The sequence below is a fragment of the Nomascus leucogenys genome, chromosome 5 (assembly GCF_006542625.1).
Source record: "Nomascus leucogenys isolate Asia chromosome 5, Asia_NLE_v1, whole genome shotgun sequence".
Taxonomy (NCBI): Eukaryota; Metazoa; Chordata; class Mammalia; order Primates; family Hylobatidae; genus Nomascus; species Nomascus leucogenys.
In genome coordinates this window covers 516,024-588,112 of record NC_044385.1, presented here as the reverse complement: position 1 = coordinate 588,112, position 72,089 = coordinate 516,024, and the positions used below count along the sequence as shown (strand labels likewise).

The 72,089-nt window shown below is 42.0% G+C and overlaps 4 protein-coding genes and 1 pseudogene across 4 annotated transcripts; 4 read left to right on the top strand and 1 right to left on the bottom strand.

The window, feature by feature from the left end:
- Positions 1-8,945: 8,945 nt before the first annotated feature.
- TRIM58 (tripartite motif containing 58) lies at positions 8,946-31,427 on the top strand. The gene is made up of 6 exons (XM_030812477.1): positions 8,946-9,419; positions 12,328-12,423; positions 17,723-17,953; positions 21,210-21,232; positions 21,328-21,428; positions 29,927-31,427. The coding sequence occupies exons 1-6, from the start codon at positions 9,000-9,002 to the stop codon at positions 30,514-30,516; spliced, it is 1,461 nt and encodes a 486-aa protein (XP_030668337.1). The 5' UTR covers positions 8,946-8,999; the 3' UTR covers positions 30,517-31,427.
- Positions 31,428-43,222: 11,795 nt separating this feature from the next.
- LOC100587167 (olfactory receptor 2W3) lies at positions 43,223-44,781 on the top strand. The gene is given in 1 exon segment (XM_012506504.2): positions 43,223-44,781. A coding segment is annotated over 1 exon segment (945 nt). The 3' UTR covers positions 44,168-44,781.
- Positions 44,782-46,266: 1,485 nt separating this feature from the next.
- LOC100587518 (olfactory receptor 2T8) lies at positions 46,267-47,205 on the top strand. Its single transcript, XM_003267355.2, has one exon. It carries the CDS (start codon positions 46,267-46,269, stop codon positions 47,203-47,205), a length of 939 nt encoding a protein of 312 aa, XP_003267403.2.
- A 12,515-nt stretch (positions 47,206-59,720) lies between these two features.
- On the top strand, positions 59,721-60,702 carry LOC100587849 (olfactory receptor 2AJ1). The gene has a single exon (XM_003267356.2). The coding sequence runs from the start codon at positions 59,721-59,723 to the stop codon at positions 60,663-60,665; it is 945 nt and encodes a 314-aa protein (XP_003267404.2). The 3' UTR covers positions 60,666-60,702.
- Positions 60,703-61,605: 903 nt separating this feature from the next.
- Positions 61,606-62,355, bottom strand: LOC100601753 (annotated as a pseudogene).
- Positions 62,356-72,089: the final 9,734 nt, after the last annotated feature.

Below are 72,089 nucleotides of genomic sequence, written 5' to 3'. Positions count from 1 at the left end.
TGAAAAGGATTTTTTTTTAAATTTAACTTAAGATAGGTCCCAAAAATGTTGAACTAAAATCTGATCAAACAAATGGAGATTTCTCTAAAATCCAGCAAGCAGACAGTGAGTGAGTGAGTGAGCCGTTCTGACTGAAAGCATAACAGGCGCTTTTTGCTGAATGGCATTTCCTCTTCATACCTTAATTACAGACGTGGCTAAATGGAAAAAATTATGACTGCAAATTAATTAATTCATTTAATTAAAGCAATCTGTAGCAAAGCTCATTCTAAGTTTAAATCTGTCAATTTAACAAAGAAAATGCAATATATAAATTAGTCTGAGAGGCTATTAGGCTTGAGTTTTAGAAGTTAAAAAAGAAAATATTTTTTTTTCTTTTTTTTTTTTTGAGATGAAGTCTTGCTCTGTCGCCCAGGCTGTAGTACAGTGGCAGGATCTCAGCTCACTGCAACCTCTGCCTCCCGGGTTCAAGCAATTCTCCCACCCCAGCCTCCTGAGTAGCTGGGATTACAGGCATGCGCCACCATGCCCAGCTAATTTTTTTGTATTTTCAGTAGAGACGGGGTTTCTCCATATTAGCCAGGCTGGTCTCAAACTCCTGACCTTGTGATTCTCCCGCCTTGGCCTTTCAAAGTGCTGGGATTACAGGCATGAGCCACCATTCCTGGCCTAAAAAAGAAAAGATTTTCAACCCATTCCTAATATAGCAGGATTTTTTTTTTTTTTGAGACGGAGTCTTGCTCTTTCACCCAGGCCGGAGTGCAGTGGCGTGATCTCGGCTCACTGCAAGCTCCGCCTCCCGGGTTCACGCCATTCTCCTGCCTCAGCCTCCCGAGTAGCTGGGACTACAGGCGCCCGCCACCACACCTGGTTAATTTTTTTGTATTTTTAGTAGAGATAGGGTTTCACTGCGTTAGCCAGTGTATAGAAGTCTAATTAAGAAGAGCAAATTTATTAATATTTCTAGTTAAATTTATATATTTTAGTCTAAGAGAAAATATTAAAGCATTGAATAAATAAATGTAAAAAAACAAAAAAATTGCATATTTTGTCTGGTTATTTATGATTCATTTATTCAACAAATACCTACTATGTGCCTGCAGTTCATTCAGGCATTACGATACAACAGTGAATCACACCATGTTATAGTCCGATGGGGTAGGCTGACGGGATTTATGATTTATTGATGTTTGATTTAACCAATAGGCATTTTTCAAGATAATATGATTCATATGTATAGTTTTTAGAAAATTTGGAGGAGGAAAGACAGTGCAGAAAAAAATACATCTTTTTATATAGTCATAGAACTGTCTTTCAGAGTTAGGTACCTAATGTCTTGCCTTCCAAACTCTTTGTGTCCCACATATGGGGTAGAACAACTGGGTTACTACTTATACAGCCTGTATCTTGGCTTCCTTTGCAGCAAATTTTATGTAGCCTGAATCTTGGCTATTTTGCAGCTACTTTTACAGTTAATTCCTACCATAGCTCTTTTCTCCTCCTGTTAAATTAAAGGAAAAAAATGAATAAAGCACCCTTTATGGATTGTATACCAGTCCATTGTTTGGGGTGGTCTTTTCATATCTTATCACAAATCTAGATCTTGTAATACCTGCATGTTTGCAGAGACAGGCATGACCTAGCCAGCAAAGATTATGTATCCACTTTCTTTTTTTTTTGAGACGGAGTCTCACTCTGTTGCCCAGGCTGGAGTGTGGTGGCGCAATCTCGGCTCACTGCAACCTCCGCCTCCCGGGTTCAGGCAATTCTCCTGCCTCAGCCTCCCGAGTAGCTGGTATTACAGGTGCCCGCCATAATGCTCGGTTTATTTTTGTATTTTTATTAGAGATGGGGTTTCACTATGTTGGCCAGGCTGGTCTCAAACTCCTGACCTCGTGATCCGCCCGCATCGGCCTCCCAAAGTGCTGAGATTACAGGCGTGAGCCAAATAACAAAACTTCTGTACTCATCAGCAACAGCTGAGAAAATGGAGATAAAAGGGTGCTCAGGCCTGCAAAACCATCAAGGCTTACACTCAAGAGAGCACCCGGCAAAGGGTACCTGGAACATCAGCCACGTACACAACCATAAACAGAAGGTGTTAGGCCTTCAATGTCCAAGGACAATCTTGGGCAAGATAGTTGTTTTTAATTTAGAACAACTCTTTGGAATCAAATAATTGAATAAAACTGGTGATTTAATTGAAACAACCAGCCACAGAAGGTAAATAACCAATCTAGAAATCAACAATTATTCCTTCTCAGTCAGCCACATCTTAAAGTTCTCAGATAATTTGTTGTTATCTTCACAAACCTCCTGGCACCTAATTGAGGAGAAAGTCCTCACTTCCGTATATCTCCAGGTAAAACACACAACAGAAATAAGGAAACTTCAGAACAATTAGCCCTGCAGACAATTAAACAAAAAAGATGTCCCCAAAGATTTGCATTTGCTTTTCTTTCTTCCATGTGGATTAATTGATTGGGGAGCCAAGGGTTTGGATGAGCATTTGTTGAGTGTGTATTAGATTCCAGACACTCCATGTGTAATGCTCTATATAAGCCTTATAAAAAGACCCTTTTCGTCGCAGAAGGCATAGGCAGAGAGACTTACATAACACACCAGGGTCAGAGGAAGGGTGCATTAGAGCACTATTGTTTGAAGGCAGGTCTGTTTCAGCTTCATTGTCTGAATTTCAGTTTAATGCACTGCTTTCAAAACAGTTATGGAAATTGCAGGGATTGTATTAGTGGAATCTAGTTCGAAGGGCATCTAAGGAAACGTGTAAATATTAGTTATGGGAATGATGCAACGTTTCTGGTTCTGCTAAGTAACTCAGGAGCTAGTAAGAGGGACAAATGAGGGAGAGACCTGATACACAAATTGAAGGGAACTTCTACTGCCGAGTGGTAGACAAGGTCAGAGCGAGAGGGAGTTGATAAGGAAAGCCGTTACGCAAGGGCCCTGGGAGAGTGTTGGAGATATAGCCAGTTGGATTGGTACTTCTTATCAACATATTCATCTAGGAAGATCTGCTTTTCAGACAAATTTTATTTTTAAAAATAATTTTTAAAAATTTACTTTTCAAAGACCTGACTTGGATCATATTACCTTCTTTACTTATATACTTTGAAAAATGTGCTCATTTCTTTCAAAATTGAGGTTAACATTTATAACTTTATTTATTTGGAGGGCTTCGCCTCTTGCTGTTTCCGCTATTGGGAACCACTTCCCTTCAAATATCATCAAATTTGTTCTTGCTTTTCTTCCTACCCTGCCATCAATTAATCAAATATATATGCTTCTTATCTTTCTTTAAATCTTATATAAAGCAGGAGAAAATACTCTTTTATAACTCATGCATTTTGTCTTCTTGTGCTATGGAGGGTGTTTGTGGAAGATTCTTGAATTCACAGACATTCTTAGCGCATGTCATATAAGTATTAAGAGCCAATACATATTTTTTGTATCAAACTGATTCACACAATAGGATTTACACAACGGATTTAACACAGTATGAAACACTGGATCCATATTAGGCCATTCATTGCAGATTCATTGCGGAAGTCTATATATCTGGAAAAATGCCTCAGTGCCTTTCTCTTCCTCATTTTACACAGAATAGAGATAGAAAGGGGGTGTTGAGGGATCACTTCAAACTCATTGGAGAGCTTTTGTGGGCTTTCCTTGGAGAAGTGACTAGAGAGGTCTACTATGGGTGTTTGTGCATTTATCAGCTGGAACAATGCGATCTATGCAAATACAGTTGGATCTGGGCTGCCTCCAAAGGCTATCAGAAAACCCACAACTTTGCTGTCCCATTCCAGCCACCCCAGCCACCCTAGAGTGTTGTTCGGACAGACAAAGCCTCTAATTCACAGTAATCCACAGGATGTCAATGCTGGCAACCACCGGGAAGGAGAAAAGTAAGGTCTATATATCACATCCAGTGGTGATAATTGTGAGTGTCATTGATATCCATTGCCTACCAATAAAAACTAAACTGTTTCGCATAGCATACAGAATTAGCCATTATCTCTTTCCCTGCATTGCCACCTGAGTGGGAGCCACATCCCGCCATACTAAAAATACAAAATCAGCCAGGCGTGACGGCAGGTGCCTGCAATCCCAGCTACTCAGGTGGCTGAGGCAGGAGAATCGCTTGAACCCGGGAGGCAGAGGTTGCAGTGAGCTGAGGTCGTACCATTGCACTCCAGCCTGGGTGACAGAGCTAGACTCTGTCTCAAAAAAAAAAAAAAAAAGAAGAAGAGAAAAAAATGCAGGGTTCAGTTGCGTGAATGAGGTCCTTTTAAAGCCAGAAGCAGGGAGTTAATGCTGAGTCAGCGGCTGCTAGTCTTGAGGGCTGTGCTTTTATTTTTGGCATTGTGAATTTGCCAACCCAATAGTCATATATATATATATATATATATATATATATATGTATACACACACATACACACACACACACACACACACACACACACACACACACACACAGAGAGAGAGAGAGAGAGAGAGAGAATTTGACCCTTCTGGTCTTAGAGCTTGAAACTTACTTTTGTTTTATCTGAGTTCCTTCCTCAGGAAAGGACCACCAGCCCTCTGGAGAAGTAAAGTAACAAAGAACTGAAACTTATCAGATCGCCCCAGGTCATCTCAACCAGATAATGAGATGCCAGTCCAGTCCGCTTATTCAACATGATTGCTTCCTTACCCCTCCCTAGTTCCTCTTTTTCCACACAGTGTTATATTTCTTCCCTGCTGCTATATAAGCCTCTAATTTTAGTCAGTCAGGAAGATGGATTTGAAACAGCTCCTGACTCCTCTGTTGCAGCACCTGATTAAAAGCTTCTTCTTTGGCAATAATCGTTGTCTCAGTGATTGGCTTTCTGTGTGGAGAGCAGCAGGACCTAGACCGAATTCCTGGTTTTTGGTAACAAATTGGGCTGATATGGGGGCTATGGAGCTAGGAGATTGTGAATCCCCAAAGCTGAGGCAAAGGGTTTGGCCATGGAGAGCTGAGAAACTCTGTGAAAAGGGTTCAAAGTAGGGAAGAAAATATTGCTGTCCTGAAGAAATGGTTTCAGGAGCCCAAAGCCATGATGCCAAAGAAATTACAAAAAAGAGCAGGGAGGAATAACAGTCAGATGACGGCAGACCCCATATTTTAATGACGTCACAGAAGGCAGGACACAACTGAAGAGGAATATTAGAGAAGGACGATGGTTGTGGGTGGTATTAGCTAAAAGATTTGCAACTCTGCAACCTGTAAATGAGTCAGAAGGTGGAGTTAGCCTATAAATTAAGGAGTGGGGTGCGTCAGAATTTGGTCATATTGACATAAACAAAGAGGTGCTTTATCTACCCCAAAAGAAAGCTCAAGAAAATTCAAATTTAAGTTAGATTATTCCCATTAAACCAGAAACTGCCTGGTGAGGCAGTCCACATTTGTAAATACAATGACATCTATATAATCCAGTCCACGACTTACCTGCATGGATGTGCTATAAGGGAAATGTGTGTTTCTAAGAACAATGGTACCAATGTCATTCCTAGTCAACCAGTGTCAGAGACAAAACAGTTTGGGCTCAGAAACTCTAGAACCAGCAGGGGAAGACGTGAGCTCACCCACTCCGTCACACCCTCCTGAAAACCACAGGACTCCCAACATCAGAGGCCAGGGGTCTTTCCTTAGGATCATAGGCACTAGGAAATCTGAATTTAAGTGAGCCTAGTTATCAACTGGCCCATCCATTTGAGTAAATGTATTGTTTTACTGTGTCTCGTTATGCCTGCAAAATAGAAAAATGTTCCAGCATCTGCCAGAGTTATGGAGAGCCAGAGCAAGATTATATATCTAAAATGCAGAAAAACATGGCTTTGACATTTGACATAATATAATCATCTTTGAACTTCCCTCTTTCATTAGCTCCTATGATAAACTGTGCTAATTCTGTTCATTCACTTATTAACTTGTTTATTCAATTAGTATTTGTGGAGTGTCCATTTGTGCCAGTTACTTTTCAAGGTCCAGGGGATAGATAGAGCAGTGAACAAAACAGAAAAAAATCTCTCTTCCTAATGTAGCTTACCTTTTGACTCACCATCCTTCCATTCACTTTACTATTTCATTTCCTTTTCTTCAATTAAATATATTTGCTACATGGCTGGGTGAGGTGGCTCATACTTGTAATCCCAGCACTTTGGGAGGCCAAGGTGGGGAGACTGTTTGAACCCAGGAGTTTGAGACCAGTCTGGGCAACATGGCAAAACCCTCTCTCTACAAAAAATACAAAAAATTAGCCGGGCGTGGTGGCGGGCGCCTGTAGTCCCAGCTACTCGGGAGGCTGAGGCAGGAGAATGGCGTGAACCCGGGAGGCGGAGCTTGCAGTGAGCCGAGATCGCGCCACTGCACTCCAGCCTGGGCGACAGAGCAAGACTCCGTCTCAAAAAAAAAAAAAAAAAAAAATACAAAAATTAGCTAGGTGTGGTGGCAGGCACCTGCAGTCCCAGGTACTTGGGAGGCTGAGGTGAAAGGATCACTTGAGCCTGAAAGGTAGAGGCTGCAGTGAGTCAGGTTGTGACACTACACTATAGCCTGGGCAGCAGAGCAAGACCCCATCTCAATATGTGTGTGTGTGGTGTGTGTGTGTGTGTGTGTGGTGTGTGTGTGTGTATTTCCAACATGCCAGGACCTATGTGAAGCATCTACTATCTATTAGCTCATTTAATACTCTGAAAGGCCTTACGTGAGTCACACTGACACCTCTTCACTGCACGTCAGAAGAAATGCAGGGCAGAAACGCGGCACAGCTTGCCTCAAGCTTCTTAGCAAGTGCCACAGCCCTTAATTTGGAGCCAGAGTCTGTTGTTCTTTCCTAAGCCTTCTGCTCTTTAGCTTTTTTCTCTAATGTCACATCTTTAATGTTTTGCTAATACAGATCCATGTGTGTTCTCCAAGAACCTATTCGCTTTTATTATGCACTTAACCTTTAGGCAGAAGGCCTCAAAATCCTTTGCTCTGGCTGTCACCAGAGATCCAGCCCAAGAGTTTGTCCTTGTAATAAAGACCCACAAACCCCACAGGATCCCCAAGGACCTGAGTCATCTGACCCCGCCTCTTGCTGCAGCCTTATCTGCTGCCACCATATTCTGGCCCAGCTTGCCAGCCTGCCTGGCTTCTCAGTGTCATCTGGGTATGTCTTGCTCCCACCTGCTGAAGTTTACCTTGTACCCTTCATGGCTTCTGGGGGCACAGCCTTGCGGAACCCCCCTTCCTGCTGGCCAGCTTGTGTTCACCTATCAGAGGTTAGCTCAGAGACCTCAGGTGTCTGCCCCCGACCCTGCAGCCTCGTACAGAGTCCTCTGTTTTATTCCTGCAGGACTGGTGAGCAACCTTCCTTGCAGTTATTGGTTTGTAATTATATGTTTGCATGATTTCATATCCACCTCTTCTAGTTGATCTTAAGGCTCCTTGAGAAATGGGGTCCTACCTCTTTTCCTTAACATGTGTGTTTTCAGTACCTGGTGCAATGTCTGAGACTCCTGGCTACAAACAGACACAATGTGTGCTCAGGGATGCATTGATTTGCCAGAGGCACACCCCACCATCACTTCAAATTCGACCGTACTAAAGTTATTTTGCACAGATGCAGACACTGCCCCAGACTTGTCGACTTTCTGGACGACATTAGAGACTTTAATGTACTTTATCCTGATTCAGCTTCCCATTGGATGAAGTAACATACTCTGTCAAATCATTTTGTTCCTGTTTCAGCCTCCCCCATCTGACAGGTACAGCACTGAGAGGCTAAGCTTGAATTATTCCTTCTGATGAGCATCTCTATAGCTTTGTCATCTCCAAGATTGGCTTTGCAACAATCCTACAACACGTGTGTATTCCTTATAGGACCCTCACTGAACTAGGCCAGATATTTATTTAAATATTTAGAATTATTTTTGGCTGGGCTGTAAACCTATAGTTATACACACCTATGCAGGCATCTTCCCTTGTCAGGCGGTGTCTCATTTCTTTATCAAGAGGTAACTAGTGCAAGAGAAAAAAAATGAAGTTTGGAAAAAAACATTTAAAAAGTGATCATGCCATATAAAGGGGGAAAGGCTTTTAAGAAACGATGACAGCATGAGAGGACCATGGAGTAGCTCAGTAAACAATGGAAGGGGCTCAGAGGGTGGAAGGCGGGTGAGGGATGAGAGATCACCTAATGGGAACAATTTACACGATTACAGCGACGTCTGCGCTAAGCCTAGACTTTATGCAGTGTATCCATGTAACAAAACTGCACTGGTACCCCAGAAATCTGCACAAAATCTATATAATAATGATGGAGGCCGGGCGCGGTGGCTCACGTCTGTAATCTCAGCACTCTGGGAGGCCGAGGCGGGCAGATCACCTAAGGTCACGAGTTCAAGACCAGCCTGACCAAAATGGTGAAACCCTGTCTCTACTAAAAATACAAAAATTAGCCGGGCATGGTGGCGGGCACCTGTAACCCCAGCTACTAGGGAGGCTGAGGCAGGAGAATCGCTTGAACCCAGGAGGCGGAGGCTGCAGTGAGCCGAGATCGCGCCATTGCACTCCAGCCTGGGCGACAGAGCAAGGCTCCCTCTCAGAAAACAAAAACAAACAAAAAAACAAACAAACAAAGATGGAAGGAAGGAGGGAATTTAGCAATTCTCCCAACCTACTGACAGTGAAAATAGGAGATGACGAGGGATTCCAGTTAGAAATGCCCAGTTTCCCGGGTGTGTGTGTGGCTGGGGGTGGGAGGGAACCATAACGTTAATGTTATCCCCGACGTAGGGAGCGCCTGAGTGGTGGCTTTTCACCGGGTGTGGCTCGTCTGAGCTCTTGAACTGAAGCCAGCGGACACCACCCACCGGCGCCTGCTTTCCCGGGGCGTGGGCTCCTCCCCCGTGCAGACCGCGAGGGGAGACAGGGCGGGCGGCCGGGAGCGCGGCCATCCGGGAGGCGGGTCATGGCCTCGGGGCCGCCCGGGGAGCGGCTGCGCGAGGAGGCGCGGTGCCCCGTGTGCCTAGATTTCCTGCAGGAGCCGGTCAGCGTGGACTGCGGCCACAGCTTCTGCCTCAGGTGCATCTCTGAGTTCTGCGAGAAGTCGGACAGCGCGCAGGGCGGCGTCTACGCCTGTCCGCAGTGCCGGGGCCCCTTCCGGCCCGCGGGCTTTCGCCCCAACCGGCAGCTGGCGGGCCTGGTGGAGAGCGTGCGGCGGCTGGGGTTGGGCGCGGGGCCCGGGGCGCGGCGATGCGCGCGGCACGGCGAGGACCTGAGCCGCTTCTGCGAGGAGGACCAGGCGGCGCTGTGCTGGTTGTGCGACGCCGGCCCCGAGCACAGGACGCACCGCACGGCGCCGCTGCAGGAAGCCGCCGGCCGCTACCAGGTGAGGCGCCCCCTGGCGGGGGCTGCGGGCGCTGCGGTGACCGGGAAGCGGGCGACCCTCCGGAGCGGAGCCGCCAAGGCCACCCGTCTCCTGAGCGGCTCCCACGGCCGCTCCCCCCGCCCCGAGCCGCCCCCCCCCGCCCACGCGGCTCACTCAGTGTGGGTCTCTTTGTCTTGAATGGGGTAACCCCCTTTGCGACACACACCCATTATTTCACACCGTCCACCCCTCCGCCAAGCACTCTCCTGTCCTCGAACTCGCGCTGGGCTGGTTTTTCCCGATGTGGATAGTCTGGTCCCTCAGCTGGGCTCCGGTCGGGAGGGCTGTGTGGTCCAGTTCATTCTTGGTAACAATTGTACATCTATATCGTAAACTTGCCATAATAATTCTCATTTGTGCAATGCTTTGCTTTTGCACAGTGTTTACATTAAATGAGTGTTGTCACCAAAGCAACCCTCGGGTTTGGGCGTCGTTAAGAAGAGTGTCGAGCTGGGCACGGGTTCCGACCCCTCCAAAGCTCAGGTGCACGTGCCTCCCGAAGTAGGAGCAGGTGGCTGTCCATCAGCAGGGATCTGGGGACTTAGGATTCGAACATCCTCAATGAAGAGGTGCTTCATTTGGGGTGTAGCCCGGGAAGCTTAAAAGAGAAAGAAAAAAAAAAACAAAGTGGAAGTATTTGGCCCCCAAAGTGGCATCTGTGAAATTGTGTGTAGATTTCTTCCTACTGGTGCCCTTTAAAAGTTCTTGGATGTTTTCTGAACACACTTGAATCCCAGCATGTAGAACAACTGCCAGCACAGAGGAGGTCTAAGTCGTCTTTACTGACATATTTAACCAAAGGACCGTCAGCCTCGCTGTAGTGCATTGCAAATACTAGCTTTCTTAAAATTTTTATTTATTTATTTTGTTTTAAATTAAGGTTTAGGATATTTTCCCTTTCCTTCTGGACCTGCCAATATCTGTCTTGGTATTTCTTCTTGATTTTCGTTGTCATTTGTGAGATGTAGGTACTAGGTAATTTCTAGCTACACTTTTCTGGTATGTTCTTGCCTTTAAAAAAAAAAAATCCAGAAAGTACAAGACAGAGGATTGGTAGTGTAATATTTCTTTTTCTTTTTTCCTTTTTTCTTTTTTTTTTTTTTGAGACACAGTGTAGCTCCGTAGCTCAGGCTGGAGTGCAGTGGCACAATCTCGGCTCATTGCAACCTCTGCCTCCCGAGTCCTGGTTCAAGCAATTCTCCTGCCTCAGCCTCCCGAGTAGCTGGGATTACAGGTACCCGTCACCACACCTGGCTAATTTTTGTATTTTTAGCAAAGACGAGGTTTCACTGTGTTGGCCAGGCTGGTCTTGAACTCCTGAACTTGTGATCCACCTGCCTTGGCCTCCCAAAGTGCTGGTGTTACAGGCAGCCCAGCCTCTAGTGTAATATTTCTAAAGATGTTCTCTGTATTTTCAGTAGTTCTTCAGTTAAATACCAAATAAATATTATCTAAACTACTGAGCCCGTCAGTGAAAGCTTTCTAGGGCCCTAAGTTATGTTTCCATAGCTCTGTTGTCTTAACTAGCCAGTAAACCCAGCAAATTTAGCCTAATCACTGTTTTCCTAACTGTGCCACATCTCCTTGCTTTTGCTGACAGTTTCTTTGGCCTGAGGGAGCTTTTCTCTATCTACAAGTGTCAAAGTGCTCTGTTCTTTGTAAACACCAAAACACATGCCACTTTCCCCACTGGGTCAAATGGTATAATGAATTCTATTGTTATTTTATGTATAACAATTATAATATTCTCCTTTTAAAAACAATTGATGTGTATGTAGGATTTATTGAGTAACTTTGGGAATAGAATTTTTTAATTAAAATCCTGTTTATGTATGTATCTTTGTGGGTATTTTCTGTAAATAAAATATACACATATTTACCTCTAGCGAGGGCCCTATCATTGAAGGAAGATTTAGTTCTCATTGTATTTTTACTCATTGTAAGGTTTACAACATATTGTATTTTTTCATATAAAATATCATAACCTACCAAGTTCCTTCTGACCTAATGATACTACTAATACTACAATAATAAACCCATGCTTTATCATAAAGTAAACAATAACTTCAAGAAGTTGAAATATAGAGAGATATAATAGCATCACTCTTCATCCAAACACCAAAAGATGACATTTCATCTAATATCATTCTCATTTACATCAGCCCAGTTTTAATATATTCATTACCAGTACATTTTTTTCAAAATTAATGTTGTTTTGTAAAATATATTTATTTATTGGACATTTTCATTTTATTTCTTGTCATTAAACATTCTGTAACATCTTATTTTAATTCTATCCAGTTAATATAATGTTTTTCTCCCCTATCTTTAATGTTTTAGTTAAGTTATGCTATTGTATATAACAATGCAGTGAGCATACTTTTAGATAAATATTTGATTGTATCTGGTATTAAAATACATTTATGGAGCTAGGCATGGTGGCTCACACCTGTAATCCCAGCACTTTGGAAGGCCAAGATGGGAGACTCTCTGGAGGCCAGCAGTTTGACACCAGCCTGGGCAATATAGTAAGACCCCATCTCTACAGAAAACAAAATGAGCTGAGTGTAATGACATGTGCCTGGAGTCCCAGCTGCTTGGGAGGCTGAGGTGGGAGGATCATTTGAGCCCAGGAATTTGAGGCTGCAGTGAGCCATGATCGCATCACTGCACAACAACCTGAGTGACAGAGCGAGACCCTGATGCTAAAACTTAAGTACATTTATGTTTAGTTTTTAATGATATTGTACATTTTTATGTGCTTTCTAGGGACTGTTTAAGTTGATCTTTGTATTTCCTCACACATCTACGTGACTTTAGGTACAGATTGAGGGTATCTGTAACAGCTTTGAAATATCTTCCCAAACAGGTAAAGCTCCAGATGGCTCTGGAACTTGTGAGGAAAGAGTTGGAGGACACCTTGACTCAGGAGGCCAACATGGGGAGAAAGACTGTCATTTGGAAGGTAAGACCACGTTGGGGCTTTAGGAGGCTTGCCTGTTTGGAGGATCCAGATTCGGATCAGTAATTCTTCCACCATCTTCCATTCTCCCGCACTTTTGTTCCATTTCCATATATGCCCAAGAGCACCTCAGAGCCGTCCTGGGTCATCCTGTCCCCTCAAATGATATGGTTCACTTTTGTCCTTTTTGTCTCTATTGCCATCACCCAATCCGAATTATAATTAAATAGCTTTGCTAGCTTGATCTTACTGTAAAACCCACTGCTGTATCCCTGTCACCTAGAATAGCATCTTATACTGTCGCTACTAGTTTGAAGATATTTGTTAGGTGAATGAAATAGTGAATATTTCACAACTTTGTAACTGAAGAAGTGTAGCCCAAGGTGATCATCTTATATACAGGGAAATAATCTGAACGTTCAGCCTTTCTTAAAATCATCTATACATACACATATTCCATTTTTTTATACGTCACTAGCTCTTTTTATTCCATGTTTCATTCATGCACTTGTGTGTGCACACATGTACACGCACACAGAATGATTCATACACACACAGTGATTCTCAACCTGAGGTTATACCTGCCCCCCAAGATACATTTTGCAGTTTCTGGAGATGATATTTTTGGTTGTCACACTGAGGAAGGGTGGGTGCAGTGCACCTGTCATCTAGTAGAGGCAGGAATGCAGCTTAACACCCTGTAGTCCACAGGACAGTTCCCATCTTATGAGAAAAAATGATTTGTTCAAGATGTCAGTAGTGTCAAGATTGAGAAACTATATGTAGAAACTGTATACTTCTATATATTCATATAATGTATTATATAATATGATATATAATAGGTTATACTTTACAGAATATTCCTATTCTTTCTCCTTTTCCAAATAACCCTTCTTTTCTGATCACTCTGTATCTATAATTATTTCCTTCTTGTTTTCTTTGAAAATTTAGTCTTATACTCTGTCTTTACACGGATATTGCATACTTTTTTTATTAATTTTTTTTGCACACAAAGCAATAAACATTTTCTAAAGATACATACAAACAAAAAGATGCATATCGAACATATTAGGAAGGTTGCACATGGGAAGACGGGGAATAGAAATGGGGGGTGGGAATTAAAGAAAATAAATGAGAGAGGGACTTTGTATGGATCAATGATAATAACTCAATCCTCTATTTGACAAAGAAGAAGGAGGAGGAAGAAAAAGAAAGTGGGATAAAGGATCAGAAAGGGAGGAAAATAGAAAAAATTAGAGTATGACCCCAGGGTAGACCTGTTCTGTTGTCACTGGGTTGGTTGGCTGGTTTGTCTGTTGTATTTTTCATATGTTTCGCCATGTTGGCCAGGCTGGTGTTGAACTCCTAGCCTCAAGTGATCAACCCGCCTCGGCCCCCCAGAGTGCCGGGACCACAGGCATGAGCCACCACGTCCAGTCCCCACATTGCATCTGGCCTCCGTGGTAGACCTCCCAGACGGGGTGGCCGGGCAGAGGTGCTCCCCACATCCCAGACGGGGCGGCCGGGCAGAGGCGCTCCTCACTTCCCGGACGGGGCGGCCAGGCAGAGGTGCTCCTCACTTCCCAGACGGGGCGGCCGGTCAGAGACGCCCCTCACTTCCCAGACGGGGCGGCCGGGCAGAGGCGCTTCTCACTTCCCAGACGGGGCGGCCGGGCAGAGATGCCCCTCACTTCCCAGACGGGGCGGCAGGGCAGAGACGCTCCCCACATCCCAGATGGGGCAGCTGGGCAGAGGTGCTCCACACTTCCCAGACAGGGCGGCCGGTCAGAGACGCCCCTCACTTCCCAGACAAGGCGGCCGGGCAGAGACGATCCTCACTTCTACCCAGACGGGGCGGCTGGGTAGAGACGCTCCTCACTTCTTCCCAGACGGGTGGCCAGGCAGAGGCGCCCCTCACATCCCAGACGGACGGCCGGGCAGAGGCGCCCCTCACTTCCCAGACGGGGCGGCCGGGCAGAGGCGCTCCTCACTTCCCAGACGTATTGCATACTTTTTAAACTACATTTTTCTATATTTACTACATTACTAGATTACAACATATATACATATGGATAGGAAAAGATAACACTTATCCCAGAAGAAAGATGTACATTAAGGCCAGGTGTGGTGGCTCACACCTGTAATCCCAGCACTTTGGGAGGCCGAAGCAGGTGGATCACCTGAGGTCGGGGGTTCGAGACCAGCCTGACCAACATGAAGAAACCCCGTCCCTACTAAAAATACAAAGAAAAAATTAGCCGGGCTTGGTGGCACATACCTATAATCCCAGCTACTCGGGAGGCTGAGGCAGGAGAATCGCTTGAACCCAGGAGGTGGAGGTTGTGGTGAGCTGAGATCATGCCATTGCACTCCAGCCTGGGCAAACAAACAAAAAAAAAAAAAAAAAAAGAAAAAAGAGAAGAAAAATGTACATTATAGGTAAATGATGTAGATAGTGGTAGGAAAGGATAAAAGTTATCAATATTAAATAATATTGATGTTAATAACATTAGTACCAAACGTTACTCAGATGTGTGAAGAAATATTTAAACTTATTAACGTTGATACTGACAAACTTGTTTACCAATATTATTAACAAATATTTTTAAACTAGTAGTGACAGTATAAGATGCAATTCTAGGTGATAGGGATATAGCAGTGGCTTTTGCAGTAAGATCAAGCTAGTAAAGCATAGTTTGGATTGGGTAGTGGCAATAGAGATAAAAAGAACAAGAACAAAGCTTTACAGTATTAAATAATGTTCATTATTTGCCTATAATGTACATAGTGATAGGATGTACATTATTTAATATTGTAATATTGATGGATGATTTTTGTTCTTTTCAGGCTGAAATACAAGTCTGTTGTTTTCAATCCTGGCCTGACCATAGATTTATAAAATCAGAATCCCCATATCGGATAGCTGAGTTCTTTCATGTTTTAAGCCCTCTACAGATTATTCTTAAGTAGGGACGATACTAAGATCCCTGTTCTAAGCCAAGTAAACTTGCATGATCATTACCATCAAGAATGTATCCATGTGAGCCAAATGCAGGAAGCACATTTTTGGTCAAAAGATATTCTAAATACTACAAAGCAACCTTTCCTTTTTCTCTATCTGCAGATATAGTTGTGCTCAAGAGGGTGGTGTGAAAGGAAGATGAATTGCAGGCAAATCGCTTCCCACCACACCCCCCCTCATGCCCCAGGTATGACTCTACTCTTTTCTAGTGGCTGGGTTATTTGCCCCACCCCACGACAGCACAGCCTCTGATGTGAAGAGAGCTTCTCATATTTACATGAGTTACACCTTTCAGGAATCAGTGTATGGAATTCAGACTTGGCTGATTTCAGAAAGAAGATGAAGTTTTCTGAATCTGGTGATTTAGAAAATGGTAGAAGGAGGTAGAGATGGAAAATGGAAGGAAGGAGTTAAGTCTTAGGGGATGTTTAGTTTAAAAAGGTGACAGCTTATGCCTTTTAGTCAAAGCAAGAAGTTATCACGTTTAAAAACAGGCAAATAGGCCAGGCACGGTGGCTCACGCCTGTAATCCCAGCACTTTGGGAGGCCGATGCGGGCCGATCGTGAGGTCAGGAGTTTGAGACCAGCCTGACCAACGTGGTGAAACCCTGTCTGTACTAAAAATACAAAAATTAGCTGGGCATGGTGACATGCTTCTGTAATCCCAGTTACTCGAGAGGCTGAGACAGGAGAATCACTTGAACCCAGGAGGGAGGAGGTTGTAGTGAGCCGAGATTGCACCACTGCAGTCCAGCCTGGGTGACAGAGCGAGACTCTGTCTCAAAAAAAAAATTAAAAAAAAAAAAAAAAGCAAAACAGGCAAATGACTTCACCTACAAGGCAGTATAACAATGTAACAAAACTGCGGCCGGGCGCGGTGGCTCACGCCTGTAATCCCAGCACTTTGGGAGGCCGAGGCGGGTGGATCACAAGGTCAGGAGATCGAGACCTTCCTGGCTAACACAGTGAAACCCCGTCTCTACTAAAAATACAAAAATTAGCCGGGCGTGGTGGCGGGTGCCTGTAGTCCCAGCTACTTGGGAGGCTGAGGCAGGAGAATGGCATGAACCCGGGAGGCGGAGCTTGCAGTGAGCCGAGATCGCGCCACTGCACTCCAGCCTGGGCGACAGAGCGAGACTCTGTCTCAAAAAAAAAAAAAACAAAAAACAACTGCATTTGTACCCCATGAATATATACAAAAAATAAAATAAATCAATAAAACAGGACAGAGAATGGGAGGTATAGACACTTTGAGGAATAATTTGCCTCTCGTACTCAGCTTAAAGTTAGTTTCCGATATACTCATCTTGGGAGAAGAAAATCTAGAAACTAAGCCTGGGACGAGGTATGTTCCTTAGGTCTATTTGGAAATGGAAGATGGGAGATTCAGGTAGAAATTGGGATTAATTCCCTGACGTGAACTCTGAAATCAGTGGCCTGAGCATCACTTAGCTCTTCCTTGGCTTTGTAGAGAACGTCAGGCTTCTGGTGTGTTCACTATTACCATATTAGGAAACAACATTCATATTTTCTCATCTCTCAGCCTTTTCTTATTCAAACAGTTCTAGGTCTCTACCATTTCTTCATAATTCAGTTGTTTCTAGTGGTTCTAGTGACTAATCTACTAGTAAATAGTAACTTCTGTTTGTGACTGCTCTATGCTAATCACTGTTCTTGTAGTTTAATAGATATTTAACTGTAATCCACATACTCTTCTTTTTCCCCACATTTCTTAAGAGATGGAGTCTTGCTCTGTTACCCAGGCTGAAGTGCAGTGGTGCAATCACAGCTTACTGCAGCCTCGAGCTCTTAGACTCAAGTGATCCTCCCACCTCAGCCTTGTGGGTAGCTGGGACTGCAAGGCTCGCCACCAAGCCCGGTCAGTTCATTTTAATTTTTTTAGAGATGGGGTTGTGTTTTGCTTTGTTACTCAGGCTGGTCTTGAACTCCTGACCTCAAGCAATCCTCTTGCCTCAACCTCCCCAGAACCTCACATTTTGTATATGGTACTGAAACTTCAGTATAAAAGTGCCTTGCCCCCAAGCCTGTGGCAAAATGGGAACTCCAGTCCAACAGTATTTTCTAAACTTAGTTTGAAAACTCTCCTCGGCTACTTCTTATATGAATGGACTCCAGTCTGTGCATGTTGTTAGAATGCAGCCAGTCAGTCCACAGAGTTACGGAGCCCAGGGAACGCTGGACATTACCTTCTCCGGCGCTGTCCTATACATGGCTGCTGGAGGCCAGGCGCTGATGGCGTGATCCGCTGTGTCACCTCAGGAGAAAGTGGAAATGCAGCGGCAGCGCTTCAAATTGGAGTTTGAGAAGCATCGTGGCTTTCTGGTCCAGGAGGAGCAGCGGCAGCTGAGGTGGCTGGAGGCGGAGGAGCGAACGACACTGCAGAGACTGCGGGAGAGCAAGAACCGGCTGGCCCAGCAGAGCAAGGCCCTGAAGGAGCTGGCAGACGAGCTGCAGGAGAGGTGCCAGCGCCCGGCCCTGGGTCTGCTGGAGGTGAGGCCGGGTGCCAGGAAAGCAGGCAGATGTGAGACTGAGTTGACAGAGACGAGTACAGTGGCTTTCAGAGACAAACGCTTGGCGTTTATGTTCTGTAGGAAAAGGGCACCCTCGAATTTACTCAGAAAGCAGCTTAAACACCCTAGAATTTACTCAGAAGCCATTCGTGGCATCAGAATCATGAGATTCTAGAGAATCATATAGTTTGAGTCTGGCACGGTGGCACATGCCTGTAGTTGCAGTTATGAGGGAGGCTGAGACAGGAGGGTCGCTTGGGCCAAGGAAATCGAGACCAGCCTGGGCAACATAGCAAGACCCTGTCTCAAAAAACAAACAGACCAACAGCATATAGTTCGTTTTAAGGACTAAAGAATTCCTAAAATTAAAATTAATGATTTCTGAAAATTTAAACAGCTAGGAAAAGGACAAACTACACTCTGCTGGCTGAGAAGTAATTCCTAAAACCTCAGAGTCAGTTTGTCCATGATAGCATTGCTGTTTTTAGGGATGGCTAACCCAGAAAGTCTGCATAACACATTTCAGTGTCACTGGCCAGAAGGATGAATAATGATTTAAATTGTCCTGCTTGAAATTGTTATATTGGATTGTAAAGCAAACACTGATTTCCTGGCGCACATTGCATGCCCGTTCCAGGCATGGTGAGGAGGGATTACGTGGACTCCTGTGCAGCTTCCTCCCAGTCTATTTGGGATTAGAGAACAGAAAGACGAATAACAGTGAAAGGAAATCTTTGTTTTTAATCCTCTGTGAAGACATCATATCCCAAGTGAACAGAGAAAGCCAAAGTTGTTGATGGATCCATGTTTTCTTGATAGAACCAATGGCAACAGAAATTTATCTGGACCGACTTCTATCTCCTCCCCAGTGACTCACTTGGGATTCTTTTTTTTTTTTTTTTTTTTTTTTTTAGACGGAGTCTCGCTCTGTCACCCAGGCTGGAGTGCAGTGGCGCAATCTCGGCTCACTGCAAGCTCTGCCTCCCGGGTTCCCGCCATTCTCCTGCCTCAGCCTCTCCAAGTAGCTGGGACTACAGGCGCCCGCCACCACGCCCGGCTAATTTTTTTGTATTTTTAGTAGAGACGGGGTTTCACCGTGGTCTCGATCTCCTGACCTCATGATCCGCCCGCCTCGGCCTCCCAAAGTGCTGGGATTACAAGCGTGAGCCACCGCGCCCGGCCAACTCACTCGGGATTCTAAACTAAGTGATTCATGTTCTCATTTAACAGCTGACCCACAGATTCCACCTTTTCTGACTCAGTTCTAGACACGGAAAGTACCATGAATATAAATAATCCTATTAACTGTCTGTATAATATTTGCAAGTACAGTGACTAGACAGTACTGTTTACGAGGCAGGGCACCATTAAATGAATTTATAAAGCCATTTAATTTGTGTCATTTTATCTTATATATATTAAATTTATATTTTATTATTATTGCTATGCTCATTTCCTTGTTAGCAAACTAAGAGTCAGAAAGGAATTAATTTTCCAAATAGCAGACAGCAAAACACAAGAACGTTGACAGTTTCTTTTCTTTTCTCTTTTCTTTTCTTCTTTTTTTTTTTTTTTTTTTTTTTTTGAGATGGAGTCTTGCTCTGTTGCCCAGGCTGGACTGCAGTGTGCAGTGGTGTGATCTTGGCTCACTGCAACCTCTGCCTCCTTGGCTCAAGCGATTTTCCTGCCTCAGCCTCCTGAGTAGCTGGGATTACAGACATGACCACCACACCTGGCTAATTTTTTTTTTTTTTTTGTATTTTTAGTAGAGATTCACCATGTTGGCCAGGCTGGTCTTGAACTCCTAACCTTAGGTGATCCACCCACCTTGGCCTCCCAAAGAGCTGGGATGACAGGCGTGAGCCCCTGTGCCTGGCTTGACAATTTCAACGATAGTATTTATTGCTTTGCCTGCCTTGGCCTCCCAAAGTGCTGGGATTGTAGGCATGAGCCACCCCACCTGGCATGGGAGGATATATTCTTAAATAAGGTATCTTATCTATCTATTTTTTTAATAAGGGCAGGATCTCACTCTGTCACTCAGGCTGGAGTGCAGTGGCTCAATCATAGCTCACTGCAGTCTCAGCCTCCTAGGATCAGGCGATCCTTGTGCCTCAGCCTCCCGAGTAGCTGGGACTACAGGTGTGCACCACCACGCCCAGCTAATTTTATACAAATTTTCAGTAGAGACGAGGCTTGGTTGTGTTGCCCAGGCTGTATATTTTTATACTTCCCTTTCCCTTTCTTCCCTGGTACTAATAAGCTACATTTTACCCCTGAAGGCCAAGACCAAGGCCTGCTATTCCCATACAGGGTAAAGCAAATTATTCCCCTTCTTTTATGCCATCAAAACTTATCTGACTGGGGACTTTTTTTTAAGGGGAGAGGGGAAATGTATCCCAAATGCAATTATTAATAAATGTATCACAGATATATTTATTTAATAATCTACTTTGAGAAAATAATGTTACTAGTTATGAAAGGCTTCCTTTATTAATCTACTTAGATAACCTACTCATAGGAATAGCTCTGGTATGTTGGTTCAGAGAATTAGGAATTTATAATTCCTGTAAAGACATTTAGGGAAACATTTTGTGTCTTTATTTGAGGAACCTATCCATGCCCCTCAAATAAATTCTATGAGTACTTAGGATCTATTTTATCCTTTTCTGTCTGAATTACATGCAGAATGTTACTCTGTTACAATATCCAAGTGGCAGAATTATTAATTCAGAAGATAATTAAATTGATAGGTGTTGCAGGAATTAACCTAAACTTTGTATAGCTTTAAAGAAAAGAGATTTGGCTGGGCGCGGTGACTCACGCCTGTAATCCCAGCACTTAGGGAGGCCGAGACGGGTGGATCACCTGAGGTCAGGAGTTCAAGACCAGCCTGGCCAACATGGTGAAACCCCATCTCCACTAAAAAAATAAAAAAAATTAGCCAGGCGTGCTGGCGGGAGCCTGTAATCCTGGCTACTTGGGAGGCTGAGGCAGGGAGGTGGAGGTTGCAGTGAGCTGAGATCGCACCATTGCACTCCAGCAGCCTGGGCAACAAGAGTGAAACTCCATCTCAGAAAAAAAAAAAAAAAAAAAAAAAAGATTTATTGTCCCCTATAATTTTATCTTAATAATGTTTTGCAGTAATTTCTAAGGAAATTTTCATGGTGTCCTCAGTCTGACTGTGAAAAGCAGTTCAGAGTCCAACTCACACTGTGTTTTTCTTTCCTTTTCAGGGTGTGAGAGGAGTCCTGAACAGGTATGTGTGCTTTCTGAATTGGTGAAGGGATTGGGAGAGGCAGAGGAGCTGGTGGAGAACCCTGCTGACTTCTGTGGTTTCTGTGCTCTTCCTAGAAGTAAGGCTGTCACAAGGCTGGAAGCAGAGAACATCCCCATGGAACTGAAGACAGCGTGCTGCATCCCTGGGAGGAGGGAGCTGCTGAGGAAGTTCCAAGGTAGTTTGCATCTTAGAGACTGGGAATTGGGCTGTTGCCTGGGTTTGCCTCGTATTGCGGTTTGTTACTGTGCCAGTCAGCTGCAGTGACCAACAGAACCTAAAGCCTTAGTGGCCCAGATCAGCAGAAATTTATTTTGAGAGTGTGCTGTTGGTTTGCTCCTGGGTGTGGGGACTTTTGTGCCACATCTTCTCACTCTGGTACCCATGCTGACAGAGCTCTACCTCCTTCTTGGTGCTGGGAGCCATAGAAAAGGGCAGGGTTATTGAAGAGGTGGGGGAAGAAGTTCTCTTACAGAGTCAATACAACACATCACTTCTGGTCACCAAAATGTGTGGGGATTTCTCCCTGCAAACAGCCAATCAGTTCTCCAGCAGATACTCCAGCCAGATGTCCTTCCATGCAATTTGATTTTGACACTGTCTACCTGGAGATAGCACCAGGTTCCCCGGGTTGAGGGCTTCGTCCCACAAGACTGACCCCACTTCAGATGCTGGTCACAAGCACAGGTTGTGGCCTGTGAGACCAACTGACTGTAAATTGCAGTTCCCACAACCCTCTTCTTGAGTTCACTTAATTTCCTGAAACAGCTGACAAAACTCAGGGACACATATTTACTCATTTATTATAAGGGCGTTACAGAGGCTAGAGATGAACAGTTGGAAGAGATTCCTAGGGCGAGGTTTGTGAGAAGGGGTACGGAGCTTCCACGCCCTCTCTAGGCATGCGACCTGTGTAACCTCCATGTTTTCAGCGATCTGGAAGTCCTCAGGACTCAGTTCTTTTTTTTGTGTGTGTGATGAAGTCTTACTCTGTCCCCCAGGCTGGAGTGCAGTGGCGCCATCTCAGCTCACTGCAACCTCCACCTCCCATGTTCAAGCGATTCTCCTGCCTCAGCCTCCCGAGTAGCTGGGGTTACAGGCACATGCCACCATGCCTGGCTAATTTTTATATTTTTAGTAGAGACAGGGTCTCACCATGTTAGCCAGGCTGGTCTCGAACTCCTGACCTCAAATGATCTGCCTGCCTTGGCCTCCCAAAGTGCTGAGATTACAGGCGTGAGCCACTGTGCCTGGCCAATGAACGCAGTTATTTTGGGTTTTTATGGAAGCACTATGTAGACATGATTGATTAAATCATAGGCCATTGGTTTATCAACCTACCCTTCAGCCCCTCTCTCTTCAGAGGTGGATGGGGGTGTGGCGTGAGGGACTGAAAGTTTCAAGCCTCTAATCACATGGTTGGTTCCCCTGGCAACCACACCCAGTGGAGGCTTTCTGGGGGATCACCAACCACAAGTCATCTTATTAACTTACAAAAGGCACTCTTGTCTTTCCGGAAATTTCAAGGATTTTAAGAACTATATGTCAGTAAACAGGATGAAGACCAAATACACATGTCACAGTATCATAGGCCTGGTGACTGTAGACCAAATATATACTTCTCAGTGTCATAGGTATGGTGACTGCTGCACTGTAGACCAAATACATACTTCACAGTATCGTAGGCATGGTGACTCATGAACTCCTCTTAAAGGCATCCATGCTGAATTGGAGTATCTGGCCTTCCTGAGATTTCATGGCTAAGCCAAACTATCAAGAAGGCAGTGTAGGGAGCAAGAGAAAACTTTCCCCTTTCCCTATGAATGTTTGCTGAAAATCAACTGACCAAAGACAAATAGGAACAAAGGCATAGAAAAAGTTTAACATTCATAGCACAGTGGAATTGCAGGAGAATAATTACCCAATAACTCAGTGGGATACAGATGCTTATATACCTTTCTTTATTGGAGGAAAGGGAGATGGGGAGGTGTGGATGATTTTAGGGAGATAGTAAATGATTTTTTGGAGGATTCATTGGGCTTGGAGTACATACAGTGGCTTGGGACAAAGTGTTGAAAAGTAGACAGTGGTTTGGGACTAAAGTCTGTCCAGGTGTGTTGACAGACTTGTCTGTCTTCCTGCAATATGAGCTGAATTAATTAAAACACGTGGACTTTAGGCAGATAAATGAGTGTTAGAATAAAGCTTCTTACAGTGTGTGCTGGTCTCCAAGGGCCGTTAATTTAAAATAATGGGCATACCAGGGTGCCATATTTTAGGGTAAAATTCCCTGGTCTCCTTCAATGGGAGAGTGTACCATGCCCAGAAAAATGAGGATTGGTATATTCATGAGCAGTATCAGAGTCACAGCCACCCATAGAGCCTGCACCACCACACCCAGAAGAACGAGGATTGGTATATTCATGAGCAGTATCAGAGTCACGGCCACCCATAGAGCCTGCACCACCACACCCAGAAGAACGAGGATTGGTATATTCATGAGCAGTATCAGAGTCAGGCCACCCATAGAGCCTGCACCACCACCCAGAAGAACGAGGATTGGTATATTCATGAGCAGTATCAGAGTCACGGCCACCCATACAGCCTGCACCACCATGCCCAGAAGAACGAGGATTAGTATATTCATGAGCAGTATCAGAGTCATGGCCACCCATAGAGCCTACACCACCACGCCAGAAGAACGAGGATTAGTATATTCATGAGCAGTATCAGAGTCATGGCCACCCTAGAGCCTGCACCACCACGCCAGAAGAACGAGGATTGTATATTCATGAGCAGTATCAGAGTCAGGCCACCCATAGAGCCTGCACCACCACCCCAGAAGAACGAGGATTGTATATTCATGAGCAGTATCAGAGTCAGCCACCCATAGAGCCTGCACCACCATGCCAGAAGAACGAGGATTAGTATATTCATGAGCAGTATCAGAGTCATGGCCACCCATAGAGCCTGCACCACCAGCCCAGAAGAACGAGGATTAGTATATTCATGAGCAGTATCAGAGTCATGGCCACCCGTAGAGCCTGCACCACCACGCCAGAAGAACGAGGATTGGTATATTCATGAGCAGTATCAGAGTCATGGCCACCCATAGAGCCTGCACCACCACGCCCAGAAGAACGAGGATTGGTATATTCATGAGCAGTATCAGAGTCATGGCCACCCATAGAGCCTGCACCACCATGCCGAGAAGAACGAGGATTGGTATATTCATGAGCAGTATCAGAGTCATGGCCACCCATAGAGTCTACATTTGATTAGAACTATGGGCTCAAAATTGTAGTTCATCTCTTATTAGCTGATATGAATAATGTTAGTTCCAGTAAATTTACATTTCCTTGTTTATAAAATGCTAAAAATAAATTGCTTGGAGGACAAAATGAAACATTTGAAAGCACCCCACCTCCTAAAAGTAATCAATATGAAAGCACTGCAAGGTTATCAATTAACAAGAAGTTTGGTTTAATTTATTGGCTGAGAATTTGATGAGTTGCTTGAATTAGTGAGTCAATAAAGCCAAAAATATTTTCAGTTATTTTCATGTAGGAATAAACAGTGTCACAAAAAATTAGTGTGTTTAATCTGATTATATTATTCTTTAAAACAGTATAGATTCAGTATTGTTTACAATTTCATTTTAAAATCTAATTTATCCCAAGTAATGAAAACTGTCTAAATAGTGAGTTCACTACTTACAGGGAAAGAGTATAAAGTCCCTTAATGAGAAAACCCATCTCCGCAGCATAGTACCCATGTTCTCCTGGGTAGATGAATGTATACTAAATGCCTGAGTTGATTAAAATCATCATGGTACCCTCAGACTCAGTAACCTCATATCTGTATTTGTTTTTATTGAATGAAATAATTCAAAATGTGTTATTAATTTTATCTCATCCATTCTTTTAAACATTGGAATATATCATTCAACAACAACAACAAAATACGCTACAATCCATAGTTTTGTGTTGCAGATATGTACTTAACCAAAATACACAGGCTATAAGTGGCTGATACAGAATATTGAAGAAAATCAAAAAGAGTGTGAAAAGGGTAATGAGAAGTTCTAGTTTTGAAAAAGGTGACCAGGAAAGACCTCGCCCCAGCAAATATATGATCTGGAAGAAAGCATTCAGGCAGCAGAAATGAGCTCCAAGGCCTGACATGGAGGATGGAAGATGTGTTCCAGGAGCTGTGAGGATGTCAGTGTGAGGACTCTGTGGCAGAGTAAATGACAGGAGGGTGGGAGAGACCAAGGAAGGGCTAGATAGGCAGGCCACTGTGAGCATGATACTTTATCCCTGAGTGAAATAGGACATCACTGAAAGTTGTACCTAGAAAAATAGTTTGATTGGACTAATGTTTTATGAGGATCACTCTATATGCTTTCTTGTAAGTAAATTACAGAGAGGAGAAGATTGACATGGAAAAAGCAGTTAAGGGTCTTTGCAGTAATTTGATGAGAGATGATTATGTGTTGGAATAGATGTTATTACGGAAGGTGCTGCAAGATGGACAGATTTTTGTTATATACTGAAGGCAGAGCTGTTAAGATTTGCTGTTGGATTATATACGATGTGCTATAAACAGGAAGAGCCATGAATGATTCCAAGGTTTTGGATCTTGCGAACTGGCAAAATGTGATTGCCACTTACATTGGTGAGGAAAGCTACAGCTGAAGCAGAAGGAGGGCGTTGGGTTTTGGATACCTAGATGTTGCAATGAGTGCTAAATATCCAAATGTTGCTATCAAGTGGGCAGATGAATGTACGATGGAGAGTTTCAGGGTAAAGGTCAAAGCTAAGCACATGCATTGGGAATCAGTCAGCATATGAATGGAATTTTATCAAAGCAGTGAGCCAGCCAACACCCGGGTAGATAGGGAGTGAGGTGAGAGAGAGAGAAGTCCAAGTCTTGGGACCATAGGTTTCTCCAGTGGTGGTGGTGGAGGAGAAGAGAACAGCAAAGAAGATCAAGTAGTAGTGAGCAGTGAGGGAAGGGAAACATAGATGAGTGTTGTCTTTGGAAAAGGGAGATTTTCCAGCACAGGTAGATTCTCAGTAGTGTTGAGAGATACAGAAAAATCATTGAAGACGAACTCTGGGCCGGGCGTGGTGGCTCATGCCTGTAATCCCTGCACTTTGGGAGGCCGAGGTGGGCAGATCACCTGAGGTCAGGAGTTCAAGACCAGCCTGACCAACCTGGAGAAACCTTGTCTCTACTAAAAATACAAAATTAGCCAGGCGTGGTGGTGCATGCCTGTAATCCCAGCTACTTGGGAGGCTGAGGCAGGAGAATCGCTTGAACCCAGGAGACGGAGGTTGCAGTGAGCCAAGATCATGCCATTGAACTCCAGCCTGGGCGACAAGAGCAAAACTCCATCTGAAAAAAAAAGACAAACTCTGACAAATAACCATTCATCAACACGGAGGTCCCTGGGAAGATGGACATGAGCAGTTTGGTTGCGGTATGGTCACATCATGATGAAGAATTGAGTTTAGGAGAGAAGGGGTAGGGAGAGGAATGGGATATAGACCATATCAAAGCCATTTCAGAGATCTCTTTTGTTAGAAATGAAGCAGACAAATGTGCCAGAAGAGGAATGGCATGGGAATACATGACCTATGTTAAATGCACAATCCATGGAGACCTTCCTTTCAATCTCTGTTATTTACCTCTAGAGTTTGGGAAGACCACATAAACTCTTTGACTCTGAATCTACTCTTGTGTAATGTAGGGATGACAATGGTGACCCTCAGGGTGGTCACGTAAGTTAATAAAAATAATGCAATTTATGTGACCACTCAGGTTGAGTATCAATAAAAGTTCACTAGGCCAGGCGTGGCAGCTCACGTCTGTAATCCTGACATTTTGGGAGGCTGAGGCAGATGGATCGCTTTAACCCAGGAGTTCGAGACCAGCCTGGGCAACATGGCAAAACCCCTTGTCTACAAAAAATACACAAAACTAGCTGGGCATGGTGGTTCATGCCTTCCCAGCTACTCAGAAGGCTGAGGTCAGGGATGGCTTGAGTCTGAGAGGTGGAGGCTGCAGTGAGCTGTGATCGCACCACTGCACTCCAGACTGGGCAACAGAGCAAGGCTCTGTCTCAATTTAAAAAAAAAGTCTGGGTGCGGTGGCTCACGCCTGTAATCCCAGCACTTTGGGAGGCCGAGGCGGGCGGATCACGAGGTCAGGAGATCGAGACCACGGTGAAACCCCGTCTCTACTAAAAATACAAAAAATTAGCCGGGCGTGGTGGCGGGCGCCTGTAATCCCAGCTACTCGGAGAGGCTGAGGCAGGAGAATGGCGTGAACCCGGGAGGCGGAGCTTGCAGTGAGCCGAGATTGCACCACTGCACTCCAGCCTGGGCGATAGAGCGAGACTCCATCTCAAAAAAAAAGAAAAGTTCACTAGAAGTGTTTAAAGGCAAATAAGTATAGTGGTAGTGGCAGTAGTAGCAGTAGCAGTAGAAGCAATATTTGTTCTGATATTAAAAATCAAACTATATTAACATGTTAGTCTGATTTTGCATTGCTATGAAGAAATACCTGAGGCTGGGTAATTTATTAATATAAGGAAATGTGGTTTATTTTGGCTCATGGTTCTGTAGGCTGTACAGGAAGCATGGTGCTGGCACCTGCTTCTGGTGAGGGCTCAGGAAACCTACAGTCATGGTGGAAAGCAAAGGGGGAGCCAGCGTATCACATGGCAAGAGGGAAGCAGTGAAGTGGGGAAGCGCCAGGTTCCTCTTAAACAACCAGCTCTTGCATGAACGGATAAAGAACTCACTTATCACCAGTGGGATGGCACTAAGTCATTCATGGGGGATCTGCACCCATGATCCAGCACCCCCCACTAGGCCCCACCTTCAACATTGGGAATCACATTTCAACATGAGACTGGGAGGGGATACACATCCAAACCATATTACTAATTAACTTACTACTTATAAGCACTGCTAATAAGGAAACACACTGAATATTTTACATCCCCCCTTCACTGGGGTTTCATATCTACATGTATTTATTTATTAAGTGTATGGGTCAAATATCTCGTCAATCTCACTGGGACTTCAGAGTATCTGTATTTTTTGTTATATCTTATCTTCCACTATTACCTCTGCGTAACCCAGAACTCTTTAACTTCCCCAATAAAAACAACTATTGATGATGACAAACCAAGTGAATAATCATTTAGCTTCCTCTCATTTACATCTAAAGCATTTGTCTGTGTGTGTGTGTGTGTGTGTGTGTGTGTGTGTGTGAGAGAGAGAGAGAGAGAGAGACGGGGTCTTGCTATGTTGCCCAGGCTGGAGTACAGAGCTATTCATGGTCATAGCCATGGTACACTACAGCCTCAAACTCTTGGACTCAAGCAATTCTCCCGTGTCTGCCTCCCCAGCAGCTGGGACTACAGGTGCACGCCACCATGTCTGGCTTTATCTGCTTAAAGCCATACCATTTAGTAGCTCACGGTTCTGAAGATCAGACATCCAGGTGGGATCAGCTGGCTCCTCTGCTGAGGTTTTCTCAACGCCCTAATATGGGTGTTGGCCAGGCCAGGCCAGGCTTCTCTGTAGGTCTGGGGAAGAACCTTACTCCAAGCTTATTCAGGTTGTTGGCGTAATACAATTCCATGCAAATGCAGTACTGAGATTCCTGTTTTCTTGCTGGCTGTTGGTTGGGGGCCATTCTCAGCTCTGGAGATCACTCGTTTTTCTCCTCACGTGACCTTTCCATCTTCAAAGCCAGCAAAGAGATACCAAATCCACCTCTTATTGACCTTTCCTGCTGCCACCAACCCAACAGCCAGAGAAAACTTTCTGATTTTACAGGACTTGTGGGATTAGATTAGACTCACCTTGATAATCTCTCTCGTCATACAGTGTAACATACTCATGAGGCTAACACCAGGGTGTGAAGGTCATGGGGTCCATCTTAGAATTCTGCCTACCACAGTAATATAACTTTGGAATAGTGGGTTTAATATTAATAAAATTCTCCTATAGATTTTTAAGAAAAAAAATTCCTAAGGGGTTTATAAATTTTATGTTAAATGCAGAAGATCCTTCTAAGTGCACCCAAATGCTTTGGATGTAAGCCAGACATGGTGGTGTGCACCTGTAGTCCCAGCTGCTGCGGAGGCAGACACGGGAGAATTGCTTGAGTCCAAGAGTTTGAGGCTGTAGTGTACCATGGCTATGCCCATGAATAGCTCTGTACTCCAGCCTGGGCAACATAGCAAGACCCCGTCTCTCTCTCTGTCACTCTCTCTCTCTCTCTCTCTCTCTCTCTCACACACACACACACACACACACACACACACACACACAGACAGACAAATGCATTAGATGTAAATGAAAGGAAACTAAATGATTATTCACTTGGTTTGTCATCATCAATAGTTGTTTTTATTGGGGAAGTTAAAGAGTTTTGGGTTACGCAGAGGTAATAGTGGAATACACCAGAAAGTTATAAAGAATAATAAAAGTAATAAAAAAGATATCACCTGTAAGGTGAAATACTGATTTGGTTTCTCTAGGAGTTATTAGAGAGAGAAAAGTCAGGAACTGTGGGACTGTTCTTTCAGCGGTTTCCTAAGTTTCTCCCAGTCCTTTCTTTCCTTTCACCAGTTCCACCACATTCTTTCTGCAGTGGATGTAAAGCTGGATCCCGCCACGGCGCACCCGAGTCTGCTCTTGACCGCCGACCTGCGCAGTGTGCAGGATGGAGAGCCATGGAGGGATGTCCCCAACAACCCTGAGCGATTTGACACGTGGCCCTGCATCCTGGGTTTGCAGAGCTTCTCATCAGGGAGGCATTACTGGGAGGTTCTGGTGGGAGAAAGAGCAGAGTGGGGTTTAGGGGTCTGTCAAGACACACTGCCAAGAAAGGGGGAAACCACGCCATCTCCTGAGAATGGGGTCTGGGCCCTGTGGCTGCTGAAAGGGAATGAGTACATGGTCCTTGCCTCCCCGTCGGTGCCTCTTCTCCAACTGGAAAGTCCTCGCTGCATTGGGATTTTCTTGGACTATGAAGCCGGTGAAATTTCATTCTACAATGTCACAAATGGGTCTTATATCTACACATTCAACCAACTGTTCTCTGGTCTTCTTCGGCCTTACTTTTTCATCTGTGATGCAACTCCTCTTATCTTGCCACCCATGACAGTCGCAGAGTCAGGAAACTGGGCATCCAGGGATCAATTAGATCCTGCTTCTGACGTAAGAGATGATCATCTCTAAAATTCTCTTCCCAAGATGCAGTCCTAGCGTAGCAAACGTTCCTGGAGTGGGGTGAAGGATATCAATATACTAAGTTTTAACAGATACCCCCATATAGGTCAGCACTTGATTCCTTGTTGCCGTGAAATATTTCCATGGGACAAAAGAGAGAATATGAAATATTTGCATATGGGAAGATTATAGAGCATAATACTTTTATAAATGGAGCAATCTCAACCTCTATTTCTAGATCACATTTTCTTGATGTCTTCCTTCAAATTATTGACCTTGGATTACATAAGGATTTCTATCATTCATTATAATTTGTTATTCCTTTCAATATCCTTGTATTCCAAATCTTCCATGTAAGAATTAGACATGGCAATTCTTAAATTGATTCAGAGTGGTCTGATACTATTCCAGTGTCACCTCCTTAATTCTGTTTCTCCTGATTTTCCTTCTCATTCTCTCCTCCCCCCCCATCTCTCTTTCCCTGTCTCTCTCTCTCTCTCTCGTTCCTTATTTTTTGTTTCTTACCTCTTACTGTTTAACCTGTTGCTTCCTTCTACATTAATACCTTTAGAGCCATTCCTTTATACAGTCACATTTCCTATGACTTAATTACTTTTAAAATACTTTTTATTCTGGGACTAATTTTTAAGAATTACAAAGCTCATTCCTCTGAATCTAATATCACTAACTCCTAGACATTTTCCGTTTTCTCTGGATACACTTTAAGTAGGAATTTATCAGAATTTTCATTCATTTCTTTAACGTAGATATTTACTAGTTATAAGATCTTAAGGCTGGGTGCAGTGACTCAGTCCTGTAATCCCAGCACTTTGGGAGGCTGAGGCGGGTGGATCACAAGCTCAGGAGTTCGAGACCAGCCTGGCCAACATGGTGAAACCCTGTCTCTACTAAAAAAAAAACAAAAAATAGAAAAATTAGCTGGGCATGGTGGCAGGAGCCTGTAATCCCAGCTATTCGGGAGGCTGAGACAGAATTGCTTGAACCCTGGAGGCGGAGGTTGCAGTGAGCCAAGATCTCACCACTGTACTCCAGCCTAATGTGAGACTCCATCTCAAAAAAAAAAAAAAGAGACCTCAAACAACACTTCTCTCTTTCAGGTGCTTGTTATGGTTCCTATACATGGAACAATTATACTGGCCTCACAGTGTTATGGTAAATATTTAAGGTCATACTTGATATTGCTGGTTTGAATTCAGCTTTTCCATTTAAATACATTATAATGATGATGATGAAATGATGATAATATTTAACTTATTTTTAAAGTATATTCTGTACCTTTCCAACAAAAATTTTAAGTCATTGAAGGCTAACCTTAACTGCCTTATTTGTATCACTGTCTTCTAAATAATTGTTATGGCCGGGTACAGTGGCTCATGCCTGTAATCCCAGCACTTTGGGAGGCCAAGGCGGGCGGATCACGAGGTCAGGAGATTGAGACCATCCTGGCTAACACAGTGAAACCTCGTCTCTACTAAAAATACAAAAAGAAATTAGCTGGGCATGGTGGTGGGCGCCTGTAGTCCCAGATACTTGGGAGGCTGAGGCAGGAGAATGGCGTGAACCCAGGAGGCGAAGCTTGCAGTGAGCCGAGATTGCGCCACTGCACTACAGCCTGGGCAACAGAGCAAGACTCCATCTCAAAAATAAATAAATAAATAAACAAACAAATAAATAAATAAATGTTACACAAATGCTAAAATATTTAAGTGGTAAATGCTTCAATGCTAACCAAATATTAATTAATGGCAAATTATTTAACATTATCTGGTAATCTGCAGAAGGTTTAATTTTCCTCCTCAATTTGAAGTTCAAGATGTTTTTCTCTTCCAGTGAGATTTTTTCGACTGACATCTTTAACTTACCTTCCAATCATATTACTAACGTAGCCTTCCTAGATTTTTTTAATTGTTTGATCATGAGCGAACACTTCTACTCTCTGTGATAGATTTGCAAACAGAGGAAATAATGCATCCTTGTGTCCCTCTTCTTGGTGTTCCACAGGCCATGTGTGCCCTAGCCCTCCCTCACGCAAGGTCTGTGTAGGGAATCTGGGCTTCAGCCCAGCAACAGCATCCCTTCCCACAGGGGTCAGGTGGGTGGCTTGAGATACCCCTTTCATGGGGCACCACCCATTGCCTGAGATGGGGAAGCCCTGGGTGGGAAGGAGAACACCTCCACATGTCTTCTACTCTCTCTACAGGGTAGAATGAGCGTCCCAGGAGTATCCATTTCCCACTGTGTAGCCCAATACTCTGGTCTCACTGTCTCTGCTGAATCCTGTCTCACTGTGCATTTTATCATGGTTTATATCAGTCAGTAAACCGATGTGAGTCTTCATCTCTTGTATTCTTAGGTTCACAGAGTTTTGTGTGTCTCCTGTAATCACCCTTCTCTTTCCCTTGCCAACTCCTGAAAGATTGCCACTATTTCCTCTGGAACTTTGTTTCATTACCAGCAAAATCCTCAACATCCGTACCCGTTTCCTGGCTTTCCCTCTCCTTTCCTCTGAATGGTAGTGTTTATATTCAGCTGTCCACGTGACATCAAAATAGACATTTTAAACTCAATTTGCCTAAAACTTAACCACAAATTTCTCCCCAAATCTCTCCCTAACTGCAACAACAAAAACCACAGGCTTCTCCCTGTCACTGGATGGCATCTCCATTCTTTTGGTTGCTTAAGCCAGGCATCCGATTGAGTACTTTCTTGATTTCTCCAGCCCACATCCAGTCCATCAGCAAGTCCTGTTGGTCCTACCTTCAGAATATGTCCGGGATTCAGTTGTCGTGGCCACCCTGCTGCTGTAACCATGGTCGGAACTCCATCCTGCCCCTCTGGATTATGACCTTCGTTTCCTCACAGTGGTCCCGCTTGGGCTCTAGGCCCTTCCACTCCCAGTCTCTCTACAGCAGCTGGGCTGATCCTTTTAGCACCCAAGGATGTGCTGGCATCACAGTGACTTAGATACCATCACAAAGACCTCCCATTCAACTTAGAGTCAGAATCCTCACAGGGAACCCCCAGGCCCTAGAGGATGTGAACCCCCAGGCCCTAGAGGATCTGAACCCCCATCCCTCCTCTGATTCTCTCTTCCACCCCTACTTCCTTTTGCATTCTGCTCCAGCTGCCCTGGCCTCATGGCTGGATTTCCACCAAAGCAGGCACTTCCCATCATAGGGCCATTTCCCCAGCTGTGGCTTCTGCTTAACATTCCCTTTTCCCTGATGTCCCCTTGACTCGTTATTCCCTTTCATCTTAAGTCTTCTGAGATCCAGCTTCTCAGTGATACCATACAGCCCTACTCCCCCAGAGCCCACCTAGAGCTCACCTTTCCAGTCGCCCTTGCTAGGCTCAGTGGAGGCTCTTTGTTCCCCATATAGTATGTGTCGTCTAGTGTACTATATTGTTCTCTTATTTATTAGGCTTATTTAGTTTATTTATTTATGTTTTGCCTTTTTGTGCTAAATGTAAACACCACAAGGGGAGGTATCTTTGTCTGTTGACAATGATATGTTCAGTGTTTCTCAAGTACCCCCAATGCTGGTTTGTATGTGGTTATCACTCAATCTGTATTTGTTGAATGAATAAATGATTGACTATGTGGAGAGCAAAATTGATGGACCTGAAAATGTTTTGTGAAATGTAATATAGTCTACTGATACAATATTTATTATTATTGGCCAATAATGTTTAATGCCAAGTGCTAAATTAGTAAAATTTTGGGGATATAGAGAAAAATTGAGCAGAAGTCTTAAGTTTGTAAACATGATGGATTTTGTGATGTGATAACTTGGCATGTCCAGGCCTAGTCCCATTGAACCCCCTGTGTTTTTGATTCCCTGTGACATCACAGTGACACCTTTGAATTATGCTTCATCTCATACTCCGTAAGCCACCTCTCAAAATGGTATCGTCACTAAAAATATGGGGAATTTTCTGTAAACTTACATAGACTACAACCTTTTTTTTTAAAAAAAAAAATCGATGTTAATGTTTTATGTGCCTTTCTAGAAATGGGGTGTCTTAGGTCTGCTGTCCTTCCCGTCACTTCCCTATTACTGTGCATTTCTGTTATATACATTTGGCTTTTTTTCTATCTCAAATCATAATTTTTTTTCTTTCTGACATATCCTTAAGGACAGCTCTGACAATTACCAGTGAAATTCCTTTGTTCTCTATAAAAATTTGAGCATCAACCCTGGTAGAGCACAGTGGCTCATGCCTGTAATCCCAACACTTTGGGAGACTGAGGTGGGAGGATTGCTTGAGACCAGAAGTTCGAGACCAGCTGGGCAACAAAGCAAGACCTGGTTCCTACAAAAAAATACAGATTAGCCAGAGATGGTGGTGCAAACCTGTAGTCCCAGCCACTTGGGAGGCTGATGTGGGAGGATTGCTTGAGCCCAGGATTTCAACTCTGCAGTGAGCCAGGATCATACCACTGCACTCCGGCCTGAGTGACAGAGTGAGACCCTCTCCTTAAAAAATAGAAAACTAAAAGAGAAAGTCAATCCCCAACATGAGCTTCTGGACTTTTCTAAGCTATAACCCTCCATAACTATGTCCACATATCCAGAAGACTGGATAATTTATTCAAAGAACTGATTTGCTCAATACCCCCCGATATGGTTTGGCGTTGTGTCCCCACCCAAATCTCATGCTCAATTATAATCCCCAGTGTTGGAGGTGGGCCTGGTGGGAGGTGATTGGATCATGGGGGCAGTTTCTCATGGTTTAACACCATCTCCCTTGGATGAGTTGTGAAATCTGGTTGTTTAAAAGTGTGTGGCCCCGCAACTTTCTCTTGCCCCTGCTCTTGCCACGTAAGACACCAGTTCCCGCTTTGCCTTCTGCCATGAGTAAAAGCTCCTTGAGGCCTCCTGGAAGCAGATGCTGCCTTGCTTCCTGCACAGCCTGCGGAACCGTGAGCCAACTAAACCTCTTTTCTTCGTAAGTTTCCCGGTTTCAGATATTTATAGCAGTGTGAGAACAGGCCAATATACCCTCATGACCCCTCCTCCAAATCAGGTGACTGGTTTATCAATTTAATAAACTTTTTTTTTTTGAGATGGAGTCTCACTGTGTTGCCCAGGCTGGAGTACAGTGGCATGATCTTGGCTCACTGCAAGCTCCACTTCCTGGGTTCAAGTGATTCTCCTGCCTCAGCCTCCCGAGTAGCTGAGACTACAGGCGCCTGCCACCACACTCAACTAATTTTTGTGTTTTTAGTTGAGACGGGGTTTCGCCATGTTGGCCAGGCTGGTGGTCTTGAACTCCTGACCTCAGGTGATCTGCCTGCCTCCCAAAGTGCTGGGATTACAGGTGTGAGCCACTGCACCCGGACTTCGACTAATTTTTCTAGCATGTTGAGAAGGCCCTGAGTGAAGAGGACTGGGAGGAGGGGATACAGGGAGCAATCAGGAGTGGGAAGTGAAATAACCTCCTTAGCCAGCAAAACTAATGGAAAGTGCTTAGAGTGGTGATTGCAACCCCTAGAACCCCAGAACCCAGAGAATTGGGAACGCTGGGATCTATTCAACCCGTCTGCCCTCCAAGCACCGACTCCTTGGTGCGTGCTTTCTCTGTGCTTCTGGGGCCCTCTGTGGTCTGCTTTTCCATTACACAGGGAGGAAGAAAGGATGTCAGGGCCTGCATATGTGTACCACACATATTCTATGAATCCTGCACATTCACTTACGTAGAATAGTCTCTTTAATTCTCTGACTACATCTGTCCAAAAGTACCCAGTCATATTGATAAGTTTCTTAGTTAATTGACTCTAAGTCTGATTTTTTTCTGACATTGCTTGGCTATTTCTGTGTATTTATTTTCTTTAAAAGATTCAGCATTGTGATGTCATTTTTGTCTTTACAAGAGCGTTGAAAACATAGTTACATATACACATCTAAGTAGTGATACTTTCTCAATTTCCTTACCAGTTTTTGAAACTAAAATATAAACCTATGTGTGCTAACATCTTCCTTTCAAATCAAAAAGTAAAAATAAGGCTGGGCGCAGTGGCTCACACCTGTAATCCCAGCACTTTGGGAGGCCAATGGGCTTGGATCACCTGAGGTCAGGAGTTCAAGACCAGCCTGGCCAACATGGTGAAACTTCATCGCTACTAAAAATACAAAAATTAGCCAGGCGTGGTGGCGGGTGCCTATAATCCCAGATACTAGGGAGGCTGAGGCAGGAGAATTGCTTGAACCCAGGGGATGGAGGTCGCAAGTCACAGTGAGCACAGATTGCACCACTTCACTCCAGCCTGGGCAAAAGAGCGAAACTCCGTCTCAAAATAAATAAATAAAAATAAAACAGGCCACGCTGTAGCTCCTTAATATAATAATACACTTTATATGATTTTTTTCACTATGTAGGACAATGGGTTCTTTCTCTTTCATACATAAAAATATTAGTAAAAAGAAGATGTCAAAATATTTTGGCCCTATTTTCAGCAGATATAAGGAGAGAGAAAAAACCAAAATGCATGATTCTGTTCTAGGTAGCCTGGGACCAATTATGCCTCAGCTGTTTTCTTAGCCATATAATGATCTTGGGAACAGGGGAGGGGAGCAAATGGCTCATTGGTATTTATGTTTTTAGAACAACAGTGGATTGAGTTCCCTAACTTTACTTACGTGAGGTAGTAAATTCTTTTTATATCAAGGGACAAATTCTCATGGTCCTCATTTTCTCTCTGGACCTGACGGGAGATCGGGCAATTTGATGTGGTGCACGCCTCTGCCTCAGTGGATGTGCTAGTGATCCCTGTGGGTCTGAAGTTTCCCCAGCGCTTTGGATGCTGATGAACCCAGGCCACCATCAGAGTCCGTCTCCAGTCTTCCCTCAGCAGAGCTGCAACACTGCGTAATTGCAATGAACCCCTATTCACAAATACTGTGGGCCATTGCGTTTATAGGGAATGGGCCAAGCCTGAGAGAGGCACTTGGATTTCCTTACACCTGGCTACAGCACCTGTGTGCGCCCAAGAGGGTAGAAGGCATTTCGTGACCTGGCTGAGGCCCTTTTGCTACGTCTATGTTCCTGCATTCTTTCAGTGTTGCCTAGCAGCATACAAGTGACAATGGTGAGTAGGTTTCTGGATTGAGGAACTCAGCTCAGAGGTCTGCACTTCTAGGTTGGTTTGTTAAATAAAGAAGCCAGAGGGAGTGCCTCAAGGGTTAAAAAAATCTGAAGAACATACTCCTTGCTCCTAGAACATTTATAAATTATGACAGGCCGGGCGTGGTGGCTCATGCCTGTAATTCCAGCACTTTGGGAGGCCAAGGCAGGTGGATTGTGAGGTCAGGAGATCGAGACCATCCTGGCCAACATGGTCAAACCCCGTCGCTACTAAAAATACAAAAAATTAGCCGGTCATGGTGTCGGGTGCCTGTAGTCCCAGCTACTCGGGAGGCTGAGGCAGGAGAATGGCGTGAACCCGGGAGGCGGAGCTTGCAGTGAACCGAGATTGTGCCACTGCACTCCAGCCTGGGTGACAGAGTGAGACTCTGTCTCAAAAAAAAAAATTATGACACACCAACACACAAAGATATACACAGACTGCACTTATATCACAAGTCGTTCAATTATAACAAAGCACTACATCTACCAATGCAAAATTATTATTATTACTATTATTATTTTTGAGACAGTGTTTTGCTCTGTCTCCCGGGCTGGCATACAATGGGGTGGTCTCGGCTCACTATAACCTCCACCTTTCGGGTTCAAGTGATTCTCCTGTTTCAGCCTCCCGAGCAGCTGGGATTACAGGCATACGCCACCAAACACGGCTAATTTTTTTTTTTTTTTTTGTATTTTTAGTAGAGATGGGGTTTCTCCATGTTGGTCAGGCTGGTCTTCAACTCCCAACCTCAGGTGATCCACCCGCCGCAGCCTCCCAAAGTGCTGGGATTACAAGCGTGAGCCACCGTGCCCGGCCTAATGAGAGTCTTCTTTAACCTCCGCTTCACTTTCTAAAAGTGAGTCTCTTTTTGGCGGGGATGGGGGAGGACAGGGTCTCACTCTGTCGCCCAGGCTGAGGTGCCAGTGGCATGATCACAGCTCACTGCAGCCTCGACCTCCTGGGCGCATTGATCCCCCTACCTCAGTCTCTTGAGTAGCTGGGACCATACCTTCGTGCGACCATGCCGGGCTAAGGTTCAATTTTGACTTTTGTATAGATGGTGTCTCCCCATGTTGCCCAAGCTAGAAATGAGGCTTTTCAACAATTTCAAACCGTACGTCCAGATATCAGTTCTATTTGAATGCAAATACAGTCATGTGTTGCTTAATGATGGGGATATATTCTGAGAAATGCATCGTTAGGTGATTTTGTCATTGTGTGAGCATCACAGCATGTACTTACACAAACCCAGATGGTGTATCCTATCACAAGCCTAGCCCATAAGTGTCTGGTATAGCTTGTCACTCCTAGGCTACAAACGAGTACAGCATGGTACTGTACTGAATGCTGAAGACAGCTGTAACACAGTGGTAAGCGTATGTGTATCTAAACATAGAAAAGGCACAGTAAAAATACGGTATGAAATACCAAAAATGGTCACCTGTCTAGGGCACTTTCCATGAATGGAGGTGGCAGGACTGGAATTTGCTCTGGGTGAGTCAGTGAATGGGTGCAGACTGAATGTGAAGACCCAGGACATTCCCGTACATGACTACAGACTTTATCAGCTTTGTACACTTAGGCTATATTAAATGCATTAAAAAGTATTTTTCTTTCAATAAAGTAACTATCCTTACTTTATTGAAACGTTTTTACATTGTAAACATTTTACTTTTTAACTTTGTGACTTTTTTTGTAATAGCACTTAGCTAAAAACACACATTGTAAACCTGTGTAAAATACTTTCTTTTTATTCTTATTCTACAAGTTATATTCTATTTAATTTTTTTTTTTACTTTTCAAACTTTTTCGTTGCAAACTAAGACACAAGCAAACACATCAGCCTGGGTGTCCACTGAGACAGAATGATCAGTACCACTGTCTTCCACCTCTACACCTTGTCCCAAAGAAGGATTTCCGGGGCAGCCACATGCATGGAGCTGTCACCTCCTATGATCACAATGCCTTCTACAATACTCCCTGAAGGACCTGCCTCAGACTCCTCCTGAGGAGGTGGAACCACCACAGATGTAATTTGTTGTTGACCGGAATGTGTTGTTCTGCAACGTGTGCCTGTATACATATCTACGTACCATGTGTGTTTGTGTGTGTACAGTGAGAGTTTGTGAACAAAAAATGGAGTCACACTACATATAATCTCACTGTACATTGTATTTAGCTTTCTTTTTTTTTGAGACGGAGTCTCACTCTGTCACCAGGCTAGAGTGCAGTGGTGCGATCTTGCCTCACTGCAACCTCTGCCTCCCAGGTTCAAGTGATTCTCCTACCTCAGCCTCCTAAGTAGCTGGGGTTACAAGCATGCGCCACCATGCCCAGCTAATTTTTGTATTTTTTAGTAGAGATGGGGTTTCACCATCTTGGCCAGGCTGGTCTCGAACTCCTGACCTCGTGATCCACCCTTCTCAGCCTCCCAAAGTGCTGGGATTACAGGTGTGAGCCACCGCGCCCAGTATAGTTAGCTTTCTACTTGTTTGATAGTAATATCTTTTTTTTTTTTTTGGACAAAATTCTTGGTAATGTCATTCCAATTTAGTGATTGTTTCCAGTCATCATCTATTAAATCATGTCTATCACTTTAACATACCTCATTTCCCAGTATTATCTATTTCAGTAGATTCTATAATGAAATTTTTGAGGGTATGTGTTTCCTGATTGAGGGTTAATAAATGCAAAGCAGATTCCTAGATGTGGAATTAACAGGGCAATGAGAAAAGCATGTCATTTAACATTTTATGAAAGACAGATATTTCTTTTGTTAAAATAATATGTACTATGTCAAGGTATATGTGTATTTAAATAGTCATTTTTTAAAGATCTCTCCAAAGATACTATTTCAATTTTGACTCTTATCAAGAGTTCATGAGGCCAGGCATGATGGCTCATACCTGTAATCCTGGCACTTTGGGAGTCCAAGATGGGCAGATCGCTTGAGATCAGGAGTTCAAGACCAGCCTGGGCAACATGGCAAAACCCCATCTCAACTAAATATACAAAAATTAGCCGGGTGTGGTGGCACATGCCTGTAATCTCAGCTACTTGGGAGGCTGAGGCAGGAGAACCTGGGAGGATGAGGCTGCATTGAGCCCAGATCACATCACTGCACTCCAGCCTGAGCAACACGGTGAGACTCTGTCTCAAAAAAAAAAAAAAAAAAAAAAGTTTATGAGATTGGACTTATTTCCCACATTTTTTCAAGCTCTGGATATTACCACACTTTTCACTATTTACCTATCTGGAAAAGCAAATATTTTTATATTTAAATTTTTATAACCTCAATCATCAGTGAAAACATTTCTAATGTTTATATCACTTGCTTGTAAATCATTTTCCTGTGAACTGTTTCTTTAAGTCATTACATATTTTTCTTTTGCTACAGGTTTTTCTTGTCACTTTTTTGAGAAAAAAATTAAGTAAGGTAGCCTTCAGTTGTCTTGTTGAATTTTTCTACTATTGTCATTATTTTTTAGACTTTGCTAGTAGTGTTTCTTTTTTGTTTTGTTTTGTTTTGTTTTGTTTTTGAGATGGAGTTTCACTCTGTCACCCAAGCTGGAGTGCAGTGGCACGATCTCGGCTCACTGCAACCTCCACCTCCCGGGTTCACGCTATTCTCCTGCCTCAACCTCCCGAGTAGCTGGGATTACAGGTGTGTACCACCACACCTGTGTAATTTTTGTATGTTTAGTAGAGAAGGGGTTTCACTGTGTTGGCCAGGCTAGTTGTGAACTCCTGACCTCAGGTGAATCCACCACCTTGGCCTCCCGAAGTGCTGGGATTACAGGCGTGAGCCACCACACCTGGCCAAAAGTGTTTCTTAGAGTGTAAATTTTTCTAAATAGGTAATACAATTTATCTATGTTTTGCTTTTTAACTTTTGAGAATTGCAACTTGGCTTATGATGTATACTTATTCAAGATGATTGGGAAAAAAAGAAAAAATAACCATCATGCTTTCTGATTGTAGTTGTATTTTTTAAATGTTTAAATATATAATTTGTAATTTTATATTTTTGGTGTAAGGAATAAAGAAGGGACTCACACTCGCTTCCTCCCACAAATGCCTTGTCAGTTATCATGATATAGTTATTGTATTTTCAAAGCTTGATTAGATATAAGATAAGATTGTTTCTCTTCAGTAGGCTTTTTTTCTTCTGGATTTCTCTGGCTAGACTTATGGGCTTGTGTTCCTATTCTGTGTTTGCATGACACATTACCTTTTTTTTTTTTAACATATGTAGAAACCTTTACACTCACTGAACTTTTATATGTTTTATATATTTATATTTCATATTAAAAAATCTCAAAGCATATCTGTAAACTAAGTAAGGTAGGTTTGATTATTACCATTTTAGATGAGAAAACTATGAAAAGAAAAATGAGCTTGCTGAGATCTTGTAATTTAGTCTTGTTGGCCTGGGGATAATGCAGAGTAGTTTGGAGCTGTAGCCCAAAATGTATGTATGTATTTACTGTCATTTGTCTTAGTTTGGGAGTACTGTTTTGTTACCTGCACGTATGGATTTATTTTTATTTGTATTAATTTGCGAGTACTGCTTTTTACCTGCACATACATATTTATATTTATTTATATTAATTTGGGAGTACATACATACTTATATTTATTTATATTAATTTGGGAGTACTGCTTTTTAGCTGCACGTATTGCATAGTGGCGAAGTCTTGGCTTTTAATGCATCCATCACCCAAACACCATGATCGACCGAGTCTCTCTATATCCATCTGTAAGACTTGTGGTTTGTCTCATCAAATACGCTTTGCTTTGAATGTGATGTGGTATTGGAATTGGAACGTGATAGAGGTTTCTGTACATATGCGTGAATTATTGCATTACAGTTGTAATATCTGCTACAGTTTTTTCAATCTGTTTTATCCTCTCAAGCAGTATATAGTACTTTGGAAGAAAAACCCATGCACTCTATTTCTTCAATACCAGGCCCAATTTTTAATTTATATAATTTTTAAATTACCTCAGAAATGATAACCTGATGAATGAGGTGTTTCTTTGAGACTAGTAATAGATAAAGTACTCTGTGTGTAATGAGTATTTCCTAAATACTATTCATGGATTATTTTGAGGCTCCATTTTGAGTCCTTGAGGTTTTTGGCAGGAGCTTAGGGACTGGAGTCTAGAAAAATTCATGGTTTGGCCACAGCAGGATTTGTCTTCACTTCGTTGGATTTAGAGGCAGTGCTAATAGTGGTTAAGATTGCACACTCCCAGCTCCATTGCCGGGTTCAGAATCAGCTCTGTGTCTTCCTACATATCACAGTGTGCTCAGCACACGTGTGTTTCAGGTTCCTTTTCTATAAGTTGGGAGCTAATAATAATAGTGCAACTCCATATAACAGCTGGGGGTTAAATGAATAAAATAAATATAAAAAGCATAGAAGAATGCTTAGCTTATGATAGGGTTAAATGAATAAAATAAGAAGCAGAGAAGAATGCTTAGCTTCTAGTAAGTTCTCCCTTAATATCAGCTGTTATTGTTATTATTAGGATTGATATTTCTGTTCAGCTGCAGTAGAGATGGATGGAACCAATGGCAGCACCCAAACCCATTTCATCCTACTGGGATTCTCTGACTAACCCCATCTGGAGAGGATCCTCTTTGTGGCCATCCTGATCGCATACCTTCTGACCCTCGTAGGCAACACCACCATCATCCTGGTGTCCTGGCTGGATCCCCACCTCCACACCCCCATGTACTTCTTCCTCACCCACCTTTCCTTCCTGGACCTCAGTTTCACCACCAGCTCCATCCCCCAGCTGCTCTACAACCTTAATGGACATGACAAGACCATCAGCTACATGGGCTGTGCCATCCAGCTCTTCCTGTTCCTGGGTCTGGGTGGTGTGGAGTGCCTGCTCCTGGCCGTCATGGCCTATGACCGGTTTGTGGCTATCTGCAAGCCCCTGCACTACATGGTGATCATGAACCCCAGGCTCTGCCGGGGCTTGGTGTCAGTGGCCTGGGGCTGTGGGGTGGCCAACTCCTTGGCCATGTCTCCTGTGACCCTGTGCTTACCCCGCTGTGGGCGCCATGAGGTGGACCACTTCCTGTGTGAGATGCCCGCCCTGATCCGGATGGCCTGCGTCAGCACTGTGGCCATCGAAGCCACCGTCTTTGTCCTGGCGGTGGGTGTTGTGCTGTCCCCCTTGGTGTTTATCCTGCTGTCTTACAGCCACATTGTGAGGGCTGTGTTACAAATTCGGTCAGCATCAGGAAGGCAGAAGGCCTTCGGCACCTGCGGCTCCCATCTCACTGTGGTCTCCCTTTTCTATGGAGACATCATCTACATGTACATGCAACCAGGAGCCAGCTCCTCCCAGGACCAGGACAAGTTCCTCACACTCTTCTACAACATTGTCACCCCCCTCCTCAATCCTCTCATCTATACCCTCAGAAACAGAGAGGTGAAGGTGGCACTGGGAAGGTTGCTTCTGGGGAAGAGAGAGCTAGGAAAGGAGTAAGGGCATCTCCACCTGACTTCACCTCCATCCAGGGCCACTGGCAGCATCTGGAACGGCTGAATTCCAGCTGGTATTAGACCGTGACTCCCAGCTTGCCTTTTTATGGACTTTTGTGAGGCTGTTTCAGTTCTGACATTATGTGTTTTTGTTGTTGTTGCTTTTAAAATTGAGACGGGGTCTCACTCTGTCACCTAGGGTGGAGTGCAGTGGTGCCACCATAGCTCCTTCGACTATTGGGCTTAAGCGATCCTCCCCCACCTCAGCCTTCTAAGTAACTGGGACTACAGGGGTGCATCACTGGCGGTGGGAATTGTGGCTTTTCTGTCTTCTATGGAGACGGGGTCTTGCTGTGTTGCCCAGGCTGGTCCCAAACTCCTGGCCTCATGTGATTCTCCTGCCATGGCTTCCTAAAGTTCTGGGATTACAGGTGTGAGTCACTGTGCCTGGCCAACATTATGTGCTTTATGTGTGAATTGTATAACACAAATCATCCCAAAGACCCATCATGATCTGTAAAGCAGCTGCAAAGAACGAAGTGAGACAAACAGTTGTAAAGATGAGTTTCCATCAACTTATACCAGAGTGCAAAGAGGAAATAACTCTTCTCAATCAGAGCTTTGCTTTGTTTGTTGTTGTTTGCTTTAAAGTCTAACACCCCCGACATGTTTCAGTCAGAATGACCCCAAATGCATCACTGTCCTCCACGTGGTCCAAGTGCCTCTTTGGTTAGAGCCATCAAATCATGGAATGCAGCACAGTTTGATATTTTCTATATTCCCAATTCCTACCCAAACCTTTTCATGAAATCGTAGAGTTTGTTGTACCCGTTATCTAAACCTTTGGAATTTTCCCCAAAATCTGGTGTAAGATTCTGCACAAACCAAGAAGTGAACCTGTAAGTAATGATACATGGGTCATTTAAATCTTAAAGCATCATTCTTTCTCAGGCATGTTTTTCATTATTAGTAGGAAGAACCTGACATTGGTTCAGTCTCTTCTGTGTACCAGATGCTCCTAATTCATCTAACCTCAGTATTTGTATGAGGTCAGCATGATTATCATTATTCCCATTTTATCTCCCTGGTCCTTGAGATCTGAAGGTTAAATCTTTTGCTTGAGGGGAACTGAACCAGGGTTTTTTCCAAGTTCTGACTCCTGATTCATGTGGTTTCTATTGCATCATGAAATTTCAAAGAGCAAAAATCTTTAAGCATTTGGCACGCAATTTCAAAGACCCTCTGGGGCTAAGGAGCATGACTGGCTACTGTTCCTTACACAGTGTGGTCCTCAGTGTGTCCCACTAATGTGCACTCCAGTTACCTGAGGTCTTGTTCCAGTGCGATTCCAATTCAGCTGGTGATAAGAGGGGTCTGAGTTTCTGCATCTCTGCAAACCTCCCAGGTGATGCTCTTACTTTGGGGATTGGGAGTACATTTTAAGGACCCAGGAAATACATCACCCCCTGCTCTCGTTCCAGGCATTTGGAGGGCAGACACGTTCTGGGAAAAGTTGGGAGAGGGTTCATAGACCAAGGGCGAATACAAGGTGAGAAGGAGTGGTGTGAAAGGCCAGCTGAGGGGCGGTCCTCATTCCTCTGCCATTGCTCCTGTGCTCGGCTCCCTCCTCCTCTATGGGCATATTTCTGCCCTCTTTTGTATCCTCCTCACCTCCACACCTCACATCTAAAGTCACCAGCCCCAGGGCATTGTGTAAGTGTAAACAAACCAGAGCCCCAGAGAGGGAGATTCCTGTGCTTCCAGAGCACCCCCTCTGACTATTCAAGGATGCTGTTTGTAAGAAGTACTGATGTGGATGTGGGGAAAAAGAGAGAAAGAAAAAGAGAGACAGAGAGAGAGAGAAAGAGACAGAGGCAAAAGGAAAGTCAAAGAGAGCGAGACAAAGTCAAAGAGAGAAAAAGTTGAATTAATTTTATGCACAAATTAGAACATTTTGCAAGTGGCAAATGAAAGATTTGACATAGGTTTCATTGCTTTCACACAAGTGTTTTTCAAGAACTATGTAACTCAAATGGAGTACTATAAAGGACAAACACTCTGTCATCTTTTTCTCCATTTGCAGTGTCACTCTTATTTGAAATCATGGAAAATGGGAGTCATACCCCTTATTTCATTCTCCTAGGACTCTTTAACCACACCAGAGCCCACCAAGTCCTCTTCATGATGCTTCTGGCCATCGTTTTGACCTCCCTGTTTGGCAATGCCCTCATGATCCTCCTGATTCACCGAGAACGCAGGCTCCACACGCCCATGTACTTCCTCCTGAGCCAACTCTCCCTCATGGACGTGATGCTGGTTTCCACCACTGTGCCCAAAATGGCGGCTGACTACTTGACCGGAAATAAGGCCGTCTCTCGCGCTGGCTGTGGTGTGCAGATCTTCTTCCTCCCCACACTGGGTGGTGGAGAGTGCTTCCTCTTAGCAGCCATGGCCTATGACCGCTACGCGGCTGTCTGCCACCCACTCCGATATCCCACTCTCATGAGCTGGCAGCTGTGCCTGAGGATGACCATGTCGTCTTGGCTCCTGGGTGCAGCTGACGGGCTCCTGCAGGCTGTTGCTACCCTGAGCTTCCCATATTGCGGTGCACACGAGATCGATCACTTCTTCTGCGACGCCCCCGTGCTGGTGCGTTTGGCTTGTGCTGACACTTCAGTCTTCGAAAACGCCATGTACATCTGCTGTGTGTTAATGCTCCTGGTCCCCTTGTCTCTCATCCTGTCCTCCTATGGTCTCATCCTCGCCGCTGTTCTCCACATGCGCTCTACAGAAGCCCGCAAGAAGGCCTTTGCCACCTGCTCTTCACATGTGGCTGTGGTGGGACTCTTTTATGGAGCTGCCCTTTTTATCTATATGAGACCCAAATCCCACAGGTCCACTAACCACGATAAGGTTGTGTCAGCCTTCTATACTATGTTCACCCCTTTACTAAACCCCCTCATCTACAGTGTGAGGAACAGTGAGGTCAAGGAAGCCCTGACAAGGTGTATGGGTCGGTGTGTGGCCTTCAGTCACGAATAAGAGTATATATATTTGCCCCAACATTCAAAATTGTGCAAAGTGTTTGTGTGGAATTTCCTAGACATAAGGAATATACACTTTTATATCTACATCTGTTCTCTCTCTCCCTGTCTCTCTCTCTCTCTCTGTGTGTTTGTGTGTTGCTTTGAATTGCAGATGAATCTTCATTCCTTGGGTTCACTTACTCAGCTATCATTATCCAATCAAATCGTGGATTGTTAAAAATCGGTGAACTCACTAATCCTTAGTAAGATGGTTTTACATCATACCTCGCAATAATTTTTTGTTCAAAGAATGAATTAACCATTCAAGCAGTTTTGAAGGTTAATTGTTGCCATTTGTTTCAAATTGAGGTGCAGCTTACACACAGTAGAATGCTCATATTAAGATGTTCCTTTTCAACTAATTTCCACAAATATCTACCCTGGTAATTCACCCATTATGAAGAGACACCATTTTCACCACCTCAGAAAGGTCCTGCAGGCCCTTTTCCAGTGATACCCCAGGCCTAAGATACATCCACTGCTCTAATTTTTATCTCCGTTCGTTAGGTTCGTTAGTTTGGACTATTCTAAAATTTCATATCAAAGGAAACCAATAGTATTGTCTTGAATCTTGCTTCCTTCTTTCAGCTTAATGTATTTCTAAAATCCCTCCACCTTTTTACCTCATTGATACATTGCTCTTTTTTACTGCTAAGTAGTATTTTGTTTTCTGAAAATTTCATCATTTGTTTATCCATTATTTTGCTGATGGACATCTGGGCTATTTTCAGTTTGAAGTTCTTATGACTGAAATGTCTGTTAATCTCCTATTTGTAATAATATATTTTTATTTTTCTTGGTAGGTGTCTGATGAACTCTTCAGTAAACTGTTTTCAAAGTGGTTGTTTACTCTTATACTGCCGCTGACAATGCACACAAGTTCCAGTTGCTCCAAGTATCGATGCTTTCTTCATTTTAGCAATTCTTCTGAGTGTAGTAGGAACTCAGTTTGCTTTTAATTTGCATTTTCCTGATGACTAATAATGTTGAGGCCTCTTGCGTTAGCTTATTATCTATTGCTTATTGATGTAAACTGTCTACTTCAGTTTTTGGAAAAAAAAATCTGTATATGCTTCCAAAGCGAAAACAACTTGGTCATTAATTAATAGGCAATCTATGGGATTCATAGGACTACTTGAAATTTTGGAAATAAAATCATATATTGGGTTACTTGTTATTATACTTCCTGACACATGTGTTATCATTCAATGCCTCAAGATTTGCTGTTTTATGAAACCAGGTATTTAGTACATCTCTTCCACCTCCTGCATTCTGCTTAAAGCTATAAATCTGTTTGTTTTAATTATGAGTTGTAACAGAACATGGAGGAATGATGCCACTAAAAACACACGGGTTTTATTAATTTTACATATACAGGGGCTTTTTCACAAGAGCATGAAATCCGAGGAAGTGGCCCGAGAAAGAATGATAAATTTAAGAAGAAATGACAGGACAAAGAGGATGGGGTAACAGGTGAGTCATTAGGAGGTATATGAAGGGGAGTAAAACTTGCAGAAGGGTTATTACTTAGGTAAGTATATTCATTCTGATCCATTGCACCCCTGGATCCCAGTGTCTGGTGTAAGGGCTATTTTCTCAGCTGGTACATGGAGGGGGTGCACCTCCCGAGGAGGAGTCTCTATGGCTTCGCGCATGTAGGAAGAGAATGATCAGCTGGCCCTTTCTGAAACAACCATTGCTCCTATGTTTTTAACTCAAGGTAATCAATATTTCAGTTTGGTATTTGGGGGATGGCATGTCTTTCACTCCTTTCCTGGTAAATGATTATATACATATAGTAATTTTCAGGCAAGAAATGTGGCATGTTAAACAGACTGCTGATTTTACAAAGGAAACAAACATAAACATACATTTATTTCTATATCAATTTATTTCATGTGAAATATATTTACTCATGTGATCTCCGAAAAAATTAAATCCAAAAATCAATTGTAATACAATAGTTTCACATACTTAGAGACTGTTTTTCTTTTTTTTACTTTGCTTTTTTTTAGTCTGAATCTTCTCCTTCACAACTTTTTCTTTTCTTGGAATGTAGAGCAGATGCTCTCAGGCAGCAGGAGCCAGTGAGATCCAGGTTGGCAGGTCCCTGCAGTACTGTGGACGTGGCGGCCCCTGGGGATTGTGGAAGAAAGCCTGGTTGAGGCACTTACCTCGGGCCTGCAGGTTGTGCTTTAGGGTATCTAGCAGAACTCAGCCAATTTATTACACTTTAAACCTGGTTTATTTCTATAAACATAGGCATAACTTGATCATAGGGTAATTTCATCAAATTGCCAACTTCCGTAGTCTTTCAGACACATTAAGTGAATTGGTTTAACCCTCGCCTAGATGGTGTAAAGAGAGTATAACTTCTTATAAAATAACTATAATAATAGTAATAAATGGAAATACTTCTCATTCATTTAGCACTTACTTTGCAACTCTATTTTGCTTAATATTTCACCTTCATTTTATTATTTTAGTTATAACCATAACCTTCCAGAATTGGCTCAGTGTTCATTCTCATTTTTTTAAAAAAATGGAGACAAGCTTATTGGGGTAAAATTCATTATCCCCCTTTATACAGACCTGAATCCAATTGTCTGACTTTAAAAAGCCTGCACTCAGGAAAGAGCTAGCTGTCACAGTGTTTCAGGGAGCACCCGCCCCCACCCCGCACATATACACATGCACACTCATTTGAAGTCGCCGTCATTTCTTCTGCTAGAGTTCAAGATGTTGTCACATGGTTTTCCTCCTCTCACACAAGCCATTGCTTCAGGTTCTCCTCGCTTTTTTCTCAGGCATCCCCTAGGGACATGGCTCCTCATGGTGCCCTATGAAAGGGTGGCCGTTTTCTCTCCCAGAAGCCACACACTACAGGACTTCCAGCTGGGAAGGTGTCTTTCATCCTTTTCCTTTCTCCTTTCAAACCACATATCCCCTTCTCCCTGCAAACTGTCAGCTAATCGGAAGGAAATCGCTGAACTGAGTATCACCCAATGCCTCTGAGTCACTCTCAAGGACATGACATTGAAACAAACATCTGAGTAGCATGAACAGCAGCTGGACTCCATGAGGGAGGAAGGGATGTTGAGCCTGGTGTGTTAAATGTGAAAGGCCCTGACTGGAATGTCCTGTGTGGAGTGGAACGTGGTAAGGTCAAGTGCGGTGGGAGATGGGGACCCCGGGAGGACTTCAGGGTCAGGTCATGTAGGAAGGCACAGGTTGAAGCCCTTAGAAGTGCTGGGGAAGAGTGTTTATGTGCAAGAAATAATCTGACTTATGAAAAAGATGCAAAAGAGCTCAATTTATGTAAATACAAATAATTCAGCTTCACTGGAAATGAGAACTAAATGTAGGCAAATTTTATGATTTTCTTTTTAATTTAAAAGAACGTGACCTGGAAGAATGTCTGCAAAGACAAAGATGTGGTTACAGAAGGAAGAATCTAGTGTCAGGACTGAAATGGATTTATATGGGGAGAAATTTGAGGCAGGGAATTAACTTAATTGTCATTATTATAATTTTTGTGTTTCTATCATATAAAAGCGGGTGCTAAATACTTTGAGTAAAACATACTGGAATTATAGTAGATTGAAGATTCCGCCAATATAAAATCTAATAGATGCATTAAGGGTAGCAAACTATTATCACAGACTACTGTACTAGTTTTTCTATTCCCAGATCAACTCATTTGCCTTCTTCAATGATTCTTTCTCATCAATATATTTCTGCTGTAAATTCTGATCACAAATTGTGTAGCATTCTAATATAATCTGCATACATACATCAATAATGTACTAAAGTGAATTTAGTATAGAACTTTAAGATATGCCTGTAGTAGGCTTGATTTTCACATATTTATTCAATAAAGCAAATTAAATCATGCCATTTTATTTAGATAAGTGAAACACCATTGAAAATTATTTGAAATAAAATAAATATAAACATTATCTTTAGCATAGAATTTTAGTTTTGATTTAAATATAAAAATTTGGAAACAATGTTACTTATTATATTATTTTTACTATTAAAAACTGAAAGGTAATATAAATGTAACAAGTAATATAATAGTTGACTAAATAGTTGTACACCCAGTTGAAATTTGCTTCATTAACAAACAATAATCCAAAGATCTTTCACTGACAGCAATGGTAAAGAGTTCCTCTGCTGCCAGTGGAGAAGTCATATTGGTTAACTTGTTATATACCCCTGATTTTACCCTCTGAAAAGATTGTTTGTCCACTGTGATCTTTTAACCTTGACATCACCTTTGGATTGAATTTTCTTTCCCTCAGCATAATCCTATTGCTTTTTTGATCTCTAGGGGAAACTGGAGATAGTACATTGATGCATACAATTTGTGGCCAAATTCCTTCTACTGCAATCTCAATGGTCTAGGGGTTACTTACAGTTCTACAACACACAAATTCAGAGAGGTACAACCAGACTTAGGTTTCCTTTGGCAGTACTGGCGTTTAAAAAAATAGCTGGCATTTATTCATTTCCATTTGAGACCACTATCCGTCAAAATCTACTGCTAAGATAGAGTTTTGAATCTCTTGATTGCTCCCAACATTAGTTAAATGTGGCTGCACTGAAAATGGTTTCAACAATAGACTTCAGTGGGAACAAACTAGCTTGATTCTTTGTGACAAGCAGGATACCCCCTGTCTTCTGCAGCGTTCTCAAGGAAAGTGCTTGGTGAGGCTTGAGCCCTGGAGTCATTTCCTTGTCAGGCGCACACACCCCATATGCAGTTGTTCTCAGTCCTTCGAGGCTTCTGAGTACTAGGCTTGGGTGATACCTATTTCATGTTTCAGGCACAGAAATATTTGATCAGCAAAGCTTATTTTCTCATCTCTGCTAACTCTGGCTTGGTTCCTCTCACACTTGCTGGACTTTGCTACGCGTTCTGTGGTCGAACAGGTAACAGAGTAAAATCACCTGCTAACTCCCACACAAAAGACATTTCCCTAGTTTCTAGAAATCATCTCAGTTTTTGTTTTCAATCACCTCCACTATAAGAAGAAAATCGTTTTCTTTTTTCTAACAGCATTAAGTGCATAATAAGAGAGAATTCAGTTCTATCATCAGTAACAGAGACCTGGTCAGTAGGGACTTCAACATTAAACAAGAATTTAAAAAATTAATTGACACACAATTCTTGTACAAATTTATGGGGTACAGAGTGATATTTGGATACATAGAAAGTTTAATGATCAAATCAGGGTAATTAGCATATTAATCACCTTAGACATTTAGGGTGTGTGTGTGTGTGTGTGTGCTGGGAACATTGAAAATCCTTTCTTCCGGCCGGGCGCGGTGGCTCACGCTTGTAATCCCAGCACTTTGGGAGGCCGAGGCGGGTGGATCACGAGGTCAGGAGATCGAGACCACGGTGAAACCCCGTCTCTACTAAAAATACAAAAAATTAGCCGGGCGTGGTGGCGGGCACCTGTAGTCCCAGCTACTCGGGAGGCTGAGGCAGGAGAATGGCGTGAACCCGGGAGGCGGAGCTTGCAGTGAGCCGAGATCGCACCACTGCACTCCAGCCTGGGTGACAGAGCGAGACTCCGTCTCAAAAAAAAAAAAAAAGAAAATCCTTTCTTCCAGCTATTTGAAAATATAGAAAAAACTATCATTAACGATAATCGTCCTAGAGTGCTATAGAACACTAGAACTTATTCCTCCATCATAGTTATAAATTCGTACTCATTGAGCAACTTCTGTCTCCTCTTTAGCCCCCCATGTTTCCCAGCCTCTAGTAAATACTATTCTAGTCTCTAACTCTATGAGATCAGATTTTTTAACCTTCTGTATATGAATGAGAACATGCAGTATACATCCTTCTGTGCCCTGGTTTATTAAACTCCACATAACGCCGTCCAGGCTTATCCATGCTGCCACACCAACTACAAGATTTTATTCTTTTTATGACTGAATAGTATTACATTTTGTATACATACCACATTTTCTTTAACTGTTCATTGGTCAGTGAACATGTAGTTGATTCCATATCTTGGATATTGTGAACAGTGCGGCACTAAACATTGAGGTACAGATGTCCCTTCAATAGGCTAATTTCTTTTCCTTTGGATATATGTCCAGTGGTTGAATTGCTGGATCACATGAGAGATCTATATTTTTAGCTTCATAGTGTTCTTTATAATAGCTATACTAATTTACATTCCCATCAACACTGTGTAAGATGTTTCTTTCTCTACATCCTCACCAGCATTTGTTATATTTTGTCTTTTTTGATAATGACCACTCTAATTGCAGTGAAATTATATGTCATTGTGGTTTTGATTTATATCTCCCTTATGATATAATACTTGGCTATTTTTATGTCTTCTTTTGAGAAATGGGTATTTAGATCATTTACCTGTTTTCTTTTTATTATACTTTAAGTTTTAGGGTACATGTGCACAACGTGCAGGTTAGTTACATATGTATCCATGTGCCATGTTGGTGTGCTGCACCCATTAACTCGTCATTTAACATTAGGTGTATCTCCAAATGCTATCCCTCCCCCCTCCCCCCACCCCACAACAGGCCCCGGTGTGTGATGTTCCCCTTCCTGCGTCCATGTGTTCTCTCTGTTCAATTCCCACCTATGAGTGAGAACATGCGGTGTTTGTTTTTTTTGTCCTTGCGATAGTTTGCTGAGAATGATAGTTTCCAGCTTCATCCATGTCCCTACAAAGGACATGAACTTATCATTTTTTATGGCTGCATAGTATTCCATGGTGTATATGTGCCACACTTTCTTAATCCAGTCTATCATTGTTGGACATTTGGGTTGGTTGCAAGTCTTTGATAAATCATGCTGCTATAAAGACACATGCACACGTATGTTTATTGCAGCATTTACCTATTTTCAATTGGATTATGGGGTTTTATTTGCTATTGAGTTCCTTGCATATACTATATATTAATCTTTTGTCAGAAGAATAATTTGCAAATATTTTCTTCAATTTTTCAGGGTGTTTTTTTCTTGTGTTGAATGTTTTCTTTTCTGTTCAGAAGGTTTTTAGTTTAATATAGCCCCATTTGTGTGTTTTTATTTTGTTGCCTGTGCCCTTGAAGTCTTATAGATAAAATCTTTTCTGAGACCAATGTTGAAGCATTTCCCTTAAAACAAGCATCATTTTGAATTTGTTCATAAGAAGCAAGTGTTTATTTTGGCCAGTCAGGGCAGCTTTTGTGATTGGTGATCAACAGGAAATTGCCTAGTAGCAGACAGTCTTCGGCTCCTTAATCCCTTGAGTTTTGTCCCCATGAAACGGTTGCAGGAACATTTCAGGAACATATATCATCATATCCATATGCTAAAGAAACAGGATGAAGGAAGCAAGAAGGGTCCGTATCTCCAGTCCCCACCACTCATGTGTTGTAGTTGTCCAGCATTTAATCAGTTGGTCACACTCTACTGGCTTCGAGAAGGGACGAGTAGTGTGTGATTATATGTGGATGGTGCTGAGCCCATACAGGTTCTGTTCAATTGAAAGAGAAGGATAGAATGGATGCTTTAGAGCTACCATGACCACACATGGAACCCAGTAGATGAGAAGGAATAACCCCTGAGAGGCATTTATGTAGGCAGAACATGTAGGAGACGGTGACATGTGTATGGAAGGGGGCAGAGATAAAGAGAGTTCGAGAATGATTGTGTGATTTCTGGCTTGGGCAGTTACGCATGGTAGTTTTTACTTGAGTACTTTAGTGCATGATGTGAGACAGTAATTATAGGATTCCCTCAAACTGGGTCGCAGTAACAAGGAGAAGACATGTGGTCACTCACTCTGTAATGATTGTATGGAATTGAAAAGTTAGAAGGGCAAAAAAAAAATGGTGAATTAAAACATCAAATGGCTGGTATAAAATGAGATTGTAAGCAGCTCAGGTTATTTGATTTCAAAGTCTCGATTTGCTCTTTCACACACAATTTCATGTGTGCGTATGGGTGAGGAAGCCAACCTAAACATTCTCATTCAATGTGGTGAGTTTCTTTCTCCCCAGCTTAATGAACCAATTTTCTGGACAGTGAGTACAAAATATACTTCTGATCCACTGCATTAAATTGTACTTTGCTTTCCAGAGTTATATTCTATCATATCCTGAATCTTTCTTCTTTCACGCCTTTCCTTCCTGCCCCTCTTTTCCTCTCCCTAGCCACCTTATTTTCTCCTTCTCCCTGGTATATAACCCCTTACATGTGTATTTAAGAAACAAAAAATAGTAAGAATATAGGAACTATAGAAATACTAATATAGTAATTATAGTAGTAGCAATAATAGTCATCCTGAATATTGACTGTGTGCCAGGCTCTATTCCCCCTCTTCACTTGGTCTGTGTGTGTGTGCATGTGTGTGTGTGTTTGTAGTGGGGGGTATTTAATGAGTCTTATCTAATATTCAAAACAACTTTATCAGGCAGGTACTGTCATGGTCTTCATTTAATAGAAATTAATTTCAGACATAATTTAATGGATATTTCAGATATAATTTCATATCTGGTGTTTCATGTAAGACAAAAAATGAAATATTTTTGGGATATTGCATTTGCATTAAATTTTCCTGTTTATCTCTTTTCAAAGCAGTAGGGTATTGATGATATTGTTATTTTCTTAATAAAATATTTGAGTCAATAGCATACGAATTCCTGGGCTAGGTAACATCCATTATATTTCTATTATACCCATGTCTGCTCTAGATAAAGTAATAGTTAAATTTCATCCAGATTGAGGTTAACTTAGTATTTGAGTTTTGCCTCTCCCATGAAATTCCACTGTACTTCAGTGAAATGCCAGTGATCATTTTTTAAAAATAGTCAGTCACTAACTCATTAAGTCGGATATTTTAAGCTTATGATAAAGCTTATCATAATTGATTTAGTGATTTTCTTTTGTCTTGTGCTTGTCTTGCAGTCAAACATATAATGTAAAGAAATAATGTAGGAGCAAATAAATAACTACTTAACGTTTGAATGTAAAGTCATGTCAATATTAGTGAGCAATCGACGTCTGTATAAATCAAAATTTAAAGAAACATGCTGTATGCTTTATCAGTATAATGAGAGATCTGGTAGATAAATTAAAAAGTATTTTCTAGTTGAACTAAGTCTAAATTAATGAATATGTAGTGTGTTTTAACAATCTTCCTAAATATAAAATGCTCAGAAGGATTTGAGTGCACTAGTCAATGAGTGAAGAGTACAAAAGGAGACTGGGGTATGGTGGTGTCTGTACTTGGAAAGTAATTTCCAAGCAGGAGTAAATTCAACGGAACGTTTGCACAGTAAACAGATAGGAACAGTTTGATTCACTAATGGGAATAAACATATGAACTCTGAAGTAGTTCCATTGACAAAATCAAACAATTTGGCTACATGTACAAATATTTGGAATAGTTGGCTAAATAATTTAAGGAGCCTAAATGATTGTTCTTAAATGAAGACATTTTTAGATATGGTAAAGTCTCACACACACATACCCACACCCAAACACACACACACAGACATTTAATCACGTACAGTTATCATCTGAAGGAAGTATGATGTGTCTGGAAAAAAATGTGGGCTATTCTTTTGTTTGTATTAAACTTAGAGTGAAATTATGTACACGATTTATGCTGGTGTCACTCTATATTTCTTTCTCTATAATCATGACCTGTGTTTCTTCAAATCAAAGTGGCTCTTTTATGCTCAGTTTATGTGAAGTATAATGTCCACTGGTTAAATTTCAGACTGACCTGCCTGACTGCTTCTTCCAAATGATAAAACTTTAAGTATATATAAAGATGTGAACAGACTTTTGGGAAACATAGGAATTTCCTAAAAATTACAGATCCACAAAGCTGAAAAACTTAAGGCAAAACTCTGAGGAGAGCACGTTCTCTGATTAATCTCCAAGCTTATAGAAAAGACATGGATGTAGAGTGTATATTTTTCTCCAACATTTAATATTATTAACACGGTATACTTGGAGCTAGATGGACGATAAATGAGCTTTACCTCGTCAAAGAGTTTCATGTGTGGGGAAGAAGCTGTAGGACAGGTGACACGTGTTTTCTCCACTTTCGAACACGGGATTGAGAGCATTTCTCTTTGCATACAATAGCAGATGTCACCCAAAATTGAAATACTCCTGGGTAACGTAGAGGATACACTTTCTTTAATCATTCCATCATCATGGGAGTATATTTCAGATCCCTTACTGACTGGTTAGGCCAAGAGATAGGAAAAAAGTTGCAGAAATGTGAGGTGCCTCACAGTAGTGGACATACAGTGTTGGAAGTAAGATGATGAGGGAGATAAGAAATAAATTGTGGATTGCTTCCAATTTCTGAAGAAAAAGTACAGGTACTATTGCGTAGATGATATGAACTCTAAAAAATGTAAAAGCCAGTATGAAATACAGAGAAGGAGCATTTATGCATAGCTGAAAATATTTTTATATCAAAGACCACTAAAACGATTAAATCACTCTAGTAAAAAGCAATTAATGAGACCTAAAATGGGTCAGAAGTCAGCTAAGGACATATGATTCAGTAGGACATGGAATTATGATAATAAAGTAAATCATTAATTAAACAAGTAAAACCAGGAGAATGATATAACTCCAGGGAGTGGGGAAAAGTTAACAGCTTTGGATACAGGTATGTTGATTTTGAGTTGTCAGCAGTATTTATTGATTTTGTAAATTTATTTATGATCAGCTCATGCAAGGCACCACTGCCCTTAAGTCTGAAACTATGTGTATCATCAAATTTTACAAAGCCATGGGTCAAAACAGTCAAAACAGAAAGGAATGGCTGGGCGTGGTGGCTCACACCTGTAATCCCAGCACTTTGGGAGGCCAAGGTGGGCGGATCGTTTGAAGTCAAGAGTTCGAGACCGGCCTGACCAACATGGTGAAACCCCGTCTCTAGTAAAATACAAAACTTAGCCAGGTGTGGTAGTGGTGCCTGTAGTCCCAGCTACTTGGAGCTGAGCCTCAAGAATTGCTTGACCCCAGGAGGCTGAGGCTGCAGTGAGCTGAGATCACACCACTACACTCCAGCATGGGCAACAGAGCAAGATTCTATCTCAAAAACAAACAAACAAAACAAAGCAAAATTAACAACAACATAAAAAACCGGCAGGACTAATTACACATACATTTATAAACTTCATTGAGATGCTTATCTTTTCTAACTCTTCTAGGTCATAGCACACAACTGTTGTTATTCAAGGGAATTAAAATAGGATTAAGTGATCTGTTAAAATAGGATTAAGTGATCTGTTAATTTATTTATGAAGAATCTCAATATTCACAAAAATTAAAATAAAAAATCATTTATATATTGTCGGTGACATACTTCTGCCCTAATGTATTTATACATTAGTGACATACTTCTGGACTAATGTATTTATAAATTTTATAATTTATGTATTAACATGTGAATGTGTATATGTATGTATTTATGCATATTGAGGGAAATGTTATACATACGGAAGATGCACAAATAACTCTAATGTAAACATTTAAGTAACCGCTATCAAAATATAAATAAATAATATGAACACCTACTATCCCACATATAGAATTAATACATTATACTTCAGTTTCAACAAGTTAACCAAACAGGTAAATATGAAATACAACCTTAAAGGCACATTGTTGATGTTGACTAGATAATACTTCTATTTTTTACATTTAAAATATAGTGTTTCAAATTACAAACATTGAGTTTTCTGACAATATTTCATTACTTATTATTTTAGAAAGTCTTAGAATTATACATTTTATTTTCTATAAGTTTAATCTAAATAATAAATGCAATATAAAGAAAATTAAGTTTCACGGTTCATTCATTTCATTCGAATATTCAACATTCTTGAGCAACTGCTATGCACTAGGCTCTGTTCCAGGCAGTTGGTTACACCAGTGAACAGAACAAGGATTTCTCACTGTGAAGTAAAAATTCTGGCATAGAATAAAAATAAACAGTGAATATAACCAATGTGTTTATTATTTAATATACTGGAAGGTGAAAATTGATATGCAAACATGTGAAAATGGAGCAGAGCAAGGAGGACCAGGAAATTAGGGTTCAAGTGGGAGCCCTACAATTTTTTAAAGGGTGTGCAATGGTAGGCCTCCTTGAGAAGGTGACATTTGAGATAAGAGTAGACTTGAGTAAATTATATGGAATTAATTAAGATTATGAGACTCAAGATGGAGCCAAGGGCCCACTCAATATACTGAATATCATCAATTATTTGAACAAAAAAATGCCCAGCTTGTAAAACATGCCCACTCCAAAAAGTGGCTGAGTCTCTTGATGTTGGTTACAAAACATGCATCACTAACTCTCATTTTATTATGCAGGTATATTATTGTTAGATTAAGATTTGAACTAATATTTTTTCTTTATTATTAATTCATTATTTCTTTTTAGGTTAAAAAACAGAGAATTCATGATGGGCCATCAGAATCACACTTTCCGCAGCGATTTCATACTTTTGGGACTGTTCTCTTCTTCCCCAACAAGTCTGGTTTTCTTCTCATTTATATTTGTCAGTTTCATTGTGAGTGCAACAGGAAATACGCTCATGATCCTCCTCATTCGCAGTGACTCCCGACTCCACACTCCGATGTATTTTCTGCTCAGCCATCTCTCCTTTATGGATATCTTGCATGTTTCCAACATCGTTCCCAAAATGGTCACTAACTGCCTGTCGGGCAGCAGAACTATTTCATTTGCAGGTTGTGGGTTCCAGGTGTTTCTGTCCCTCACCCTCCTGGGTGGTGAGTGCCTTCTCCTGGCTGCAATGTCCTATGATCGCTATGTGGCTATCTGTCACCCGCTGCATTATCCGATTCTTATGAAGGAGTATGCCAGCGCTCTCATGGCTGGAGGCTCCTGGCTCATTGGGGTTTTCAACTCCACAGTCCACACAGCTTATGCACTGCAGTTTCCCTTCTGTGGCTCTAGGGCAATCGATCACTTTTTCTGTGAAGTCCCTGCCATGTTGAAGTTGTCCTGTGCAGACACAACACGCTATGAACGAGGGGTTTATGTAAGTGCTGTGATTTTCCTGGTGATCCCTTCCTCCTTGATCGCTGCTTCTTATGGCCAAATTATTCTTACTGTCCTCCAGATGAAATCATCAGAGGCAAGGAAAAAGTCATTTTCCACGTGTTCCTTCCACATGATTGTGGTCATGATGTACTATGGGCCATTTATTTTTACGTATATGAGACCTAAATCATACCACACTCCAGGCCAGGATAAGTTCCTGGCAATATTCTATACGATCCTCACACCCACACTCAACCCCTTAATCTACAGCTTTAGGAATAAAGATGTTCTGGCGGCGATGAAAAATACGCTCAAAAGTAACTTTCTGCATAAAAAATGAATATGAAAATTCCTGGACGTGTGTTCTTTCTATTGCTACGTTATATACCTGAAGGATACTCATGATAGGTTTTCTAGAAAGAAATCAATGCTTCTATCTTGCCACATGTAAGAAGTGAATATTTCAGAAACATTGTTAATAATAAACAATAATATGTGTTTGTGTTGTAAACACATACCTCTAAAAATGTATTGTTCCTTCTGTGGTACAAATTATAATTGTGCAACCGTTACAAGAAGTATAAGTTACCCAAGGGGTCCTATTCCCTAACACCAAAAATGTAAGACTTATAAGAATATCCTTAAAAATACAATAATGCATCCATTATATAAGAAAAGACAAATGCATATAATGTTTATTTTTATGAAAATTTAAAAAATTATATTGCTAACAATCATTTATCAAAAATTCAAATTCCATATGAAATCTCCATTATTCTTTGCCTGCTTTGTCAACACCTTTGTTTAGTAAAATTTTATAGATATACACATATATGCACACACACATATATGTACACACATATATACAGATATAAGTTGTGTTAAAATTGAATCATTCATCCTATGTTAGAAGGAACTATACAATATGAGATAAGTGTCATAAAAATTGTCTTATTTCATTTATACATATAGGATTATATTTTACAAACTCTTCTAGCAATTTATCCTAAAAGTTATTTCAAAGAAGATAATAAATATTTCTCTTGAGAATTTATTTAATTATTTTAAGACACACTTTATAAGTTTAGAACGTATGAACAGCTTGAGTCAAATCTGCCTTCTGGCAGCTGGGCACCAAGTCTGCTCCCCCGCAGGCTCCTGCCTTCCTTCACATTGCACTGCTCATTGGGTGGTTCTGATCCTGGGACCTGGTGGTAGGGGCTGGAGAATGGGGATTGGGCAGCCTAGTTCAGCTCTCCTCATGCGGTGTCCTGCGCCTGTCATCTGCTTGGGTTGTGGCTTGTGTGGAAGGACCACGACTGAGGGGCCAGGCCAGCAAAGAAGGGATGCAGAAGAGTGTCAGCCACAGTGATGTGCTGGGCAGCGTCCAATTTTACCACCCTCCCCATCAGGTCAAACAGCTGCACGTGCTCGAGTCTTGGAGCATGTCACTCTTCAGACGTTTGCAGTTCTTCACATATGGGCTGTCAGAGCTGTTCTCATCCCAACCTAGGCCCTCTTTGTAGAAATATTTCTGCTTCTTGGTACAGGAGATCGCGCGTAATGGGATGGGCCCTAGGGTCTTCTCCATCGTCACCAGGTGCTCTTGGTTTTCATAGGTCTGGAAGAGTGTGAAACCTGGTAGTACTTAAAGAGAAAGTAGCCCATACCCCGGACATGGCAGGGGCGTGTCCAGCCCAGCTCAAGGATCGGTTCAGGCAGGCGACAGTGACGGTGGTCACCATGCCCATGTGATGCTCACGGTCAGAGGTGGCATTGCGGAAGTCAGCCACTCGGACGCTGGTGCTCCTCACTGACTTCTCGTCGCTCCTGTGCTCGCTGTAGACGGTGTTTAACTCAGAATCCACACGCAGGATGTTCTCGGTTTTCAGGTGTGTGGGTCAGCCGGTTCCCATGTGGAAATCTAAGGCTGTGGCAGAGCTGGTGGGCCACGTGCCAGACATGTGGGAGGGGAACGGCTGGAAGTTATTCTCCTTCGGGAACTCAAGGAGCTCAAAGGTGATGCGCATGGACCCTGGAGCGTGAACCAGTCACACCCCAAGACGCACAGGAGCTGGTTCTCTTAATCCTTCTCGTTTATTTTTTTTTTCGAGAGCATTGATTTTTGACGGTGCCGCCTCCCGGTGCTTGCCCACATTGCAGAGGACCCTCAGGCAACCCGAGACGTCCTTCTGGCAGGGTCCAAGCACTCACCCCCTTGCCACAGGCGCCTTGGCCCAGGTTCCCACTGTCTTTATTGCTCTTGGGGCCAATCACCGACCCGGCCACCAGGTGGCGCCTGTTTATCACCTTCCGCACCTGCGCCCCTCAATCGCGGGGCTCCTGGAGGACGCGCCGCTGCAGGACGTGCTGCTTCAGGACCCGCTGCGGCCACCAGGTGGAGCCTCTTTATCATCTTCCGCACCTGCGCCCCGGGCTCACTCGCTGGGGCTGCGGGAGGACGCGCTGCTGCTAGACCCGCTGCGGCGTCTTTGGCAGTGGTGGGCGTGCCTGCGGGTCCAGGAGGGCCCCTCTCCCATGACCGACGACCACGATGAGAGCGGGAAGGCCCTCTCGGAAGGAAGGGCTCTGCTCTACACACGGCTGTCTCCTGAGGAAGGGCCGCTGGACACGCCTTCCGGACCGAGGTATCAGGCGAGGGGCCCCCTTGGGGACGGGGGTGGTTACCGCAGTCTCCCTTCTTGCTCCCGACTGTCAGGCCTCCTCCTCTCCTCCCATTAGCAGCTCAGGGATGGGGCTGGCTCAGGGGCCTCCTCCTCTCCTCCCATTAGCAGCTCAGGGATGGGGCTGGCTCAGGGGCCTCCTCCTCTCCTCCCATTAGCAGCTCAGGGATGGGGCTGGCTCAGGGGCCTCCTCCTCTCCTCCCATTAGCAGCTCAGGGATGGGGCTGGCTCAGGGGCCTCCTCTCCGAGGCTCAGCTGCCTCCTCTCCCAGGCTCAGCTGCCGCTGGGACTGACTCCCCTGAGCGCCTCTCCCCTAAATAATGTTATTCATAGCAAAAACTAGAAAAACACATTTTAATGAAATAAATGTTCAGGCTAATTTTATTATAGCATGTTAACTAAATGTTTTATACTATAGAAATAAATATTTAACAAAATATGAAGATATATATGAAACTTTAATGAAAAATGATTAGCCTTTCACAATTGGAAAATTTAAAACAGTAGTAATAAATGTTAACCATATTTTGGTGAATTGGACATCATAACATATTGTAGGCATACATGAAATATGGCACAAACATTTTAAAAAGAACATTGTGGCAATGTATATTAAGGACCTTAAATAAATGAAATTATCTTCTAATAATACAACTATTTAATGTTGATAATTTAGACATAAAATAAGCAATTATTATATATTAATAACATTTTTTCCTGGCAGTTGAGTTTTTTTACTTGATTCCAGTCCTGTAACAGTCTCCTATCCTTGCTGTGTTAAGGAGTTTTATTTCAGTAGAGAATGAGTAAAATTACTAATATAATGATATATAAAAATGTATTGCTAAGAGAAGTTCAAAATTGACTGGAAGTGCTAATGTTAATATTAGATGCATCATGTGCTGTATATGTTTTAAAGTCTGCTTTTACAACTCATAATAATACCTAATGTGGACCCAAGAGCAGCATGAAATCAGAGACAGTAAAAATCCGAATACCAAGATACTGTAAGCAAGAGAAAGTCATTCTGCTGAACAGATCTGAGGATGATATAGAAGTTTAGAAGTCAGAATTCATCGATTTATGAATTTCCAGATTAAAATACAAAAATATTCTGTGATAGGGCTAAAAAACCATTTTTTTCCTATTGGGGATATCGAAACATAGAAACGCCTACATTGAGGGTAGTAGAAGACTTCATATAAATAAACATGCCCCCACCCCCCCCCCACACACATATATTTCTTAATAAACAGTGTAAAGAGCATGGTTCCATCAGAATGGGATTGTAAAGCATACTTGGATGAAATTGGAAGTGGAAAGTAAGATATTTTAAGCATCAACCACAACCCTAAAGTACTGCACGTAGAAATAATTAGTGCACTGAAAGGTAAAGCGTATCACAATCTAAAGACATGCATTTGTAGTGGTGCGTGTTCAGATACCTGGGTATCGTGGTGGAGATACACATAGTCTTTTGAACATTCCGTTGTAGGTCGCTGGTAGCTGGATATGTCCTTTAAACTTCTGTGCAATTCATTTGAGAAGAAATGCAGCTTCTTCTATTGAGGAGTTCTTATGCTGTAAGTAAAGGATGCAAGACATTAATTAGACAAAATAAGGTAAAACTTTTTATTCGCTTAGAGAGTTTAAGAGGCTATTAGCCACTAGTCTCTATAGTGCCTAAGTAAATCGATTCTGCTTAATAAACTGCTACCTGGCTTAGTAAGTAAACAAATTGAAACTTATTTTAGGAAAAAAATATTCTTATATCTACATCAGATTCTCTTATGTAGACACATTACAGGGTGAATGAGGAGTTAATGTAAGCAGCATCATATTTTTGCTCATTCCTTTCTCTATGGTTTCTGCTTCTTCTGTCCAAATTCTGTGAGCTGTCCTCCAGATGAAATTATCAGAGGCATGGAAAAGGTCATTTTCCACTTGGTCCATCCTCATGATTGCAGTTGTAACATACTGGGACTCATTCATTTTCACATATGTATGTGAGACTTAAATCATACCACATTTCAGGCCAGGTTAAGTTTCTAGAAATATTCTATGCCTTCCTTGCGCTTACACTCAATCCTATCATCTACAGTGTTGGCACTGAAGACGTTCTGGTGGCAGTGAAAAATATGCTCTAGAGTCACGTTCTACGTAAAAAAAAAAATAGGAAAATTCCTTTCACTTGTATATTACCTCTATTTCCACATTCAGTGTCTATAGAGTGTTGTTAGTTTCTTTGGAAAGAAAACCGAACCTTCTGTCTTTCCAAGTATAGAAAGATGTGGATATTTTCAAAACCCCAATAATAATAAAGTTATTACATATGTTTGTTTTTTCAATGCATGTCTAAAAATGTATTGTTCCTTTTGTGGGTACCAATTTCAATCACCCAACATACTCTAGAAAGGCAAAGATAACCTAAGGCTTCCACCTCCCTCCCACTAAATTGTAAGAATATATAAGAATTACATTTGAAATACAATCAACCCATTATATTAAAAACATGTACTAATATAATATCTGTGTTTTTATGAAACTTCCTAAAATTATATTTTAAGTCTCACAATCAATTTCTTTTCGAAAAGCCACAACTCCACTTGAAATTATCATTATTCATTGAATGGCTTGTTTTGACACTTTGGTTTTCTCAAGTGAAAAATACATGCACATACACATATATACATACACATACTTACATACATTGATCAAGTTTCTCATTCTTTGTTAGAAGCATGAATACAATATTTAAGAATATCCTGAAAATTATGTCTTATTTCATGTATACCTACAGGCTTATATTTTACAAACCCTTCTAGCAATTTATCCTAAAAGTTATTGCAAAGAGAAAAATGAATGTTTCTATTAGGAATAGTTGGTTTTATTTATATTTTAATATAATAGATGGTTTAATATAATAGAATAGATGGTTTTATTAATAGGAAAAACTAGAAAAACACATTTTAATGAGGTAAATGTTTAAGTTAGTTTTATCAAGTTAACTAGATTTTGTATATTAAATATCATAAAGTGTTTAAGAAAATATAAGGGTATCATAGCAAGCTTTAATGGGTGATAGCGTTACTTTGCCTTCCATAATTGGAAACTTTAAGACAGTAGCAATAATCGTTATCAAAGTTTTGGGTTGAATTTAACAGAAAAACTATAGGTATTCTTATCCAATTCACTGTTGATGAGCACCTAGGTTGAATGTATGTCTTTGCTATTGTGAGTAGTGCAGCAATGAACATATGAATGCATGTGCCTTTTTGGTAGAATGATTTTGTGTATGTGTGTGCATACGTGCGCGCGTGTGTGTGTGTGCGTGTGTGTGTGTGTACTGAGCACTGGAATTGCTGGGTCAAATGGTATCCTTTTTAAATTTTTTGAGAGATCTCCAGACTGCTTTCCATAGCTGCTGGACTAATTTATATTCCCACCAACAGCGTACAAGAATTCCCTTTTCTTTGCAGCTTCATCAACATCTGTGTTTTTTTGAATTTTTAGTAATAGCCATTGTGACTTGTATGAAATGGTGTCTCACTGTGGTTTTGATTTGCATTTCTGTGATGATTAGTGATGCTGAGTATTTTTTCGTATGCTTGTTTGCCACTTGTATGTCTTCTTCAGAGATGTGTCTGTTCATGTACTTTGTGCATTTTTTTAATGGGTTTGTTTTTTGCTTGTTGATTTATTTAACTTCCCTATATATTCTGGGCATTAGATCTTTGTCAGATGCTTAGTTTGCAAATATTATTTCCTATTCTGTAGGTTGGCTGTTTCCTCCGTTGGTAGTTTCTTTTGCTGCACAGAAGTTCTTTCATTTAATTAGGTCCCACTTGTCAATTTTATTTTGTTGCTGTTAATTTTGGAGACTTATAAGTCAGGTAGAGGAGTATTTGGGTTATATCATAGATATTGAAAGGTTTGCTCTCTGAGGCATGTCAAAAGAGAGTTTAGATATATAAAGAATGGCGAATGGAGACTAGACTTTCTGCCGAACCAGCATTACCATGCCCCTCATTTATTTATTTACATGGTCATTGTAAAGGAGATATGGAATATGTAAGAAGTTTGTTATATGCATGATACTTGGAGAAATAGACATGGAAGATGAAAAAAATAGATAGGTTTTGGTTTGATTCCTCAATTAAACCAACAAATTCCTGTGGTGCTATTTGGGCAGACGCCGAATGGAGAGAGACAGAGAAAAAGAGAGAGAGAGAGAGACCTTGTCATGAAAGAGAGAGACCTTGTCATAAAAGAATTTGTGAAACAAATGGACAAGTATTGGTACCTATAGAACCTAGTGATGGAGTATGGCTCAGAGCTGTGTACAAATGCTGTCTCTTCATTTCATTAATGAATACAATGTGTGGCAGGGATGCAGGAATGTCTCTTATTCTCTTTGGCATCTTAAAGTTTCTGTATGTTTCAGATTTTGTGGCATGGAGCCTTCCTAGTGAGAATCCCAATCATGATTAGTTCCCATTTGGTCTCACAAGCTGGTAAATACTGGGAATTATTGTGTGTTCTCTGCTGGATGTGTGTTCTATTTCTACATTAAATACCTGAAGGATACTCATGATAGGTTTTCTAGAAAGAAATCAATGCTTCTATCTTGCCACATATAAGAAGTGAATATTTCAGAAACCTTGTTAATAATAAATAATAACATGTGTTTTTGTCGTAAACACATACCTCTAAAAATGTATTGTTCCTTCTGTGGTACCAATTATAATCATGCAACAGTTACAGGAAGTAAAATTATCCAAGGCGTCCTACTCCCTAACACTAAAATTGTAAGACTTTATAAGAATGTCTTTAAAAATACAATCCCGCATGCATTGTATAAGAAACACAAATCCATATGTCTATTTTTATAAAACTTTGTAAAATTATATTGCTATCATTTATGAAAAATCCACAAATTCCACATGAAATCTCCATTATTCTTTGCCTCGTTTGTCAACACCTTTGTTTAATAAAGTTTTATGTATATACATATATACATATATAATTTGTGTTAAAACTTTATTACTCATATGTTATAAGCAACACTATAATATTAGATAAGATTATAAAAATTGTCTTTTTTCATTTATGCATATAGTATTTTATTTTACAAACTCTTCTAGAAATTCATCCTTAATTTTTTTTCAAAGAAGATAATAAATATTTCTATTGAGAATTAGTTTATTTTATTATTATTATTATTTTTTTACAAACAATAAGACACACTTTATAACTTTCCAACATACAAATAGCTTGGGTCAAATCTGCCTTCTGGCAGCTGGGCATCAAGTCTGCTCCCCCGCAGGCTCCTGCCTTCCTTCACACTGCACTGCTCATTGGGTGGTTCTGGTCCTGGGACCTGGTGGTAGGGGCTGGAGAAAGGGGGCTGGGAAGCCAAGTTCTGCTCTCCTCATGTGGTGGCCTGCGCCTCTCAACCCCTTGTTTGGCTACAGAATGCCTGGCAAACCACTGGTGTAGGTCCAAGAGTCCAAAAGCTGAGAAACTTGCAGTCCAATATTCGAGGGCAGGAAGCATCCAGCATGGGAGAAAGATGGAGGCCGGAAGATTCAGGCCAGTCTAGTCCTTCCACTTTCCTCAGCCTGCTTTAATCCTAGCCATGCTGGCAGCTGCTTAGATGATGCCCACTCAGATTGGGGATGGGTCTGTCTCTCCCAATCCACTGACTCAAATGTTAATCTCCTTTGGCAACACCCTCACAGACACACCCAGGAATAATACTTTGCATCCTTCAATCCAATCAAGGTGATACTCAGTGTTAACCCTCACACCCTCAATGTAGTATCTGAGTATTGCTGCTCATTATTCAGGACCCAAGGGCTCTTTAGTTAACAGGTGATGAAGGTTCCCAGAACTGGGTCCTTCCTTTGAAGGCAACAGGTTCCCTTCTGGCCCAGGGTGTGTCTAGAAATGTCATCTGGGAGCTAGGGCCTGGAATGGGGGCCTCATAAATCTGACCTGTCCCCTATCCTGCTGTGGCTTGGCTGGTATTCTAGACGCAAGACAAAATCCTCCCAACTCTTTCCTCTCCTCTCCTCAAGTGGAAGGAAGGGGTTTCTTTTGGAGCCTTGAGCTGCACAGCCTGGGGTTAGGGGAGGGGTGACGCCAGCACTCCCTTGGCCGCCCCAGCTGGTGTCTCTGTACATCACGTGCCCCCTCAGTCCACTGTCTCTGGGCCTAGTTCAGTACTAGGACTCACATACGAGTTGCTATCCTTATGACCTAGATGGCCTTTCAAGTTTACTTGGAGACAGAGAGTGCTGTCACCCGTGGTGGGGAGGTTTGCAGACACTCAAGTTTAGACCACGGGGATTGGTTCCCCTCTGGCTAGGGCTGCTTTAAATGTTCCATCTGAAGGTGGGTGTCAGTTGAGTTTGGTCCAGTTTTCCTTTTTGCTCTAACAGGACAGGAGTGAGTTCATTGCCTCACAATTGCTGTGTTCTCCTTCCCCCAGCTACCCAGAGATGAGCTCTGCATCATGCCACGCTGATGGTGGGTGGGGAGGGCTGGTGTCCATGATTCAGGACTGTTTTTAACCCCTTTAGTGCCTCTTTCAGTGATATGAAACCAGGTGTTAGGAGTGCTCACCTGATTTTTCATTCTTAGAAACGTGTTGCGTTTGTGTGTAGAGAGTTGTTAACTTGGTGTCCTTGCAGGGGGAATGGTTGGTGAAGCTTTCTATTTCATCATCTTGCTCAGCCCTCCCTCTACTGATTTTTTTTTTTTAATGACGGGTTTCACTATATTGCCCAGGCTGGTATTGAACTCCTGTACCCAAGTGGTCCTCCTTCCTCAGGCTCCTGAATAGCTGGGATTACAGGCCCACTCCACTGCACCTGGCTTTACTGATGTTTATCATTATCTATGTAATGATCCTGCTAAGGACTTTTTGATAACTTTTATTTACAGTTTTAATCAACCTAATTGCATTCTACCTTTGTATTTTAGACAAAATTGAAGGCTGCTTAGCCTTTCTCACAAAATAATTCATTTGATATCTAAAGATTTTGCAAATAACTGTGTGGATCTCTGTAAACATAGTCCATTATATCATGCTTTACCCAAGTCATGTTAAACCCCTGTAATTCTTTCTCTGGGGAAAGTAAGCGTGGTAAGGGAATTAGAAGCATTCCACAGTAGTCTCCAATTAGGCATTTCCCCCACTGGAATCCTTTCTCTATGATGAACATCCTACTTGAGAGGATCCCAAATGATGCAATTACCAAGGGAAAACAAAATTCCCGTGTTTAAACATTGTTGGATTTAAATTACTTTGTTTTGTATTTATTTTCTAGTGCCATATTCAAGTGCTTAAACATAGAAGATATTTCTTATTTAAGGACATATTTTGTTATTTTAAACACTCCATTTATGTTTGGCTCCCAGTGAAGGGAGCCAAAACTGTGTTTGATAAGTTTCCTAGTCTTTTTTGCAGAAAGAGTTAATCACCAGGAGGGTAAGTAGCTATAAAAAATGGATGATTCTGAACTCATAATTTCAAATGCACATGTTTAGATGCTCTCAATACTTAAATTTCTATAGAACATCTCAATGCTTAAATTTTAGAGACATACCACTGGCCAAGGTGTTAGAGAATCTTTGCTATTTGTAAGATCTTGCAGATAATGATGATTCTGTTACATGGACAAGTCATCTTTCTAACCTGGCTGTATCTACAAAGGGCTATGGAAATAATCATTTTACTTGCATTAATATCAATCGAAGATAAAATTAAAACTTATTTCTAATTTTTACCTAATTTTTCAGCTTCTTACATTTTTATTAAACATGGGAGATTTCTTCCAGTGATAAGGTAATAGAATCTTATCACCTTAAGATGGATAAGGTGGCTATAAAAGACAAATCATGCATGTGACTAATTGTTATCTAGAACTTATAAAACATGCAGTTATCGAAAGTGACCTCAATGCCAAGTTATTGTCTAATCAAATTTACATTATTCTATTTTAAACTTCTTTGTGAAAGCAATCTAAGTTCCTTCTATTAACATGCTTTACGTTTCGATTGATTGATTATCTATGTTCTACTTTTTTTTTTTTGGGACAAAGTCTTGCTCCTGTTGCCCAGGGTGGAATGCAATGGTGTGATCTTGGCTCACTGCAACCTACACCTCCTGGGTTCAAGCTGCCTCAGCTTCCTGAGTAGCTGAGATTACAGGCGCCTGCCACCACACCTGGCTAATTTTTTTGTATTTTTAGTAGAGACAGTGATTCACCATGTTGGCCAGGCTGGTCTAAAACTCCTAACCTGAAGTAATCCACCTGCCTTGGCCTCCCAAAATGCTTGGGATTACAGGGGTGGGCCACCGCACCTGGCCTGTGTCCTACTTTTGAAACTCAGTATTTTTGAAATCCTCACCTTCATTTTGTAGTGTCTCTAGTATACTTTTTAATATTGACACCAAAATACTAGCATCAATATTTAAAATTTATTATTTAATATGCTAAGTAAAATATATAGCACAGGTATTCAATAGATAAATGAATAAGTGACATTTTAAACTTTTGTTATTATTTTAATTTCTTTTCACACTATGTCAGGCAGGAAGCTTAGGGATTATCTCCATTTCAATACAGATTTATTTGCTTACCAAAAAGAAAATTACTAGAAAATAGAAACTTTGAAATTAAATCTAGCACTTTTGAAGACACAATGGAATGCAAAGAGGAAGAGAAGGAAGAAAAGAAAAAATGAAGAAGAGAAATGGAGGAGAGGAGAAAAGAGAGAAGGAAAGATAAAGAAAAGGATGGAGGGAGAAAAGTAGTGTGAACAAACTGCCCAGAAATTTAGAATGCATAGTGAAGGCAGATAGAAATCATATAAATGTTTATCAGTATTAACTCTGGCCTACACGTTTTCCTAAAGAAGCCTCATATGTAAATATGTTTTTCTTTCAAGGTGGGGATTGTAATCCCAATTTTTGAGTAAGCACAGCAAAGTCTCAGAATGTAAGCAGACTAAAATAATGAGCCTGTAACTGGCAACGTGAGATTACAAATAAAAATGTGTCCAACAGAAAA

Excerpts from the sequence above, each read along its gene's own strand:
- TRIM58 (XM_030812477.1), top strand. The coding sequence starts at position 9,000 with ATGGCCTCGGGGCCGCCCGGGGAGCGGCTGCGCGAGGAGGCGCGGTGC. Across the intron at positions 12,424-17,722 it reads GAAAGACTGTCATTTGGAAG|GAGAAAGTGGAAATGCAGCG; the intron begins GTAAGACCACGT and ends GTGTCACCTCAG. Across the intron at positions 21,429-29,926 it reads GCTGCTGAGGAAGTTCCAAG|TGGATGTAAAGCTGGATCCC; the intron begins GTAGTTTGCATC and ends TTCTTTCTGCAG.
- LOC100587518 (XM_003267355.2), top strand. The coding sequence starts at position 46,267 with ATGGAAAATGGGAGTCATACCCCTTATTTCATTCTCCTAGGACTCTTT.
- LOC100587849 (XM_003267356.2), top strand. The coding sequence starts at position 59,721 with ATGATGGGCCATCAGAATCACACTTTCCGCAGCGATTTCATACTTTTG.